Here is a 60,948-nt window from a genome sequence, read left to right as displayed (position 1 = left end):
TAGCCACATACCTTGTGATGCTTGTACTTTTCCATGATGAAGGTGATGTGTTCTACTAGAATCTTGGAGACTTATTAGATGCTCGAGGAGTCGATATCAATTCATGACGAATTAAATTGAACTTGGATTGTGTAGCAATTGATAACTAATCGAGCTTATAGTTTCTAGATGATAAAAATTGTTATGATTTTCTGTGTTTTTTGTTTGTTTTTTTGGCTTTATTACGAGATAGAAGTTGTAGGAATCTGTCTAAATCTTTAGCAGTGGATTATCATTATTGGGGACCATGAGTTTCCTATCGAAAATAATGGTTGGGGTTTTTTTCCTCGTAGTAATTGTTTGAGGGAGACCCAATTGCCACAAGAGATAAAGTGGGGGCGGCTTGAGAGATGCAACTCGATCGAGAAAGCTAATCGGATGTTATAAAAGTGAACGAGAAAAAAACAAACATTCTTATAGGCTAAAACTAACCGTAGTACTAGTCTAAAACTAACCGTCATAAAACGACTAGCCAACTCACTCGAACCATTAGGTTAACTTATAGGCTCAAACATTCTTGGATATCACTTTCATTCATTGTTTCAGGACGAAGATTCACACTCTTTTTTATCCTTTTATTTATTTATTTATTTACAATTTCTTTGATCTTGATTGGAAAAATGAAAAGTTAGATTACTGTTAAAAAAATAGTCATTTTCAGAGGAATATCCAAGTTCACTGCATCTGCTCACTGCAAACACTGCCAAAGAGCAGGGGTGCAATTTAAAGAGCCCTGCAAAATAAGTCAACTTCAACAGCAAAGGACAAAAAAAAAAAAAAAAATAGGGAACAAATTTTAGGTGAACTAAACTTATTTGAGAATTATTGGACAATGTCCAACTGTTTGAGATAATAAATCAATAAGTGTCCAATGGTTTTTATTTTATATTTAAATATAAATATGTGACAAAAGGTTAAACGCTCACCTTAACTCCATTCCATGTAGTCGGTTCCTCAGTTAAATATAAATCACGGGGATTTACGTAGCAATAGTAATATATATAGGGTGAGATAATCTATAGAGCTTCTGAAATTTATCTATGATAATATTAGGTGATAAGAGGAAGATATTGAATTTTAATCCTAAAATTTTATATGAAAATATCTTAACTAACGCACCTCCTGAGGGACGGGTGGCTACTAGTATAAATGGTCAAGACATAAAGGAGTTTATACTCAATCACGCCGAATTTCGACCCCAAGATATCATGTGATAATACTTCATGTCTTAATCATCGCACCGCCCCTAAGGGGACATGATAATTCTATTACATGAACCATATGCATCAACCCATGAAAAAGGGCTGATGAGCTACATTGGGTGTACTGGGCCTTGGGAAAGTGAGTAGATCGGAAGGGTGTATGGGCCGGCTCAAATTAACAAATAGGCCACGTCAGATTCGACGGTCTCGAGCATATCTAAGCCACGTCAGCATCAGTGGTCGGTGCAAAGGACCGCACTTTCTGGTCCAGACCAGTTCATAGGTAAGGTTGATAGACCCCACCTATTATACAGGTGGGTCCGACCCCTGGTCCGAGTCGCGGTCGAGAGGATCACGCCGCCTGATTTGGTTTCGGAGTACAAGACGACGGGGGATCAACGACGGCGAAGGCCGGAGCAGGATGAAGGTAATGGTCGCCGTCAAGCGGGCGGTCTACTACGCCGTCAAGATCCGCGTGAAGCCTGATAAGGTGCGACTCCCTCTCTCTCCTCTCGTCAGCTCCTTCAATGCTTCATTCTAGGGTTCTGACGTCGTCTTCCCTCTTACTGTTAGAGGGGGCTCGAGACCAGCAAGGTGAAGATGTCGATGAATCCATTCTCTGAGATCGTCCTTGAGGAAGCCCTCTGCCTCCGGGAGGCCGGAGCCACGCGGAGGTCGTCTCGACACCCTCCGGACCGTTCTCGCCATGGGAGCCGACCGAGCGCCGTAGCCAAGATCTTGAAGGCCCTCGCCCAGGTGGAGCGGCCCGGGCTTTCAATCCTGGGCAAGCAGGTGATGAAATGGGATGCATGCTTTATTTTTTTCTTAAATTAATTACAAAATTTCAACTTTTATATGAAATACTTTAGCATTGGATATCCATAAAAACGATTGCTCTCATCTCTTAAGCTTTTACACAACCTCAGATCTTGAAAGGCATTAACTCGATTATTTCATTGTACATTATCTAGGTCTCTTGTGAATTAAATATGGTACATTGTATGTACTCCTGTGATGATTATTCTCTACTTAAGAAGATTAATTGTCGTGATTATAAAGACTGCACTATGTTTTTGATGTGGTAGGACATAACTTGTAAGCGTTTGCAAGTGATAGATTCTTTAGATATTAATTATATACATATTGCAAATAAATATTGGCATATTCTACATTATCATTTTAATTTGTGTTTTATGCTGTATAATGGACACATTTTTTTATTGGTAGAATTATGAATTAGATGGATTCATTAGTTTCCTTTATTGGATATATTGTCGTCATTTATCTCAATATTAGATTGTCAATGTTTCTTAAATGTATATCACATTTGCCACTGCATATTGCATTTGCAGTTTTGCACTATACATTTGGGTGAATATTTACTTTAAAATTTTGATTGCAACATGAACAACAAGCCATGACTAATGAACTGCAGAATTTATCATCAGCTACCCAAATTTTATCCCTCCATTCAATTCTATATATTATCAAGGTTTCTTCTATTGTTTTAGGCTACATTTTAGTGATTAATGAAATTCTCGACTTTTTTTCTTCCAAGCTCAGGGATGATATTGACACTTCTATATTATTACCATGTTTATTGCACAATTGGTAATTTCTCCGTGATTTTTGTAATTGAGGTGTTGTTTTAATATCTTCCCTAGTTATCTTAATACAGGTCTCTAAGTTCCTCTATCTTTTTGTACGCATCAGGCGATTGATGATGACTGTGTTCCTCTATCTTTTTGTATACATTAGGCGATTGATGATGACGGCAACCAAATAGGACAAATGGTGGCTGGACTACTAAAATGGACACAAGGAACCTTTGCCTCAAAGGTCAGAAATTGCAATTCAATCATATACAGATAATGACTTACTGATATTACAGCCTAATGATATTTATGTAACTTACAACAATTTGACAAGAAATATTAGAATTCCTAAGGAGATATAATTGATAATTATTAGTCAACTTGACTTTTTAACCCCTTCTGTTCATCTGAAGCTTGAGCTTACAACCTGAAATATGTATAAACAATAATTAATCTTCTTGAGGAAGATGCTGCCAAAATGCAGTCGTCCAGGGGAAGAGCAGCCACCTCTTATTGGCATCAATTTCAAGAGTTTGCAAGGCGCAGTTTTTGCTAACCCTCACCTTGGTCACTCTCACTTCCAACCCAGTTTTCATTTGCTTCACTTTCTTCTTCTGCACTGTCAGTCTTGCATTGTACATGGAATGGCACTTCTAGCATATCCTGAGAAATATTATATTCGATGTGAAGAGTTAACTATTGATAGAACCATCAACCTAACTGTTTATAGCACCCCCTAATTTTCAATTTGCTTCTGGGATTCATGCTGCTCAAAATTCGATTGCCGAGTACAAAATCTGCTTCAGAAACTAGTTGGTTGTATTAGAGCAATCGGTGTATCCTTAAGTTTTGATGTTTGGACAAAGGGTTTAAGTTAGGGTTTGCATCTGTATTTGATATGTGCTTTTAGTGTGCAGGTGACAGGTGCAAGGGAATATCAAGTGTGATCTTGACAAAGGTGAAGTCCAAGCATGAGAGTCTTGATGGTGCGGTGCAAGTCCAGGCTTGAGGCTTGGTCGTGCAAGTCCAAGCGTGACTTGGCAAGGTGAAGACCCGGAGCGAGGGGCTCTTGGCAAGGATGAAGTCTCGGAGCGAGGAACTCTTGGCAAGTGAAGTCCCAAAAGCGAGGAGCTTCTTGGCAAGGATGAAAATCTAGAGGTAAAGAGTCTCTTGGCAAAAGAAGACCCGACAACAAGGACAAGGCTGAAGGAAGCTCGTGAAGGCAAGGTGTGAAGAATAGGGAAGCATTCGAGGGATGCAAGGCTGATGGAGGAGGCTAGAAGGCAAGGTCAAGGTTGTGCGGGCGAGGACGAGTGCATGAGTGATTGTACTCGGGGGTAAAATCCTAAGTTAGGGTTTTCCATTCTGGTATATGTCTCAGTCAATTAGTGGTTGAGAACCAGCAAATTCGGAGAAGGGGAGCCTTGATACAACGATAAAATTGTTGTCATGTGATCAAAAGGTCACGGGTTCGAATCCTGAAAACAGCCTCTTGCAAAAAGCAGGGTAAGACTGCGTACAATGGATCCTTCCCCGGGACCCCGCACGGCGGAAGCTTCGTGCACCGGGCTGTCTTTTTTTTTTTTTAACTAGCAAATTCGGAATGGAATTTCAGAGTTTGTGACTGGTAGTCGACTGGTGGTTGAGAACTATCAAACCCGGAATGGAATTCCAGGGTTTGTGGTTCTAGGGTTACCAGTCGACTGGGAGCGAACATAATGTCGACTGATCCATAGTGAGCAGTCGACTGGAATCGAGTCGTTAAGTTGTAATTGTCGAATTTCGCCGATCGACTAGTAAGTATAACAGTCGATTGATGGCGGAAACACAGCTTAGGTGTTTCCTCCCATAGTCTATATAATGGAACTCAGATTGGCTGGCTTTGGTGACGAAGAGGTGGTTAACCACTAATAGAGTCTCCAAAGCTCAGAACAATCCAAGAGTTCTTAATCGAGCTTACGGTGAGATTTCTCCACTGACAAAGAGAATTGAGCTAGCCGGAGTTTCAGGGACTAATCCACTGACAGATTGAGGAATTGTTCACCTACGGACGTGGAGACTGGAGTAGGAGCATCATCTCCGAATCACGTAAACAAACGTGTTAGGGTTTGTTTTCTTTCTTCTTGTCTCTAGGGTTAACTTTCATATTTGGTTATGTGTATTTCTGCTGCATTAACAAATATAGGAAAGCGAACGAAGTGAGAGACCGTCTATTCACCCCCTCTAGCCGGTGATCAAGGGTCCCAACAGGTTGTCCTTCTGTTTTTTCTAGACAGTGCTGAATTTTTGGCAATTTTTATTCTGCTCCCTATCAATGTTGCATAGTTGATTTTGTTGTGCTATTCGTCTAGAGATTTATAAGTTAAAAGTCATAATGGAATGAGATATTAAGCACTCCTACAATTTAATTTCATGTACACATCCAATTTTTGCAATGAAAGCACATTTACCCTATTGCGAAAAAGTATTTCACTCTGGCCACAGTAGAGAGCATAGGAGCTGACAAATACGGAGCAGTGATTAACATCAAATAGGGAGAATTGATCCTAGAGTATTGATAAAATTATAATGTGTCTTATTGTTCAATTCTTGCATGCTTATCACACGAGGGGCTTGTGAAGGGCATCTGTGAACAAACATGACATTGCATTGCATTTTTCTTTAGTACTACTCTTGTGATGAAGAGACATGAACTAGGTTCTTTCTTGCAGTAGTCGACAGAAATTCAGCATTATTATTTCCTACAAGGAACTAAAAAAATGTATTTATTTCTTTTGTTCTTACAAGGAGAACCTTGGGACCAGGTACAACCTGTCACTGTCTGGACCAATTGGAACGTACATTCATTACAAAAGGTTTCTGGTGGCAAGTTTAATACTTCCAGATGAGCGTATAAGAGAATAGAACTTGATAATTATTTCACAAGTACATTATTTTGGCCAAGACCATCTAACTCTTAATGACAGCAAGCGGTAGGGACTCTCTCATTTTTTTTATTTTTATCATCTATAGTTTCTTTTGCTCATTGATCTGCTGTTTGATAGTGTAGATCAGTTTGGAGGTGATTTATCTGGAGAATCTTTCTTAAGATCAGAAGCTATTGTTTATTATTTTCACCCATGACAATTTTTTTTGGTAGGTTGTGCTGGATAAAGAAAAACAAATGGCAACAGTGGAACGAGAAGTGGATGGCGGTATGTATCGAGATGATCTCTCTAGATCTGCCTGCTAAATGTTTGTTAGCTTTATTTTCATGTCAGTTGAATGACACCTATTCTACTTGGAAAACAAACACATTTAGTTATAGGATCTTGTTGTTTGACTAAATGATTCATTGCTATCTAGATTTCTATATAGCGTTTGTCTTTTCATGTAGCTGCTGATTTAAAGGGAGCCAAAAATCTATTGGAAATGTGTGTTACTCATATTTCAGATACTTCTGCAACACTAAATCAGTTTTCAGTGAATGGTTCGATTGGACTTAGATATCCGCTTTTGTATTTCTGTTAGCACCAGGTAGAATAGTACACACTTGGGTATTAGTGTTAGCACAGAGTATTGTTTCTACTATAAAAACTGGATAACAAATTTGGAAGAAAAAAAAATCCTCCAAAAGTAGTTGATGATGAATCTTATATTTTTCTGCAGGACAGACTTAAGGTTAAATCCTTCGTAACAGGAAATACACTTCCCAGACTGCATCGAAGTACCGGCCACCAAAGCCCATTTCAAGGGTCTCATCAATGCCAACCACACCATGCTCCCACAAAACTTCATCCAATCCTCTGGCGACCTCCAAGCCATGATGCTACAACTATACCCCAGCCGATGGAAGGAGGTGTGGACCCTGTTCGCGGGCATCGAACTCTTAAAGTTCAAGTGGAGGAAGAAGGATAACACCAACCCAAATCTTAAATATTGGGTTGCGCCAACTGGACTAGTACGAAATTATATGCTAATATTTTTGCACTCAGTTAATACTATTTCCTTAGTTGATTCAATTTATATTTTCAAAATTTGTTCAATCGATTATCAATCAACACAGAGATGAAGTACTCAATTTCCCACTGCATCTCTGCTACTGACATCGACAGATAGATCACAAATCTACCCCCAAACAGCCAATGGCCTTCACGCGCAATGCCAGCTCAATCACTACAATTATTTAGGCCCTACACGGATAAGTAGATGGATAGAGTTTTATACAACAGTTTATATATATATATATATATATATATATACACATTCATGGCATACTATTAGGTACTTCATATCGAACCAACCGCTTTAAATCGATCATATAAAACATTTCAATGATCATGTAATTCATTCTATGGATAAAAGGGTCTCTATACTATATAGGCTCTGTAGAGATCTCTCTATATGATTACATCATCAACGGAATCATATTGTATTGTGTCATTTTTAGGATTTAATTGTGTTAATCATATTTCAAATCCAAACAGAATTAATAGTATCTTATTAAATATTGTAAGCCCTTTTCTGTCCATATTAAGATGATCGGATAAATAAATACTATTGGGAGCATATACAACAAGATCTAAGATCTATCCTGATAGATATTGTACCAAGCACATGATGAATTAAGGCGGGCAAGACAGTCCTTAGCTGTCCCTTATCTTCTATTTGGGCAAGGATAATTCAAGGTCCTCGAGCCTACTCCACGTTAACTTTGTCCTCTCCATATTAAAAAAGAGCACGGCATGAGAAATTAGGGTTGCCTAACCCTACTTCAAAACCTAATTCATGCCTCGATGAAACTTCAAATATCAAACAATTTTGCGATGCCAAAACTATAAAATCGATAGAAGCATATTCTAGGCTGATAAAAATTTAAGCGGGTTGGATTTTTATATTTATTTTTAATGAAATATGAAAAATAAAAATGGTCTTTTTCATAAAATATTTGTTGATCCTTAATTCCCGCAACACTCCACGTGACACCATGCTTCGTTTTAAGTTCCAACCCCTCCTCATTGAGAGACTTTGTAGTCCTCTTTAATTAGTGTCTTCTATTCTCTACCTTCCCTGGTTCCTTTACATTAAGTGCGAGGCGGAAGCATGTAGGAGGAGGTATTTCATTTTAACTCCGTATTTTTTTACTATTTAAAAAAGGCATGGTTGGTAGTATCATTAATGGGGACCGAGATGTAATTTATGAAAAGTAGAGGGCTGCTTGAGAAAAGTTAGCGAGGTTAAAATGGAAGTCCCGGACGAAAGGAGCCAGGCGGGCAGAAAGCACTTGCCGCACACGCGCCAGTTGCCGTCACCGTCCGTCGGTGCCATCCTCCCCGTTAACGGCTTGGCTGCCGACGGTTACGTCGTGAATCGTGCAGCGAATAACAAACATTTAACCACGGTTAGGTTGGGGTTAACGAAACTCGCCTAATGGACTATAAAATGGCGCTTCCATTTTGGATTCCTAGTGTTCTCGCCGAGTTCTTGCTCTTGTCGCCTTCCCTCCCTTCCGCTTACCTCGTTTCGCTTTACCTCCTTCGAGCCTACGGGTAGATCTGAGAACAAATCGGATAAGACAGAGAGAGGGAGGAACAACAATGGCGGCTGGGATGGCGACGGAATCACTGAGGTGGCCTCGCTGGCTGGCTCTCGGTCTTTTGGTGCTCGTCGGGTGGTTTGGAGTCGAACAGACCGCCTCATCGAGGTACATTTTGTTTTCCTGTGAGATCTGGTTGAATTTAGGGTTTTAATTGGCTTTTAGATCCTGTCGAATTAATGCGCTTGAAACAGGGGAATTCTTTTTCTTGTAACAATCGAGTTTTCTTCGAATTAAATGGAGTTGTGATGCATGAAATTTGATTTCGTAGGATCGGAGTGGCAGCGGGGGAGGCGGCAGTGGCGAGGAGGAATTTGAGACAAACTGTAGCAGCTAACCAGTCTTCCAGTTCCGGTATACTGGAGAGGTACATTATCGAAACCTTTCCTTCTCCTCCTCCCTCTATTAAACGATCTGGGTTTTCGGTGTTGCCTGGGAAGATATATAAGCGGTCAGATCTGGCTCTGCAGTCTGCTCAATTCGGAGCTGGGCGCAACCCCCAGATCTGACTCGTGTAACTCCGGGCTTTGAATTCTGTATGCCACTGCTGCTGGTTCAGCTACGCTGCTCTTTCGCTTTCTTGTCGGAAAAGAGAACGGAGGAAAAGTGGAGGAATTGACCTCGTCGAAAAATTCGATGCCACAGCACGCCGTCGAGTAGCGGTCAAATCGTAGGAAAGCGACAGCCGCCTCCTCTCCCACTGTGATTTGCGCTTCGTTAGCTTCTATTTTTCCCCCACTTTTTTTTTTTAATTGCGAAGAAAGCAACCGACCGCCTGGAGCTACCTTGTTCTCCGCAAAATGCGGCGATTGCATCCTCAGTTCAGTAGTCAATTCAATTTCTAAGCGTCAAACTGATCATTCCGATGGTTTATGGCTGATGCAATGCTTTGACTCTTTGGACAGTGTTAGTCGAGATGTGGCAGTGGGCGCGGTCGACGATCCGGAGTTTGTCGCAGCTCAGGTGCACAAGTGAGTCATCATCAACCATTTTACGGAACTTTTCTTCCAGATTTAATTTGTTATATAATCTTCTTTCTTCGGTCTATAAAGCCTATAGATTTAGTAGGCATGTTGTTCATCGTTAAACTATTCCAATTCATTCAATTTGTCTCCTGATGTCAATAAACTATTTAACTAGCCTTTCTATATAGATCACAGCTTCATTTCTATTGACCGATGAGAGATTTATGATAGGTTAATTCAAAATTAATCGGTATAAATGGGATATGTGATGTAAGTTAAAAAAAAAAAAAACTAATTTCTAACATTCTTATTTTACTAGGGAGAGAAGAGGAGATCAGAATATGTTCAAACATTAATTAATTATTCTGGATTGCAGAATAATAGAATGTCGTCATTAGTTTAGATTTAACGTACTACAACATTGTTCAAATTTTCTAATTTTGGTGGATAATGAAAGGGTACTTTGTACTCTGCTCCTTGGATGTCAATTTAAATGGATTAGATGAGTTTGAGTCTGATTGGAGTAAGAATTTTATAAAAAAAAAAATCTTAACTCGAATCTAAACCCAACTAAAAAATTCTAAATGTAGTTCAAACCTCATCACCTGAAAAATTCTAAATCTAATTCAAACACCATCACCCGACCAACGGTAACCCAGTGATTTTTTTTTTTTTTATCTTAATATTTCATCGCTATCATCCTATATATATATATAATTTAATTTAATTTTTACTCTAAATTTAGTCAACTCAGATGAATTCGAATCCGATCCAATCTAATCCTAACACAATCCAAAAATCCTTAATTTGAATCTGATCCTAGTTTAATATTTTTTTGGTCGACTTAGATCGGATTGACGGATTAGATTCATTTTTTACACCCCTACCTTTTAGCCTATTATGCAAATTAGACCGGTATTCTCATGTTTCTGATTTGATCAGATCAAAATTATTTATATTAATTGGATGGGATCTAGTTGAACATACTGATCTGGTCCAATTTTAAAATCACTCTGTTTTTTTATTAATGTATATATTCAGAGACATTTTTTTTTAATTACAATCAATTATAATCACGGGCAGTAGCTGAGCGACTGTGATTTCATATGTTTGTTGTATAAATATTCCTGATAATTTTTAGATATAGATTGTGTTGATTTTCAGGAGAGGTGAAGAAAGACAAGTAATATTTCCAGTCTATTTTCACTAAAAGTCTAGGAGAAAAAGATACCATAGCGATTTGATAGATGCAATTTGGAGCCTAAATCTCGTCTCTGCCTAACATTGTGCAAATCTGAGCTCCCTTCGTGAGTTAAAGATTAACTTTGTCCTCCACTCTACGAGTGTGGGTACCTATAGCCAATAACTGGTAAAAATAAATCTAGATAAGATCTAGTATCAAGTATAGGCGAGGCGAAGCATGATTAAAGTTGTAGCGCAGTTTAAGTGAGGCGGAATAGGTAGCAGAGTTATGAGGGGGCGGGATCCGATCTATAGAGTGAACTTGAGCAATGATCAAGCGAAGGGAGGACATTAATTTGGCAGTGATTGATAGTGAAGGCACTGCGAGCAAAAATCAATTTTGAAAAATCTCTCTCTGGGAGTAAATGCAGCCAAAATCCAGATTACATTAAATGGCGTGTAGAATTTTTTTTCCTCATTCTTTTCTGAAAGGACACATCTAAAGCTTCACGAAAAAAATAAAAACCCAATGACACTGCTTGGACTACATTCTGTTGACACATGCCCCCACGTGGTTAAATTTTGTGTGCTTGCGCTGTTCATCTTAACGATGCCACGGATATAAATTAATGAATTCGTTATGTCGGCATCGTGTCTCCGTTAATAAATGTCTTATCTACTACGGTTCGTATTTTGGCGGGTGAGGTACCATTCCTTTCTTAGATTATTTGCACTCTCGTTTTAAGATCAGACGTATTCTTTTCTCTAATCCTGGTTTCCTCCACACATAATCTTCAAATTATATACACATTTTTTGTTGATATTCATGATGGATGTTGGACGAAATTGAATGACAAGTTAGACATCATTCAAACGAATCACTCTAATAGAAGTTCTTCTCTGATTTTTTTCCCCCACGTTATGTTCGGTAATATGGATTTTCTTTTTCCTTTTTTGGTTCAGTATTTTCGTAACTTTTTCACTCTGTGCCGTTTGATTAACAAAATGATGTGACGGTGTAAGTACAGTTCGTTGTTTTGATTGCTGAGTGGATCCCCTTGATGGTTAATTATTATGGTATAAAATTTTAACAAGTTCACCTTAACAAAGATTTAAATTTTGGCTTAAAGTTTAACTAATCAAGTTTTGCTTCGACTGAGAGTAATGTAAATGGGTAATTAAATGGTGCAGGCTGATCGACAACAGCACCGCACGTCGGGAGCTTGGCTACTTGTCATGCGGGACCGGGAATCCCATCGACGACTGTTGGCGTTGCGACCCGGAGTGGCACTTCAACCGTAAGCGCCTCGCCGACTGCGGCATCGGCTTCGGCCGCAACGCCATCGGCGGCCGCGACGGGCGCTTCTACGTGGTGACCGACCCCGGGGACGACGACCCCGTCAATCCCCGCCCGGGCACCCTCCGCTACGCCGTCATCCAGGACGAGCCGCTCTGGATCGTCTTCAAGCGCGACATGGTCATCACTCTCTCCCAGGAGCTCATCATGAACAGCTTCAAGACCATAGACGGCCGCGGTACCAAGGTCCACATCGCCTACGGCGCCTGCATCACCATCCAGTTCGTCACCAACATCATCGTCCACGGCCTCCACATCCACGACTGCAAGCCCACCGGTAACGCCATGGTCCGCAGTTCCCCCTCCCACTACGGTTGGCGCACCATCGCTGACGGCGACGGCGTCTCCATCTTCGGCTCCAGCCACATCTGGGTCGACCACAACTCCCTCTCCAACTGCGCTGACGGCCTCATCGATGCCATCATGGGATCCACCGCCATTACCATCTCCAACAACTACTTCACCAACCATAACGAGGTTCAAACATATCTCCGACAATTACAATAATTGTCTATATTATGATCTTGATCGCTCAACCACTGCATGCAGGTGATGCTGTTAGGTCACAGCGATTCTTACGTGAGGGACAAAGCCATGCAAGTAACCATTGCCTTCAACCATTTCGGAGAAGGTCTCATACAAAGAATGCCTAGGTACGTAATTAATCAGTTAAATCTCTTCGATCGCCTATTCCGCAATCCGTTTAATTTACAAGCTTAACTACTAATTTCAAAAACAAAAACATGGGACCGGGTAAAAAACAGATGTCGGCATGGCTACTTCCACGTAGTGAACAATGACTACACTCACTGGGAGATGTACGCCATCGGTGGCAGTGGCGATCCCACCATCAACAGCCAAGGCAACAGATACCTTGCCCCGGTGAACCCATTCGCAAAGGAGGTAATTAAAGATTAATCACATGAACGCGAACTGCATGCTGATTATAATTTGTTTCTCTATTTGATGGTTGATTGCCTAATTAATCCGACAACGGCAGGTGACTAAGCGGGTGGATACCGATTCAAATGTGTGGAAGGGTTGGAACTGGAGATCAGAAGGCGATCTCCTATTGAACGGCGCCTACTTCACCCCCTCTGGCGCCGGAGCCTCGGGCAGTTATGCCAAGGCCTCCAGCCTGGGGGCCAAGTCTTCCTCCATGGTTGGCTCCATCACCTCCGGCGCCGGTGCCCTGCGCTGCCTCCGGCGCACCCACTGCTGAACATTTGATTCATTCAGCTAGCGCACCATGACCACACTACAAAAAACAAAAATAAATAAATCAACAAAGGGTAATTAAATTAAGTCCATTTGCATTTGACCGAGTTGCATATATAGTTTTCTCTTTGTCTCACGGTCATTCCTCGCCGATCGCTTTACTGTCTCTCTCGACCTCCGCTGCTTCCAGCGTAATCAAACGCTTGCGGAGCAGCTGGAAGCGTTGCTGATTTCAATTACCTTCCGCCATTGTTTCAATTAGTATTTCAAGTGGCTTTATCTGCGAGTCTCTGGAAGAAGCTTCGTCCATTATATTTATGAAGAAGATTAAATGGATCAGGGGCGAAATGTGTCCTCTTCTTTTTGTTCCCTAATTTCAAGGCTCTGTGACATTAAGTGTACTTATGTCCTCTTAGTTTGCTTTATCTGTGGGTCTCTGGAAGAAGCTTCGTCCATTTATGAAGAAGATTGAATGGATCTGGGGCGAAATGTGTCCTCTTGTTCCCTAATTTCAAGGCTATATGACATTAATTGTTATGTCCTCTTAGTTTGCTTGTAAACGTTATGCAGTACTGTCATAAATAATGAATATCAAGCAAGTCGAATGATAAAATATTTGCTTCTGTTATTCTTTTGATTGTGTCAGTTCCTTTGCCATTGTCATAGTAAAATATTTAAATTAATTATCATCCTGATATTTGTTATTTAATCCCAATTATGATATATTTGTAAGATATTTTTTTTTTCAAATAAAGAGTTATGCTGAACTTTTGGACTAACCCTCACTTTTCGATTTATCCGACTAATAAAATATTTTTATAAGGCTGAACTAACCATCCAAAAAATCATCAAAAAGATTAACTAAAATTATTATTTCAAGTTATGCATTGACAACAGAAGGTACATTGGCAACCCAATAGAGTAGGATAATTTAAACTGTCAACTAGTAAATGCGTGAGACCAAAGGAAAGATAGACTGAACAAACAGAACCTGAAAGTAAAATCGCTCTGTCGAAGTGATCAAAAGTCAAAACAGTTTAAAAACATGGGCCAGATAAAATTTGAGTTAAATCGTACAAACACATTCATCAGGGCAGCTAATTAGTCAGCGGACTAAACTACTCACGTTAGGTAGTTTAGGACCAAGCAAAATTGATTAGCGACTTACAGTGTTAACTAAGCTAAGCAAACCAACCAACTCTAGATTAACCAAATCAAATAAAAATATAATAACTCAAAATTCACGTAATGACTAAGTTATATAATATAAAAATGAATTAATATTTTTAAAATGAAATATTTTACATCAATTTTAAATTATATGAATATAATATAATTTTATTGTATCTATGCCTACCCTATCAGCAGTGCTTCAACAAAATATATTTATTTTATTGTAAAATAGTTAGACTCAAGTGGTTCTCGTGAATTTGGCATAAAACTTATGAACGATGCCCACAATCGTATTTGTAAATTAATTATTATTTCCTGGTTAAATTACAGCTGGCTTGCATAGTTGATGGACAACGTTGGCATCCTCCAACGTCGCTAAATTAAACCAATCCAGCAAACAGCTTTGCAGCAGATCCGTGAACTACCCTCAGTCTCTCTCATCCTTCTCAATCCAAATCTTGCAATTCCAATCGCTGTCCATTCCAACGGGCTTCGCTTGACGGAATCTTTTGCAACGGCGAGCGGCCGCTAGTGGGGATCAGAAACAAGGCCGTGCGATGACTCGAATGATCCTAACGCTCTGAAACCGAAATCTTCTCCGTTGACACCATGAGAAGTGAGGGATTGGATGTTGCGAACGTTGGAGGAGATCCGGCTGCTACACATGCGCCACTGCAATGAATACCTCAATGATATTAACGCAGTGGGGGGGAGTAGAAGCGGCGAGTGAAGCGAGGGAAAAAAAGCGTCGCTGTTCTTTCTCGTCTCCGACCTCTCCCGATCACGAGAGGGGAGCGAGGGGAATCGCTCGGCTTTCAGCAGCAAAGATTCCTCTAGTTTTTCGAAATAGCAGAAAGCATCATCTCGAGGAGGAGGAGGAGGAGGAGGAGGAGGAAGAGGAAGCAGTGAAGGAGGGGGATATAGGATGTTCAAGTTGCATCGCCACAGGTCTGAACGATTCGGGGAGAAAGTCGAGTTTAAGCTCTCCAATCTGCAGGCTACCAAGGTGAATATTCTTCCCTGTATGCTTTGATTCGGGTCTTGTCTTCTTGTTTGGTGTTTGCTTGTGTGAATTTGGGTGTTGAATCTTTTGTTTGACATCACTAATCTCTGCTGCTATACTGGCCCTTCATTTGAGTTTTTTACTTGCAATAGCGAGCAACGTATGAAAAGAGATGTTCTTGAGGTAGTCAGGTTGAACTTTGATGAAATTTGTGCTACCTGTTGTTGAACAAAGTGCTGGATCTGTAAATCTAAGCAGCTGGAGAACAATGCTTTTTCTTGGTCTCATGATGGTGACCTCTAGAAAGTTAGTGGTAAAATGTTTGCATTTCGTTCAATTCATTGGAGACTGCAAGTTAGTGGTACCTTTTCTATCAATTTTCTTTTTGCCCTCATTCTGCATAGTCTGACAGTAATTCTCACTCTGGTCACCTGCAAGCTTTTCATCATTATTGACTTAACAAAGTTGAACAGAGTGGCTGGATGCTCATGTCCTTAATTCATTCCTCAAGGATGAATCAAGGAAAGCGTAACAATTGACATTTGAATCTCCTGATTGAAGCTAAAGGACCTTTAAATGTTCCTGCTGAATTCTGAATCCCAATTCATTATTAGGGCACCAAAGTTTTCAGATTCAGACTGGTAGCCACTTTATCCATATCTTGTAGTGTTGCTGGATTCCTCTATTGCCTAACACTTTGTGACACAGGGAAGGAACTCCGGGTGCGACATTTGAATTAGAGGTTTGCAAATAAAACGTAGGAAGAAGGGGATTCGCCAACAAAGAGGCACCTCTAGGTTTAAACGAAATTAATTTTTATATTCAAATCAAAACCAAACTCAACATTAATATCAACAAACCTTTACAAGAGCCCTAACCCTTGTTTAAATAGCCTAAGAAATTTTAAAAAAAAAGTCACAATAGAAAAGTCATAACAGAAGAAGAAAAAGTAAAAAAGAACTAATCTTATAAAAAAGAATAAAACCTAAACTAACTCTAAATTATTTTTTAGAAAAGAAAACAAATTCTAAAAATTCGAAACAAATAAAAGAAAAGTCAAAAGACCAAATCTAAAGTTTTGGAGATCCAGTTCACGTGAACCATGACGCTGCAACACGATCATTCCCTTGGACACGGCTTGGCCGTGTCAGCCATTGGATAGCCGATTCTACCTCGTCCAGACTCCAAATAGAGCACAACCACGTAAGGAGGTCACGGGCAAGTCATTTTCCTTTTTAGTAGTCTCGATCGTCCTTCTTTAAGGCCCAAAAGGGAGGTTGATAGCCTCATTTTCTTCTTGTCATAGTTCGAAGGGGAACATAGCCGTATTAGAGGACATAAACGGGTGCTGCTGCTTTGCATCAGACACCCCAGGTTGAAAATAACTCATCCTCGAGTTCATGATAGTGTCAGGTAGTAACCTGGGAGGAAGATCCTCTAGACTTTGGGAATCTTCATCGATCTACCGACTAGCATGACATCATGAATGCTATTCTTATTCTCGAATTCATCTGCTTTTGCCAACTGGTTTGAATTGGGTTGAAAATAGATGTTTGTAATGATATGCGTGCTGATCTTGTCCGAAAGCGTGAAGCTGGGAAGTGGCGGCTTCGCTGACTGGACGCGGGCTTCGCTCCGCGCTACAATACAAACGACGTTAGTGTCGGGTCAGGAAGGGGTCCCCGGTGTTGGCCCTCCGACGCTCAAGTCAGTCACCGGAATGTGGAGAAAAGCGAAGCAACAGTAGCGACAGTGGAACTCAAGAATAACGCATACCTCCTCCGGAGATGGGCCCCCTTTATATAGAGCCCTGGTGGGCACCGTGTGTGCTTCTCAAGGCATGAGCACACTCTCCCAGGTGTCCCATGAAAGGGCATTGTCAGGAAAATACATTTGACACCATATCTTAACAGGACATGCATATCCCTGACGCGATGATAGAAGCTTCCACCGTACGATCCACCTATCGACCATGCCTCGTGTCAGTGACACTATTTCCCAAAAGGATGTCGGGAGATACTATAGTGGTCCCGTTACTTGGCCGAGTGGAGCAGCCGCTCGACCGGGACTCTGCTCCGTCCCCGATCAGGTCCCAGGTTGAGCGGGTAGCCGCTCGGCCGGGAGCCCTCCGCTCTTTTTGCTTCAGTCGCTACCCGCTCGGCCGGGAGCCCTCCGCTCTTTTTGCTTCAGTCGCTCTTCCACGCTGGCTGCGTAACCTGCCTTCCTTCGTTCGGATAAACTATCCGGTCTTCCTTGGCATATTTCCGTCGGTCAGGCCCTGATTGTCCCAACCGGCCGTTACATTTACCCTCCGTTCGGCCTTTAGACACTTGGACGTTGACCATATTGACTTTGACCTCCCCCGTGGCAGTTGATCCCATGCCAAGTAGGCCTCCTTCCATCGCCACATCAAGTGTTCTCTACTGTTCATAGTTTGCAGGGATTCCATGTTCCATAGGACAACCTTTTTATCATATCCAGCACTAACAAGTAATTTTCCATCTGAAGAGAAATTGTAGTAAACTACTTTGCTGTTATTGGCTTGGATACAACTAACCTCATTAAAACTAAAACTAGTTAAAGGTTCCACATTATTCTCAGCATTACTTTTCAGTGCAGCAAATATGTCTCTGCCATCTCCATCATCATTTGACAGAAAAGATTCAACATTATCATCTAATGAACCAACATCACCAAAGTGCTCTAAGTCTTCTAGAGAACTTGAAGACCCTTCCTGATTTATCTGTTCCATACATCATCAAACTTTTTGCTATGGTGCTTGAATTTTGCAAGGTGCTAGCCATTGAAGCACCATCACCAGGAGTATGGATGGATGGAGTTGATGGGCGCGAGTTAGCACAAGGTGCTGCAGTATTTCCTGTGCCAGTACTGTTTGCAGGTCCAGACGATAGAAGTAGAAACTGGCTTTGATTGGGTAGAAAGGGTTTGTTTGCCTGAGGGGCAAAGTTTTGGCGTAACTGGTCAATTCCTGTCAAAGGCCAGCCTTTCAGAAGAAGGCAACCGACTCTTTGATTCACTCCAATACCACTTAGTCCAAATTTTGCTTGTATTATTCCATGGCTATACAATGAAGAGGGTTCCATATTCAAAGGTTTTTGTGGCTGTGCTAGACCCATGATTCCCTTAACATTACATGTCTGTTGATTTTGCCCTTGAATAAGCTGTGTAGCAAAAGATCCATCCATTGGGTTGCTTTGGATAAATTACCTTTGGTGGCTGGTTGCTAATTTGAGAAGTGCAACACTATTAGCATCAATAAGTTGTGGGGATATTTCACCATCGTCGGGTTGTGTTTGCTTCATTCGTTCCTTTTTACAATCCGCTAAATCTCCATCACCAACTTCATCGATGACTTCTTCTATTTCATCATCGTCATAAATTGGATCATTAATCGTCTCGATCTCATCTTCGTCGTAAATTAGATCACCGATTATTTCAATCTTTTCATTTATATCTTTTTCAAAAAATTTTTTATCTAAATTAAAATAAAAGAACTTATGACCTTTAAGATCTCGGGCATTACAATCATAGTGTGAGACTTCCTCAGCCGAAACCTTCCTGTTATGACCTCGACCGTTTACCTCACGATCTTTATGATCTTGCGTCGCTAGACGCTGAGATAACTCTGTGACTTGCCTCTGTAGATTTTCAAGTATCTTGTCTTGAATGCTACGATCACGATGTGAGACTTCCTCGGTTAGAATCACGATTACTGACGACCCTCCATTTGATCTAAGACTCTGATACCAACTGACGCAGGGGAAGGAACTTCGAGTGCAACGTTCGAATTAGAGGTTTGCAGAGAAAGCGTAGGAAGTAGGGGATTCACCAACGAAGAGGAGTCACCTCTAGGTTTAAACGAAAATAATTTTTTTATTCAAATCAAAACCAAACTCAACATCAATATCAATATACCTTTACAAGAGCCCTAACCCTTGTTTAAATTGCCTAAGAAATTTAAAAAAAAAGTCACAACAGAAAAGTCGCAACAAAAAAAAAAAAAGAACTAATCTTATAAAAAAAGATAAAATCTAAACTAACTTTAAGAAAATGCAAGAGAAATAAAATCTAAATTAATTTTTAAAAAAGAAAACAAATTCTAAAAATTCGAAACAAATAAAAGAAAAGTCAAAAGACTAGATCTAGAGTTTTGGAGACCCGATTCATGTGAACCATGACGTTGCAACACGGTCGTTCCCTTGGGCACGGCTTGGCCGTGTCGACCAAAGTCGATTCTGCGTCGTCTGGACTCCAAATAGAGCACAACCACGTCAGGAGGCCACTGGCAAGTCATCTTCCTTGTCGATAGTGTTGATCATCCTTCTTCAAGGCCCAAGAGGGAGGTTGATAGGCACGTTTTCTTCTCGTCACAGCTTGAAGGGGCACATAGCCGTATCAAAGGGCATACACCGGTGGTGTTGCTGGATGCTCCTGCATCACTTTGTTAATTGAGATGGAAAGAATCATATCTTTATTGAAAGATGAGGTATATTTATTTGAAAGACGAGGTATATTTATATACAAGATTATGAATCTATCTTAGGAAGCTATCTACAATTAGGAAGCTAATTAACAACTAACATAATATTAATAGAGAGAGAGAGAGAGACCCATAGCTAACACTCGCCCTCAAGTTGGAGCATAGATATTAATCATGCCCAACTTGTTACAAAGATAATCAATTCGAATCTCATTTGGAACTTTTGTGAAAATGTCTCTAATTGTTCACTAGTCTTTACATATCATGTAGAAATCAAGTTTTGTTGAATCTGTTGGTGCAGTTTTGCACTAACGGTCTAACTCAGGTTTTGATGAATGACAAGTGAGTTAAGTTAGGTATTTTGTGAGCTAATTGTTGTACCGAGTGTGCAGGAATTGACGAGTCCAAAGGATCGGACACCAGGCTGAAATCTAGCTAGGCCCGTAGGACCAGATAGCTGGTGTGAAGTCTAGATAAGTCAACGGGCTGACCGAATATCTGGCAGAAAGTCCGGTTGGGTCCGCAGGACCGGACAACCAGCAGAAGTCCAGTTAGGTCTGCGAACCGGACAATTGACATGAAGACCTGGGGATCACTAGTCAATCAACTGCAAGATGGTAAGTAAAGGTAAGTCACTGGAGGAGAGTAACTTTGTGACGACGCGTCCTGGTTGAGGGATAGTAGGCGTCGGTCCAGGTTAGGTCCATTTTGGATCTCTAATTTGAGACCTTGACTAGTTCCTGGTCCTGGGAGGACAGGAGTTAATTACTGCTTCTTATTTTCACTGTGCTAACTTTGTTTTGCAGATTAGATGTTTTAGTTTTGGACTAACACAACTTGCAGGGTAAAAAGGAGCAAAAAGCTTTCGGATAAACAGTACCCGAAGGCGCCTTCAATGGCTTGAAGGCGCCTTCCAAGAGATAAAATTTGGATCTCAGCGCAGATAAGGCACAACAAAAACGGGATAACGTTTCTGTCATTGGAGGCACCTACAATATGGAAGGTGCCTTCCATGCCCTATTTAAGGCAGTCTCGACCAAGCTTTAAAAAACAACTAATATACGAGCCACTACGCGTCCATTCGCGATTCCAACTACACCAGCATCCTGCTGCGACTCTGCTGCGACTCTGCTGCGAAGGTGTTGCGCCCGACTACTACTCCGAGGACTTCCGATCGCGGCCGGCACATTGACACCGACACTCGAGCGCTCTCACTTCAATTCATACGTGTCGGTAACGGAAGTTTTTTTGTAATTAATTATTGCAAAAGAATAAGTACAGGGTGTTATATTTGTTCTAACTTTTTTCGTACTCGATTACCTCTTCCAGAGGTACTGAAAGAAGTATTTTAGTGAATTATCCGTCGATAGGTCTACCTGGGTCTTGGAGTAGAGTCGCCGGAAGCTCTGAACCATGTAAAACCGACCATGTTTTCTTGTGTTTTTTTTCTTCTCAATTTTCCGTTGCGTACTTAAATTTCAACAGAAATAAATTTTCAAAACTACATGATTCCCCCCCCCCCCCCCCCCTCATGTGCGACCCGATCCAACAACAGTAACGTAATTTAACTTCCCAACCAATCTTTGATATCATGTTCAAATAGTTTTTCTTCTCCTGTGAGGTGCATGTTCTGAATCATTGGAGCACCATAAGGCTTTGCCCCTAATTTTCCTGTCTCAGTTAATAGATTGAGGAGACATATTGTCTTTGAGATAGAAATATACATTTTTTATTCCTTGTAACTTAAATACCCAAGAAATACTTTAGCACCCCATGTCCTTCGTGTGAAATTGAGTATGAATAAAAGACTTAAGACATGAGATTCCCGTAGCATCACTTCGCAACGTATGGATAAACACAATTAAAAAAGTCTTAATCTCAGCACAAAATGCATAAAACAGAGAAAATAACTCAGAATGACTTTTCATTAAATATAACAAAGTTACACTAGAATAATCATCTATAAAAGTAACAAAGTACCTAAATCTAAGTTTAGACAAAATAGGATAAGAACCCCAAATATTAGAATAAACTAATTTAAAAGGAACAATAGCATGGTTATTGACTCTAGGGCTCGAACTAAGACGGTGATATTTTGCAAACTGACATGATTCATAATCTAATGAAGACACCTTACTATATTGTGTACAAAGCTTCTTAAGCAAAGGGAGAGATGGATGACCTAACCTACAATGAACCTCAAAGGGAGAAGTGACACTCAAGCAAGCAAAATAATTTGAGAGTGGTGTGTCCAGATTCATGTCCTTTACCAATAATCTTCTTCGTCATAAATCTTGAAATAAACAATGATCAGGAAAAAATGAGATGCAACAGTTAAGATTATGAGTTAGTTAGCTGACAGAGAGCAAATTAAAGAATAAATTAGGTAAATGTAAGATAGAGGATAGAGGAAGCAAAGGGTTAAGGTTGATAGTGCTAGACCTACGAATACAAGATGGAACCCTATCAACTAAAGTAACAGTAGGATTACTAGTTTTGAACTGAAAAGTAGAAAAGAGACTAGAATTAACAATGATATGATTCATGACACCAAAATCAATGACCCATTTGGAGGATGAGGAAAGAAGACATGCACTGTGTTTACCTGAATCAACAATAGCAGTGATAGAAGATGATGAATTCTTGAGTGATTCCTGATATTGTGAGAACTTGGTAAATTCATGTGCAGAGATAAGAACGGATTTATCAGAGGTATCATTAGTGGACACAATATGGGTCAAATGTTTTTGCTGCTTTTTTTCTACATTCAAACTTTATATGGTCTGGCTATCATCAGTAGTTGCACACAATACCACTAGAATTCGGTGTTCGAGTTTCAAAGTTCTGAAAGTCATATTTTTTGTTTCCACCATGACTAGTTGATCTCCCAGGCATATAATTAGTATTGTGACTTACCAAAGCACTACTAAGCGAAACAGATGTAGTACTTTTTGAATGGAGAATGCAAATAAATACATCTTGTAAAGAGGAGATCTTAGAACGAAAGAGAACTTGTGATTTAGCAGACTTAAAGTCAGGCAAGTGAGGAAGCTCATGATAGTCATTTGTTCTCGTTGGCGTTGTTGAACATTCACATCAGGCTAAAGGGCAACAACATGTTAAGCTACTCATATGTCTTCTTGAATGTTATAAAATAATTGATCTTGTTTTTCTATAAAAGGCTTTGCAAACCTCATACACGTGGGAGAGATTCTCTTTTCCAAAGTAAAAAAATTTTGTAATCCATCAGTTCTTTCACAAATTCATTGACCAAACCAATTACCTCACTATCAATAAAATTTCGAATCCGAAAGAACAAGTGAGTCAAATAACCATCTGCTTTGAATCATCTTTAGGAGGATTATCAATCAAATAACCATCTTTATCAATACTTCATAGATAGAGGCGAATATTCTTACTTCAATCCAAGTAGTTTAAACCATTTAGCTTATGGTCCGTGATTTTAGACATCACAGCCATAAGACCTTGAAACCTAGCAAAAATAACGGAAGACCAAATAGAGGTTACAAAACAGAAGGCTGCAACGAAGAAGGCTGTTGAAATCTAAAGGAAGTTTCAGAAGGCTACAACAAAGAAGGTTGTTGGAATTCGAAGGAAGTTTCAAAAGGTTGTAGCGAAGAAGGTTGCTCGAGGTGACGGAGATAAAGACCATGAAGGGTGAAGAGAAGATCGACTGAGATGCAATGGCTGATGGGCGATGAGTTGATGAATGTTACAGTGGAGATGGAACCCTAATTTCAAATCTCTAATGTTGTGATATCATGTTAATTGAGATGGAAAGAATCATTGGACAACTTGAGGTTGTGGACAAGATCTTGAAATCGCTGAGGTGGATGAGATTTGGTGAAAATGTCTACGATCTGAGTCTGTGATGATATGGGAATCAACTGTAGAGTACCATGAGTGGCATGATGTTGTACTAGATGACAATCAATCTCAATATTTTTGTGAGTTCATGGAAGACATCATTGTGAGCGATCTACATGGCACTGTTATTATCACAAAAGAGTGGGACAACGGAAGACAAAGAAACACCCATATCTTGAAGTAACCATCGTAGCCATAGAAGCTCAGAGGCAAGGGCTCGATATTCTGCTTCAGTACTGCAGTGAGACACAACGGTTTGTTTCTTGCTACGCCATGAAATGAGAGATGTACCAAGAAAGAAACAGTATTCAGTGGTGGATCGACGATCAGTTGGGTCACCTACCAGCATCAGAATATGCTCGCAACTCTAAAGGAGATGAGCGAGAAAAGTGTAGCCCATGAAATAAAGTTCCTCGAATGTATCGTAATATGCGAAGAATTGTTGAAAAATGAGTGGTATGAAGAGTTGACATGAACTGATTCACAATATGAACGACATAGGCAATATCTGGCCGAGAGAGAGTGAGATATATAAGACTTCCAACTAGTTGCCGATGAAGCATACCATCACTGAGAGGAGTATCATCAGTAGTGGACAAACGCTTAGTGGAGACAAATGGTAGTAGTAGTTTTTGTGTCAGTGATGCCATCCCGAGATATGAGATTTGTGGCGTACTTTGCTTGTGACAAGTAATAACTTGATGCCCAAAAAATAACTTAAGTTTTCAAGATCTTTCATTTCAAACTACTAATGAAGAAAGGATTTCAGATCATTGATGCCCATTTGTGTTATCGCCAGTGATTATCATGTCATCCACGTAGTAAAAGTAGAGTACTCCCTTGATTTGTTTTGCGTAAGGACAAGGCATGATCATAGGAGTTAGACTGGAAGCCGAGATGCCCAATAGTAGAGCTAAATTTGGCAAACCATGCTCGAGGAGCCTGTTTGAGACCATATAGTGCTTTGCGAAGTTTGCAAACTTTATTAGGAGGAGGATCATAGCCAAGTGGAGGTTGCATATATACTTCCTCTATTAAATCACCATTGAGGAATATATTTTTGACATCCATTTGAAATAACGACCAACTTTTACTAGCAGCTACTGTAATAAGGCTACGTACTGAAGTCAAGCGGGCAACAAGTGCAAATGTCTCCTCATAATCAATGTCATATTCTTGAGTATAACCCTTAGCGATAAGTTTGGCTTTATATCTGACAATTGAACCATCAGCTCGAGTCTTGATTTTAAAGACCCATTTGCAACTAATAATAGAGTTATTGGAACGTTTATCAACTAAGTCCCAAGTATTTGTTTTAGTAAGTGTCTGCAATTCTCCCATCATTACTTGCTGTCATAAAAGGTTAGAACTGCCTTCACGAAAAGTGCGAGGTTCATAAAGAGAGACAATAGCTGAGTAGACATGAAATCACGAAGAAGAACAGAGGGTTGACTTACACGATTAGTACGACGAGTAGGTAGAGGAGTGTCTGATAAGGGAGATCAGATGGAATATGTGTTGGATCCTCAGTTGGAGAAGGCTCTAAGGTAGAAGGCTCACGTGAGGTTGAGTTGCTTGAACTATTAGATGATCCTGCAAAAGAGATGTTACGGAACAAAGAAATAGTAGGATCAGAAAGGAATTGTTGAGGAGATTCGTGGACTTGAAATTTGGAGAGAGTTGAGAACATCTTATGTTCCCAAAAGGTTACATGACGAGATATACGAAGTCTTTGAGATAGTGGATCCCAACATCTATGCCCTTTGTGTTCGATGTCATACCCTAGGAAACAACATAGTCGGATTCGAGGTTCTAATTTTGTGTACTCATGATGTTGCAATAGTACAAAACAAGCACAACCAAAGACTTTGAGAGTATGATAATCAGGGGCTTTATTAAAAAGACACTCAAAGGGAGAGATGTTACCTATGATGGGAGAAGGGATACAATTGATAGTATAAACGGCTGTGAATGATGCTTCCCCCCAACAAGTTTTAGGACAAGAGGAAGAAATGTGAAGGGCTCAAACAACATTGAGGATGTGTCTGTGTTTGCGTTATGTCCGACCATTTTGTTGAGATGTTCTAGGATAAAATTTTTGAATAATGATACCCTGATGTGCTAAAAACTGAGTTAATTTTGAATCTCTATATTCCATGGCATTATCAGTGCGTAATATTTTGATTTTAAGGAAAACTAAGTTTGAATTATGTTGGCAAAACTAATGTATATAGAGGACAACTCAGACCTATTACACATCAAATAAATCCATGTGTAACGAGAAAAATCATCAATAAATATCACATAATATTTCAAACCACTCATAGTGTCATGTGGTGCAGGACCCATATATCAGAATGAATCATATCAAACGGAGCTAAAGAAATAGAATCATTTGGCAAAAAAGATAAGGCATGACCTTTAGATAATTGATAAGAAACACAATAAAAAGTATCTTTCTTAACATAGCCTAGAGAACCACTAGAAATTTAAGATTCCAAATGGTCAATAAATAGATGACCTAGACGAGAATGTCAAATTTGAGAGGTGACAGCTCCAACAAAGGTTTGTGATGGAAGGTTTAGAGAAGTCAGTCCAAACAACCACCCAACCCTACGCCCTGTTCCAAGGAGCTTGCCCGTCTGTGGATCCTGCACATTACAACCATTACTCGAAAATGATAAGTTAAAGCCAAGGTCACATAATTGTCCAACACATATAAGATTTAGGGAAAGTTTTGGAACAAGAAAAGTATCAGATAGACAAAGTAGAGGTTTAAGTAGTGCCTATACTTTAAACATGTAATGTAGTATTATCAGCAGTGTGAACAATATGTGGAATAGATGACTTTCTAGAAGACGTAAAAATAGAGGATTTAGAAATTATATGATTGCAATAACCAGAATCAAAGAACCATGAGGTAAAAGTACCTGAAGTAGCAGATAGTGCAGGGGAAGATATGGTACCATTATCTGGTTGGAGATGTTGGCGAAGTGACTGAAGGTCTTTAAAGGAGAATTTTGGGGAGGGTATTCGCTATTGGACCATCTGTGGTAGCAACAATAGTAGAAGAAGATGCAGGGTGAAAAACCTTGGATGATAGACCTTGCGCGACATTTTTGTATATCAATTTTTTCATCCAGAAATATGATGTCCAAGCTTTTTACAATAATTTCAGGAGCTTCTGTATGAATGTTGAGGTGTTTGACCCAAGGTAGTATCAACTAAAGATACATACTTTTCTATGTGTAGAGCATGTAGACGAGTCTCTTCGGTGATTAACTCCTTAATTACGACGTCGAGGTTTGGCAAACATCCTCGATGAAAAAGAGAACTTCTAATAGACTCAAAATCATCTTGGAGAGTCATCAACAAGTGCCAGATATGTTGACGATCACGGAGATTGGCATATAGATGGTAGCTACGTCAGTACTTGGCCGTACAGGATCACCAAGTGTAATATGATCCCAAATTTCTTGTAATTCCGAGACATAACTATGAATTGTTTGTTCTAGTCATTATGGAATTCGATGAAGTCTCGTATATAGCTGAAATTGGTTGACATCATCAGATACAGAATACCACTTCTTTAAGAAATTCCATACCTCTTGAGCAGTATCAAAACGCCGAAAGTCGAGCTTAATTCGCTTAGCACAAATATTTCGAAACCATGTCAAAATTTGGTGGTTTATGTCATCCCAGGTGACTAGACGCTCTGTAAACATATCTTCTGCTTCATCTAGCTTTCGTGTAGGTTTAGATATGTCACCAGTAACAATGCGCCAAAGAAGTCTTCCTTTAAGAAAACTACACGTTTCTTCAACCCACAAATCATAGTTTATTCCATAAAATGTAATATTAATAGGATGGGGGATGTATTGAGAAAATTTAGAAGCTTAAATTGAAGCAATAAGCCCACAACAAAGATCGGCACAAGGGGAAGAGACCAAGACGATCAGTAGAGAAGACTGTCGACGAGGGGAGCAATGTTAAGAGCAATTCTCAACCGACTTCTGGTAGATGGTCGTCACGTAATACAAATAATATTTTGGATAAAAGAAAGAAGTAGGTAGAAAGGAAAAGAGGGTTTTTCAGATCTTAGCTTTGTTGGTGCGAGAAAACGTTGCTGGAAAAAAATATTGCATGAAAAAAGAGGGCAGCGGCTGAATTTTAATGCTCTGATACCTTTACGGAACTTAATGATGAAACTTAGAGAGAATGAGGAATACAATTTTTTTTATTACATATGAACGTCTTCATTTATACACATTTACACATGTTAATTAATTATGATTGATTAAAATCATAATCTATTTCCATATATATACTTATGTTAATCAAGAAGGAGATCCTTAATTAATTATGATTGATTACAATCATAATCTGTTTCCATATATATATATATATATACTAATATCTTTATTGAAAGATGATGTATATTTATATACAAGAATATTAATCTATCTTAGAAAACTATCTGCAATTAGTAAGCTAATTAAGTTAATTAACAGCTAACATAATTGACAAATATATACAGATATATTCTGCTATATATACAGCTAACATATATATACTGCTCTATATATATATAGCTAACACACTTAACATCACTTGTTCTGCTGTGTTTATATGAATTTTGCACTACTTGTTTATTTTATGGTATAAAATAAATGGATTGGAAAATAATTGTTTGATTTTATTTTTTACGTACAGGTTCCTAAAGTATGGGACAGACTTTTTCTTTCTATTGTATCGGTGGAGACTGGAAAAACAATTAGTAAAACTAGCAAAGCTACAGTGAGAAATGGGAACTGTCAGTGGACTGATGCAGAGTCCATATGGGTGTCCCAAGATAATACATCAAAAGAGCTTGAAGAAAGCCATTTTAAGATTGTTGTTTCACCGGTCTGACACAAAAATTACTATGTTTCTATATGTAATTTCATATGTTAATATTAGATAAAATCTCCTTTTGCTGAAATTAGTAGTTTATGCTGGTTAAGAGCTATGACTATGTATGTTAGAATGGATTTCTTGTGCAGGCTTCTGCTAGATCTGTGATCATTGGTGAGGTTACCTTAAATCTAGCAGATTATATAAGTGCAGGTGATGCTGCCCCTGTCTTCCTTCCTTTGAAGAATTGTGATTCTGGGACAACTTTACAAGTAATGTTACTCTTTATTTAATTTGCATTCCCTAACTGAAACTATGAAGATTCTAGTGATGTTTGTATCTTTAAATGAGCATATTTGTTGTCAATCATCGACAAAAGTGATAATCACATAATGAACTTAAATTAGCTTATTTGGTTGCCTCATTGAAGGCGACATTTTATATAAACTGATTCTCACACACACAAAATGTTGTAAATACCATCATAGAATATATGTACATTTTCATTGTGTTTTTTTCTATTAGTATTTTAAAGTTTAAACAAAAATCAGCCAGAGCATAGTCCATAAGGCAAGAAAGTTTTTGGTTTGTATAATTGATAAACAGTTTTAAAGATAGTTTCTGCCGACTAGGCATATAAGATTGATACAGCCAACCAATATAATTGGGATGCATAGCTTGTTCTGGGTTTTCTGTTTCAAACAAAGAGTATAACTCGAAGGAGAAGATAAGATGGGTGACATGGTCAACTGTGTACTTAATCCAAAGAAGCTATTTTCTCATAATTTCTCTTATTTTCTATTTGCATGCTAATATAAGTTTTGAAGGGGAGCCTTGGCGCAACGGTAAAGTTGTTGCCATGTGACCAAAAGGTCACGGGTTCGAATCCTAGAAACAGCCTCTTGCAAAAAACAGGGTAAAGCTGCGTGCAGTGGATCCTTCCCCGGGACCCCGCATGGCGGGAGCTTCGTGCACGGGGCTGCCCTTTTTTTTTTATGCTAATATAAGTTTTCAAATTTTCATATGAATGCTGCCCATTTGTGTTCAAGGATGATGTCTCTAATTGAGTCACAGGCTTCTTGCTCCGTATAGGAAGTATCAGTATCAAAGTAACTTAATTCAATTTGTTCAATTGACAATATTTTCTATTTTCATGTGCAGGTCAAGGTTCAGTGTTTTCCCCCAAAATCAAAATTCAGGTCAATTGGTGATTTGTTTGATCCCAGTGCTATCACTATATGTTATTGATAATGGTTTATATAATGCAGAGTTGGGAAATCTTTTAAAAAAGCTTCTCATGTTGAAGATCAGAATAATAACGATGACCTGGATGGCAAGTCTGATGGTTCTTCAAACAATCAGTTGAGCAACACCTACCCAGACGAATATGGAAATAGGGTGATATACCAGTGCACCATTTTGACCGTTTTCCTAGCATTTCTATCATCGTGAATGTGGTTAACCAATGTGCTTAAAATAAGTTATTCAACAAATAGGAACATTCATTTGCTGCCTTTTTCATGCTCTCCGTCTTTATTTCTGTTTGTCATGGAATTTGCATCTTTTTTAGAATGTATTGTACTTTACTAAGGATAATGTTCTATTCCTTTTCGGAGTTTGTTTCACTTTCAAATGGATACTGCCTTTGATTATTTTAACAAGTATTTTACATCTTTCTTACAGGACACAAGCTTCTCGGCGTCAGGCTCACACCGTAGTTCTGATTCAGTTGATAGCTTGGGCAGGACATACTTTTCTCCCAAAAAAAGCTCAAATGGGGTGCAATACATTGGAAGACAAGATTCATCTGGCTGCCAAAATGCAAATTATGGCACAGTTCGTGTAGACGAACATCTAAGATCATATCAATCTTCTTTCAACTCTAGGACCTCAGGCTCCTCGGTTCATACTAATCAATGGGAAGATACCGCTGCACAAGCTTCTGGAAGTGGAGTGAGGATGCCTTCATTAAGGCCGTCTGATTCTTCAAAGGATCTTCTTGAAGCTGCTGAAGAGATAGAGGAACTCCGTGATGAGGTTAAGATGTGGGAAAGGCATTCTCGGCAACTGAAACTTGATATTCAGAGTTTAAAGAAAGAAATTTCTGAAAAATCTAAGAATGAGGCAAAGCTGGATGAACAGATTTTAGCTGCAAACACAGAACATGACTCTTTAAAGCTTGAAGTTGAGCAACTAAAAGCAGCATTAGAGGAATCACTATCTGAACAAAGAGATAGTGTGCAAAAGGAACTGGAGGAGGAGTTGAAGTTTCAGAAAGAATCCAATGGCAACTTAGCTCGACAGTTGAAACAAACCCAAGAATCAAATATTGAGCTTGTCACAATACTTCAAGAACTGGAAGGGATCACAGAGAAGCAGAGACTGGAGATAGCTAACCTTTCGCAACGGAGCAGTCCAAATGGACAAGAGGTAGAAGATAGGAGTTGTAAGTCTTTGGATGAGCAAATGCTATCTAGTAGAAGTAGTTCTGGTCTAGAAAGGGAAGTTGAGTCTCTCAGAAACAAAGTACAGGAATTGGAGAGGGATTGTGCTGAGCTAACAGAAGAAAATCTTGATTTGTTATACAAGTTAAAGAAGTTAAGCAAGGATGCTGAAAAAGGAGGTCCATCCCATGATTTTATGTCTGAAAGGTCTCATTATCAAATTTCAACTAACAAGTGTGAATATGAAATTGTCTTCCTTAAATCTCGAATCTGTGAACTTGAGGATGAGCTTAAAAGGAAAGAAGTGACAACTGCAACTTTGTCAACTAAATTCGAGGACCTTGAAAAAGCTTCTGCTGATCTTGCAATAGAACTGCAGCATTATAAGGATGAAACGAGTGGCCTTGAGGCAAAGCTCCGCGAAATGCACAAGGAAATTAGGGAGAAAAACTTGGAACTGTCCAATATGCATCAAAAACTTAAACTAAATCTTGAAAATGACTTGGAAGGTTTTGATGCTGTTTCTATGAGAGTGTCAGACAAAGTTGAGCCATTCAGCTTGTCAGATATGCACGATGTTACCGAGGATAATTATGTTGCAGATAATGATTATGCTGGTGATCGTAATGTTTCCCCTGTGAGCACAGGTCTTCTCAGTCAGAAGAAGAGTCGTCATGTAGTGGATGATATTTCTAGAAGTTTTTATGAGTTTGAGCAACTTATTTCCAGCCTTCATAAAGAGAAACGTCAACTGGAGGAAGATTTGGCATCTCAAAGAAAACAAAATGATGAAATGTCTAAAATTTTGGAAGATGTGCAGAATGATTTAAAAGAGATTACTGGTAGCATGGAATTTCATGTTTCTGCTAATAAGAAACTTGAGAAAAAAACAACGGGACTTGAAAGTTGCAAAAAAGAACTAGAGTTGCAAATCTCTGAGTTTGAACAAGAAAATATCAATTTGTCTGAACGTGTATCTGGCTTAGAAGCCCAACTAAGATATATAACAAATGATAAAGAATCCAAAAGATTGGAACTAGAAGATACCCGATCACTTCTAGCAGATTTGAAGTATGAAGTTGAAAAACATAAGGGTGAAAATGAAGTGCAGAAATCAGAAATTAAAGAAAAACTACTGAAGACACAAAAGCAGTTATCAGAAGCACTAGAAGAGTCGGATGTTTTGAGGAGATCAAATTCAAAACTGCAAGCAACAATTGAGAGTCTCAATGAAGACTGCATCTCTCTTCAGAAACTAACAGGAGACCTGAAGCGACAGAAAGTGGAGTTGCATGAGCATGTTACACAGCTTGAAGTTGAATTGCATGAAACAAGAAACAAGAATCTTGATTTTCATGAGCAAGTTGATATTTTAGAATTGAAACTTTCTTCGCTACAAAAGGAAATTGTATCTAAGGAGAAGTTGCTGCTTTCACAACTTGAGCAAAATTTTCAAGATGTCAAGGAACATGAAGAAAGAATAGGGAAGGCACATATTCTGTTGAATAAGATTGAAAAAGAGAAAACGGTTGAAGTTAAGAACTTTGAGAAAGAGATAGCTGACCTTACTGCACAAATGACATCAAGTCAGGATGAAAAAGCAAAACTAGCACTAGCTGCAGTTCATGAAGCTTCAGTTCTGCGATCAGATAAGTCTAAGCTTGAATGTAACCTGCAGGAAATGAGTTCAAAAGCTAAGATGTATGAGGGTGATTTACAAAAACTGCAGAAAGAGTCTAAGGATAAGATTCAAGGGTTAGTCGATTTGCATAATGCTTCCAAACAGAGCGAGGAAATGTTAATGGCTGATATTGAGCATATGAAACGAGTGATGGAGGGTGTCAAATCTAGTGAAGAGAAACATAGGAAAATGGTGAGTGCTTTAGAGTTGAAGCATAAAGCTTCAGACTATGAAAAACAAGAATTAGTGGAAGAAATTTCTTGGTTAAAAGTTCAGTTGCAGAAATTCTCTCATCTTCAAAATACAATGTTGGACCTTAAAAACTCTCTTGATGAAACAAATTGTGAAAAGCAAAAACTAGAAGAGATATTGAAGTCATTATCAGAAGAACATGAAAATTTGATGTCAGAGAAATCTTCTTTGACTGAAAAGCTTTCCAACATGCAGAGGGCTTTATGTGATGCTGAAGATGATAGGTGCAGTAGGATAGCCTTGCAAGAAAAACTTTTGAGGATGGAAAATGACCTATCAGTAAAAGAAGCATCATGTGCATTTGAAGTGGAATTGAAGAATGAACTTAATCGAGTAAAGCGAACAAACAGTGAGTATCAAAGAAAGCTTCAAAATCTTGAGCAGGAGAATGTTGATTTGATGAAGAAAGTGCAATCCATGGAGACTAAAATGTTGAGAAGATTGTCTCAGGATCAAGAAATGAATAGCCAGGTACTGCATTGCATGTACTTAACATCATAAGTAATTTGTTTTTAATGCAACTTTTTGTTCAATTGAAAAAACTTTTAGTATAATTCCTGAAACTTCTTAGATCTATTGAGAAGCCAGTTCAATCCATATGGAGTTGTACACTAGTCCAGTTATGTCCTAAAATTGAAAGAGGTGCAGTAAAACAACCTTTGGGTAACATCTTGGTACTGATAAAATGTTTGATTAATGAAATGCGAGGGCTAGAACTGTGCTGAAATCAAAACATAAGAAAATGTAGAAACAAATTAGTTAAGAATGAAAGAAAATAAGGACCCTATCATAAATTGTACTTGTCAGCTAATATGTTGTTTTCACTAAAGTTTGCTTATCCTAATTTTGCTGTGTAGGGATCTTAATCCAAAAAATCTTGTTTTCTGAACTGACATGATCATGCCCAACCTGTTGAAGACGATCCATTAGTTCACCATCACTAAAGTACGGATTGTCTACCCATGTTATGATTAGATTTGGGTTTACCAGATGTTCTGGTAAGATTTAATTCTAAACCTAATTCAACTTTAAGAGGGACAATCTAAAACATGTCAATATCATGAACTACCAGCCCATCTGATCTACCAGTTTATATAGGTCAAGTTAGGATTAACTCAAATTATTGTACCTTATATCCTCAAAGTATATGTACTTTGCATGACAAGATTTTAGTTTGATGTTACCATGTTCGAGCCTGTTGAAAAAACTAGTAGTGGCAACTTTCTATTGCTGGCTTGCTTCTTTCTTAGCTCACCCTTGGTTGGAAATAATAATCTTAGCTTATGGTTGGCACAACAATTCATATACTGAAGCATATTTGAATATTCCAAATTTCATCATCTAGCATGCATGTCAGTATAAGAAACATCTCACTGATTTTTTTGAACTATGTAATAGATATCAGTAGGGCATGAGAAATGCTTCGCAGTTGTTTAGTTGTAATGATGGTTCTAGTTTCTCATTGGTATATAATCTAGTTTGATCTTTAGAAAACTCTATCTAGTGAACAATCTTAATTTTGTTGATTCATTTGTTCAAATGTGCTAGGAGAAAAAGGTTTCAAATTTCCATATTGAAGATTCATGCATCAGCAATGAAGTTGATCATCACTCAGATACCCTTTCACTTGGGTCAGGACAAACTGAGTTTTTGGAGAGAAATAACATGTACAAAGAGGAATTTGGAAGGCAAGCATTCTTGCAACTCTTTCTCTATGTTCTATCTTATGTTCTAGCTGTGATTTTATTTGATTTACTTTTTATTACTTACCTACTGATTGATATCCTCATAAAGAAAATTAATGAAATACAATACCTGGGATCCTGGACAACCATGATACTTGTCTACTGTCATGATGAAATTTGTATTTGAAAGAACTGCACCAAGGCTAGTGTTCATCAGAAAAAAATCTTGAAAAAAGATGAGTGAAGGTGATCAGTTATGAGAAGCCAAATTGGCCTTTTACTTAATAGAAGAAAGTAGTTGGAAGTAATAAATATATTATTCAAAGGGATAATTACTAACTCTAGCATCAAATTTGATGTTTGAACAAATCTAACACCAACTTCACTTTTAACATATCTATTCAAACGCTCTAGTGGATTTTGTCCCACCTCATACTTCTAGGGTTAAGAGGTTTATCATGAGTTTATATATGCCCATGCAGTGTTATCTGGTAAGTAATAGAATACTTTTCTTCCTCCAAATTCTGCACTTGAAACTTTTTGTTCTTTTCCTCTCCGTCTTCTCTCCGCTATCCAATTAAATGATGCAATGAAGGTGTGGCATATTGAGTGCTCACTATGGTTCATCTCTGTGACACAAGTTGAGGGAGAATCTTGACCTTATGATGGAAAATATTTGCTTTGAACATGATTGAGAATGCTACAATCTTATACCTACCACCGGTGGTTATTCACGATTCACACAAAGACAAAGGATTGGTTAAATTAGAGGAATGTTGTTACTTGTACTGACACTTGGTAGATCAGTCTGGCACTTATCTAGTAGGTTTGTTTCGTTTCTCATCTAGACTTGATGATATAAACACAAAAAATTCACATATCCAAAGTGCCTCTTTAAATGTATCTCCAACTCATATAACTCGTGCTGTTATGCTACCAAAGGTGGTTGATTGCCCTCCTTCCCTCTCCCTTCCATTTGATAAAGTTGTTCTCACTAGCTATGAACTTTTCAGAGTCATCTCTCAGAATCAGTCTAATGACATTGAAGCTCTCAAGAAGGTCATCAACGACAACTCAGAAACAATCTCTTCGTTAGAATTGGAGCTAAGAGACATGAAAGAGCGGTACCTTCATATGAGCCTCCAGTATGCGGAAGTCGAGGCTCAACGCGGGCAACTGGTAATGCAGCTCAAATCTGTGAAAAAGGAGAAAAGTTGGTTTTCATGAACTCTGCTCATATGACCTCTTCTTCCCCTCTTTGCTGTGGCATTTATTTTTTTTGATTGCCATATTTGGTCGTTGGGTAAAAAAATATATATAGAACATGCTGCTGTAAATCCATGCTTGTAGATTTCATGAGTGGCTGTCTTGCTAAATAATCTTAAGTGAATCTTGTTGGATCCAAAATGTATATATTCAGATGGTATAATGTTATAAATTGACCATCACTCACTCCCAAGTAAACGTGTGTTTCTATTTCCCTCTTGTTTTGCGATGAACTTGTGATTATTATATTATACTATATATTATATTTATATCGCAATGTATTTCTGTTCAAACAATTAGTCATTTTGAGTTTGGTTTGTACCTTTGTCTCATCCTTGTAAAAGATTTTCCTTCAATTGTCAAAGTAAAAGCATCAATTTCAAACATTAATGGCGTTGAATAAGAGATTAAACACAATTCAAAATCAGCTTCTCAGGATTAATGTCCAACCAAAGAGCAGTTTCCTTTTTTTTTTATTGTTCCATGGATTGAATCGATTAAAAATCTATTCAGCTAAGAATTATTTTTTACAATTTTAATTGGACTTGATCAACCTTAATTCCAATTTAACCATTTGACTAATTAATGACCACGTTTTCAATCTTGATGGATTAAGAAGTATGACTTGACAACTAATTAAGACTTGAACTTTCAAATATGTTCATCCAAAGGTTTTGGTTCTTATAAGAACTTTGAATGCATAAAAACGTTCGATTGCTGCAAATTAAAATCGGTTGGCTGTTGCCTTAAATTTTGAGATTTAACTTTCCAACAAAGTTGGAAGCATGTTTAGATTCAGCTGGATCTATCCACTTAATATCATTTCCAACTGACAGAGAAGCTTCCACCTGGACTTAAACTTCATAGACCACGTGAATTTAATTAAATGCATTATTTAAAAAAAAAAAAATTCGGTAGTTTCTGACAAAATCTCAATAATTGAGAAAATAAGATTGTCTCTTCCTAATTTTAGCAGACAATCTCAATAATTGTTGGAAACACCAGTGTCAATTAATATGCTCCACATGGTATGTTTTTTCTAAAACTGAAATTAATTAATTCATTTTTTTTGTAATAATACATTGTTGTGTTCATTTTATTCATTTAATTGGATTGGGATACACATCATTTGGGTTAATAATATATAAGTATTTATTTGTTTATTTTTTTGGTGTGTAATGCCCTCCACACACTAAATAAAACAAATCTTATCTCTGTGAAAATATACCAACAAAATAAATGAATGTACTGTTTGTGGTGCTCGATTCTTCCATGCAAAATAACAAAATTAATTATGAAACTTCATAATATTTCTAGATAAATACATATAAATTGATTTTAATTTTCTGAAATAAGTTTCCATGCAAAATAACAAAAAAAAGAAATCTGGCCTCTTCCATTTGCTGGATGACTAGTGATCATACTTAATTGTCTTTTGGAGTGTGTACAAATAAAAAAAACATATTTTTTTTTTTACCAATTATGCATTATATCTATTTCAAAAATGATTTTTTAGAATTGTGTTTGGTAATAAAAAAAATCCATTATTTGCTCCTTTTTTTTAAAACTCTTTTTAGGGTTTTATAATAGTGTCTGTTCTTATTTTTATCAAGGTCAAGCATAGTTTCAACTTCAAAAGAAAAAGAATAATGCTAAATATTTAATTATTTTTAAAAACAAATAATCTCACGACAATGAATCACAGTGATTTACATCAATCGTTCTCAATAATTGCAATGAACAGAGCATAATAATAGAGCCTAATTATGGCATGCTCCAATTATTGAACTAGGTCTTCTCACTAACCCTTTTCTAATTATTAGACATGTTTGTTCTTTAGAAAACATCTCGCTTAAGGTCAATAATTTGTTCTAAAAGGTTTTTCTACCATAAGAAAAGTAAGAATCACAATGAGTTATAATAAATAAATAAAATCAATTAATTAAAAATTTTAAATAATTTTATCATTAGTTGTTACTATAATACTATATTACTTGAATGTATTATTTTTATATGTCTCGGATATCACAACAAACGTGATCAATTTTCATAGATCATAAGTTATTTTAAAAGTAATTGACTAGTTCAATCCAACAATATCAACGCAAGTGTTTGGATATATTCATATTTTTCTTGAATTAGTTTGTTTCACTTTCTTTCTTTCTTTTTTTTTTCAATTAATTATAAAGAAAAAATGGTAATTCAAAATGGACAGCGAACTAATTTAGATCAAGAAATTAAATAAGTTGCGTGGAATGGTCGATCGTCTTGGCTTAATCAAAAGTCTCCCAAATTATTTTCCTTCGCGCGTGTAGACGATTTATCCAGCACATACACACGTACGCAACTTAATTAATATCATCATTTGTTTTTTTTTTAATTTTTTCTTCATATTTCTATTTCATATTTGATATGCTAAGTACCTAATTTTTTTTTATTTAAAATTTTTTATGTGTTTAATAATATAACACAATCTCTAAATTTTAAAGTTTAAAGGTAAAATCTTAAATGACTTAATTACAAACTAAAAAAATAAATTATTTTTTTGGAAAAACATGCTGGTCCGCAACATAAAAATACTATATATATAATTTTGATATCCTATCCATCTTATCACATGCATCTAGAATTTTTTTTGATTTATTTTTTTTATATGTTTAATATTATAATTACCCCTAAATTTTAAAAACAAAATCTTATTAACACAACCGAAAACTTAAAAAAAAACAAATAAATAAAATTACTCAAGGCATGTCAGATCATCAGAGACATCTTGAACCTATGAGAGATGCCCACGTACGACGGTCAAGGAGGTATAATAATAATAATAATAATAATAATAATAATAATGATGATGATGATGATGATGATGATGATGATGATGAGGAGGAGGAGGAGGAGAAGGAGAAGGAGAAGGAGGTGGTGGATGATGATAATAATAATAATAATAACTCGAAATTATATACATAATTGGTGTACAAAATTTCTTAAGAAATGCCTCAATGCGACCACAACATAGCGAGCTAGCTTTCATTTACTATATTGTGAAAATCCCCACGTGATAAGCACGTCATGTAGAATCCTCCACCGCCACACAAACAAATAAATAAATAAATAAATATAAAAATAAAAGTCAAAAATTGAATTTAATAATGAAAATCTTAAAAAGAAAATGGAGGAATTAACCAGTCATCTCTCCTTCCCTCCTTACTTACCTTGTCTATAATTAACGCCTACAACGACATCATTCAATTCAATTGTTCAATATCCATCCACCTCCATGACTTCCCCCTCCCTCCCTCCCTCTTATCCTCCTCTCCTCCACCCACCTCCTTCCTCCAACAAGAACCTCCTCCGGTGCCTCCTCCACGTAGCCGCCGCCGCCCTCTTCCTCTGCCTCCTCGCCTCCCGAAATTACTCCGCCGGAAACGCGAATGGCTCCGGCCCGGAGAAGGCGCCCGCCAGCTGCCTCCCGCTTTCCCGCGGTCCGGCAGCCGGCGTCTCCGAGAAGTCCACCGGCGCCAGGCTCTTCTCCCAGCCCTCGTATCCCTGGACCAGCAACATGCTCCTCTGGCAGCGCACCTCCTTCCACTTCCAACCCCAGAAGAATTGGATGAATGGTCCTTATTTAATTTCCTCTTTCTTTTCCTTTAACATTAATTCTCTCTCTCTTTTTATGTATATATCATTGTTCGTCCTTTTCTTGACCGTTTGTTCTTCGTGCACTGCTGCATGCGATGGCCGGCCGGCGTATCGGAATTATTATACCAGACCCCAACGGTGAGTTGATGTAGTACGATCGGTACGCTAGCTAGCTGGCTCGGTTGGGCTTTAAATAGTAATTTCTCTGATTTTGCGATTACTGGAATAATTAATATCGATGGATCGATGGATCGCAGGGCCTGTTTACTACAAGGGATGGTACCATCTGTTCTACCAGTACAACCCGGACTCCGCCGTGTGGGGGAACATAACGTGGGGGCACGCCGTCTCCGAGGACCTGATCCACTGGTTCTACTTGCCCATCGCCTTGGTTCCCGACCACTGGTACGACGCCAACGGAGTCTGGAGTGGATCCGCCACGCTCCTCCCGGACGGCCGCCTCGCCATGCTCTACACCGGCTCCACCACCGACTCGGTCCAGGTCCAGAACCTCGCCTTTCCGGCCGACCCGACTGACCCGCTTTTGCGGTCCTGGGTCAAGCACGCGGCGAACCCGGTCCTCCTCCCCCCGCCCGGCGTCCACCCCAAGGACTTCCGCGACCCCACCACCGCGTGGCGCGTCGTCGTCGACGACGACGACGACGGCGACGCTGCGTGGCTCGTCGCCATCGGATCCAAGAACGACTCGCGGCGGCGCCACGCCGGGATCGCGCTGGTGTACAGGACGGTCGACTTCGTCCACTACGAGCTGCTCCCCGGCGTGCTGCACGAGGTGGAAGGCACGGGGATGTGGGAGTGCGTCGACTTCTTCCCCGTCGCGACGACGCAATCGACGGCGGGACTCGACTCGTCGACGCCGGCGGCCCCCGGCGTGAAGCACGTGCTCAAGGCCAGCCTCGACGACGACAAACACGACTACTACGCGATCGGGACGTACGACGCGACCCGAAACGCATGGACGCCGGACGACCCAGAGTCCGACGTGGGCGTCGGTCAACGCTACGACTACGGGAAGTTCTACGCGTCCAAGACCTTCTTCGACCCGACGAAGAAGAGGCGAGTGCTTTGGGGTTGGATCGGCGAGACCGACAGCGAACGGACGGACCTGGCCAAGGGTTGGGCCTCACTCCAGGTAACCAATTTAATTAATTTAATTAATTTAATTTAATTTAATTTAATTCTCCTCCGACATATCTGGAGTTAGCATTAAGTATACAATTTGGAACTTTAATCTTAAGACAATTACCTTCACGACAAGTCATACTATGCTTAAAAGCAATGTCCCTGCATTTATCTGGCTATTTGTTTTTTGAATTATCTATCTATTTAATAATTTATTAATTACCGCACGAACTCTCTCACGGGATCCTGCACGAACTAAGCCACGCGTATGGATTAGATTCGAAAAGCCTCCCCCCGTGATTGGATGTGACAGCAGTGCCAAATCCAGGCAACCCACGTGGCAGCCAGTTTACGGAAAAGTACTTGCGATTTTCGGCGCGTAGTGGGGCCGGGCAGTTCGACGTCCACGTGACCGGCCGGATTAATATTGCATTTATATCCTTCTATCTAATTTATTTCTAATTTGGGCTAATTTGCAGGGCATTCCAAGAACGGTGGTGTTCGACCGGAAGACCGGCAGCAACCTCCTTCAGTGGCCGGTGGAGGAGGTGGAGAAGTTGAGGCTCGACGGAAAAGAGTTCGCCAACATCACTGTCGCCGCCGGCGCCGTCGTGCCTTTAGACGTCGGAAAAGCCACACAGGTATTTATATAAAAATTATAACCGCGTGACTACCGCCCTTGTATAGTGTATTAACTATATATTTGGATATATAGTTGGACATCGTTGCGGAGTTCACAGTGAATGAATCAGCTTTGGCGAACACAATCGAGGCCGACATTGGATACAATTGCAGCACGAGCAATGGAGCGGCCGGCCGAGGCGCGCTCGGTCCATTTGGCTTACTCGTGTTGGCGGATCGGGAAAGATCGGAGCAAACCGCGGTCTATTTCTACGTCGGACGGAGACCGGACGGCAGCATCGGCACCCATTTCTGCCAGGATGAGCTCAGGCACGAACACTCAATTAGTTGATAAATTTATTATATATATATATTTTTGCATATTGATCCGTTTATTTATATGAATTTGTGTGCGATTACCATATTTAGGTCGTCGGCGGCGAGTGATCTGGTGAAGAGAGTGTATGGGAGCTTAGTCCCTGTGCTTGATGGCGAAACCTTGTCACTAAGGATAATGGTGAGTAATACAATTAACAAATCAGAAAAACTTATCGAAAATTCTAACATTAAAAAAGAAACTAAAATTTCGATGAATTTGAATTGAGTAAAGGTGGATCATTCGATCGTGGAGAGCTTTGCGCAAGGAGGAAGGAGGTGCATAACATCAAGGGTGTACCCGACAAGGGCCATTTACGGGGCGGCACGGCTCTTCCTCTTCAACAATGCCACCGCCGGCGACATCACGTGCAAGTCACTCAAGGTCTGGCCGATGGACTCGGCCTCCATCAGGCCGTTCGACGAGCAATATCGCTCATCGGCCACTAAGCTCGGTCCAACTCAAAGGGGATATCAACGGAAGTTTTTTATTTAATTTTTTGTTTTTAAATTTCCATTTGCTTGTGTGAGAGGAATGTAATTAATGTTATTGTGGGAGGATATATAGATTCTTATAGTATAATTTTTTATTTTTTTATTTAAATAATCTTGGAGATGATTAAGCATTTATGCATGCATATATATTGATGTAAAATGTTCAATTCGTGTATAGTTCTTTGAAGTGTACCAAGTTGAGTGACACATTTACTTTATCATGAATCAATCTAAGTCAGTCGAGCACAACCAACAAGCGCACAACCCAGGTCTAGGTAGCCACATACAGGCTAGATTCATCCATAGAGTGATCGTCATTGGATGAACACTTCCAAGTCTATAGATGGGACGACAAAGACACCAACAGAATATCGTAAAAAGAAAGAACGAAAGAAAAATTCTACAAAAGCACTAGATGATGACGACAAAGGTCCCACTTCAAACATCTCCAGAGAGAGCTAGGCTCCACTGGACACTCTACCGACCTCAATCAAACTCGATCAATTCGATATAACTAACCCTATAACCCCAATCAATCTGGCCAAGTCCAAGTTGCTGACCTTCAGTAGCCAATCCCCAAAACTGAGGTCTAAGCCAATTGGAAGAACTACCCAACATGTTTGTTGTATTTTCGATTATAACACATACTCAAACTATAATGAACAGTTCATGAAAACATGCTACATGACAGCAAAAAACAAGTTTAGTGAGCAAAAAACAAGTTTAGTGAGCCTCAAACAAGTTACTATTGCACTGATTTGGGTTAAGGTAAGGTACATGCTATTGGACTGTCAAGGAACAAGGGTGAAAGTCTGAACTAGCGTACACACAGCAAAATAGAAATAGGAGTGATTTGAAGAGGTTAAAATACAAGGAATGGAGAGGTATAAATGAACTCATGTATTGGAGCTGACCTGGTGGTGCTAGGAATCCAAAGCGTTGATTTTAACAATGCTATCTTTTCTAGCATCGGTAAAATTCAGGCCAACACTATCACCGGCAGCTAAAACAAACTGTTCATACTTAGCTTCCTCACATTTGATGGCAGCTTTCTTACAGGCTCTGATACACCCTGGCAAAGATTAAGGAGAAAATTGCAAATTTTTAATACCACTACGGTCAATTAAAAAGATGCCAATTGAGCATATGTAAACATTTGTTACAGAAATCTATTCAAAGGGTATTTACATGTTGTGGCAGATATCTGATAAGGATAAGAAATGGTTGTGATGAAAAAGATACCAGAGTTTGTCGAATGATGGCGATGAAGCAAGAAAAGTTCAGTTGCACTATAATTCACAAAGTTTGAGAACCATCATATGACTAAGGCATTTGGCCAATCATACTACTGGAAAAAGTACAAGAACCTCAAATTCAAGGCCAGTGGACCATTTCTAGGCTATGATATGATAAATTTTTTCAAAAGTATTGATTTGATCTATTGTCAACACGAAAGAGAAAAACTATATCTGTGTATCTTGGACTTCATAAATTTTGTTCTTGCATTGAGTCTACAACAACAACAACAACAACAACAACAACAACAACAACAACCAAGCTTTTTCCCACTAGGTAGGGTCGGCTGTATGAATCCTTTTACGCCATTGAGCCCTATCTCCTATTATATCATCATCTATATTTAAATAAATTTTATCTTGTTTTATTGTTGCTAACCAAGTCTTTTTTGGTCGTCCTCTTCCTCGTTTGATGTGCATATATATCATAGTTTCACATCGCCTAGCTGGAGCACTTATTGGTCGTCTAAGTACATGTTCGTACCATCTTAAACGTGTCTCTCGGAGTTTGTCCTCAATAGATGCAACTCCGACTTTCTCTCTAATGCTCTCATTCCTTATTTTGTCCATCTTCGTATGTCCACACATTCACCTTAACATCCTCATCTCTGCAACTCTCATCTTATGCTCATGTGCTCAAGTCATAGCCCAACATTCAGCTCCATATAACATAGCAGGTCTAACTGCGATTTTATAGAACTTACCTTTAAGTTTAAGAGGTATTTTACGGTCACATAAAACACCCGACGCTCCCCTCCATTTCACCCATCCTGCTTGTATTCTATGTAAGACATCTCTCTCAATCCCTCCATCATTTTGTAAAAATAATCCTAAATATTTAAATCTCTCGGTTCCGGACAACTCGTTCTCTCCTATCTTAACAATTGTTTCATTACTTCTAATATTGATAAACTTAAATTCCATATATTCTGTCTTTAATCTACTAAGCTTAAAACATTTCCCTTCTAGTGTTTTCTTCCAAGATTCTAGCTTAGCATTTACTCCTTCACATGTCTCATCTACCAAATAATATCATCTGCAAACAACATGCACCACGGTACTGTGTCTTGAATGTGCGCAGTGAGTTTGTCCATAATTAGTGTAAAAAGATAGGGACTTAGGGCTGATCCTTAATGTAACCCTATCTTTATTGGAAATGCTTCAGTTACTCCGCCTGAAGTCTTTACTCTGGTCGTTACATCCTTATACATATCCTTAATTAGTTCAATATATGTTACGCTAACACCTCTCTTTTCTAAAATTTTCCATATAATTTCTCTTAGGACTCTATCATAAGCTTTTTCTAAGTTAATGAATACCATGTGTAGATTTTGTTTTTGCTCCCGATATTTTTCAATTAATTGTCTAAGGAGATGTATAACTTCTATTGTGGGTCTACATAAACCTATATCACAAAAAAGTCATATTTATGTTCATAAATACAAACAAACTAGTTGTCTAAGTCGAATGCATCCATCAACAATTTTTAGGAGTATAACATGAGAAAAGTAGATAAGCATGCAACCTAGGTAAAGTAGTATTCGTTGAAATTCACATAAAACTCAACTGCTAAAACAAATTTTGAAGAGGACAAGTTTACTCACCACTCAGATCAAGCAAATTAAATGTAGCCGGGTTGTTCCCAATGCTCCTGATCATTGTAATAGCAGACCAAACTTTCTGGTACTCCGAGCGAGAAACTCTGATGATGCATATCTTTGTTGTGGTATTGACATACTTCACTGTAAAATTCACCATTTTAGAGCCATGAAAATTCCAGGAATTCATTTCCTATATTAACTGACAAAATCAATGAGTACCCTGGAGGGATCCAAGTAATAGCGCAAGGCCACACTCCCCAAAATTTAACTGAACGCTTTCCTTGATTGCTTTGGAGATACTGCTTGAGCTAATAACCCTCGTTGTATCCCTTCCAATGAAGTCTCTTTCTCCATGTATAAATATTTCCATCACCAAATATCTATTTTTGAATTGCACCATCTTAAACTACTAGCTATGTAACCTGCAGATTCAACATGTAAATTTCATTGATACGCAATTTAAAACCCATTGAAAAAAATATATTTTGCAAAAGCTCTAAAACCGCATCGCATCGCATCGAATCAAACAAAAAGCAGAAATTGGCGCACTGATGCAAGTCGTACAAGACAATCGACAATCAAGGGAAACAATAAAGTGAAGGATCGCACCTGCAACGAAGGGCTTACAGGAAGAAAGGTGATTAGCGAGCTTGCTGTTGGCTGGAAGAACAGGAGACCCCTTGCTAGGGAAACAAAATTGAAGAAAACTGCAGGGACAGTGAAAGAAAAGGAAGGAGCACCTTTTTCCTCTGGCCGGGAGAAAAGGAACAGGGGAGAAGAAGAAGAAATAGAGAGGAGGTATCGGCGGACGGGTGGTGGAAGGCAAAAGTTGCTGTTATCACCCGGCGGGGCTACAGCTGCGCAATGGCGAGGAGGAGGATCGACGGGCGACGGCGGAACCCAACTCACGAAGGCGGCGAAGGCTAGGGTGTTAGAGGTGGATTAACGGGTAGCGGATTCCCGGATCTAAACCGAAGGAATACGGTTTAACTTTTCAAACCCTTAATAAATAAATAAATTTATAATTAAAATTTAGATAAATTAATAAATAAATTTATTCTTCATCAATTTTGTTTATAAATATTTAACGCAATTTTTAATTGTGAAAACTTAAAATTATATATGAATTAATATAAAATGAACTGAGTTATTTATTAGATACAATGGTCATTTTTTTTAAAAAAAACATGGTATTGAAAATTATTGATATTACAGAAGAAACAATCAAATAAAATAATAGACCCATTTTTTTTTGTTGATATTTATTTCACACATGACACTGATGGTAAGAAATGGTACACGTGGTAGACCCTTACTCAATTAAATCGGAAGTTTGGATGGCATCCTTCAACATGAGGATTATGTGGCAATATCAGTCGGTTCAGTCTTCTGAGTTAGTCTGATCTGTCAAGTTGCCGACTTTTCGACTCGCCCAAGCCCTCAACCTTGAACCTCCCGAGCTTTCATGATGAAGTGATTAATAATATTAAAGAATGAAAAATGATATGCTTAAGAAAAAAAATTTAAAAAAAAAATTAAAAATAGACACGTAAAATGATGGATTCATAAAAAATGAAATAATGGGTTATGACTTATGTGTCTATCCTTGAACTTTTTCTTGAATTTTTTTCCTTCAACATATCATTGTTCTTAAAGAATATAATGATTACTAATGAGATCCTTTAATGAGTTCTTCTTAAAGGGCTCTTTATCTCAATTTCTATCTTCTTTTGGATTGGTCCCTTCTAATATCTAAATATGGTGCTAACTTAGGCATCGGAATGAATTCGTCAGGATAATGCCTGGCAAATCCTTTGATATTTGTTACTCTCTATAGGAAATCTTCGTGCTATGAGGGGAAAATCTAGGAGAATGCCTCAATGTCATTATTCTTTATATCAGGATAGATTTCTGCCGCCGTGTCATCGTGATGAGATCCTCAAATTGGAACAAATTGGTGTCATTTGTTGGAACGTGAGCAAGATGCATTGAGCGACTATTTTGATGATCTTCCATGATTGCCCAACCAAAACTTTTCATGAAGATCTACGAATTCCGGAGGCAAGAAGGAGGAAGAGAAAAAAAAACTAATCCAAAGGATGGTGGACAGTAATCGTGGCCTCTAGCAACGCATCTCTCTTAGGTATGATGGCACCGCTCACCCCTTCTACTGCCTAAGGGGGTTCCCATGCGGGTGTTTGGCTCTTCAACTTCGTTCCTCAGCCTCAATTGCTACTTACTGTTGAGGCCGCCGCCTCCACAACTTGTATGGACAAAATCTCCAGCCTCATTCATAGCATGGAGGAGTAGATTGTCGCCTTCGCCTTTGTCATCGCCCCATTCTCCAATGACGTCCTATCTATAAGTACCCCAGGTGAGTTTTGATGCAATCAACCAGGTTAAGTTAGGTTTTGCGTTATTTGATGTCTTGTGTCTAAATGTGCAGAGACTTAGGAACACTTGAAGTCGAGCAAGAGATGTAGCGAGTGAGAAGGATAACACAGGAAGTGAGTTAATGGGCTCGGTGCATCCGAGGGATGAAGAGCTACATAGAGTACACCGGCGGACGAGAAGGACGCGCCAGCGCTTTTGAGGGACGAGAAGCTGGGAAGGAAGTCTACTAGAGGAGAAAGCCAGCGTTGGGTTTGGGATCAACTTTGGATGATCGGAGAATCACCAAAACAACCAGAGCAGTAGCCGAACAAGTCAACACTTGTCTAGGCGCCTGGACCAAGTTCAGGCGCTTGGACTCCAGGCGCCCGAACTAGCTTGGGCCAACAGAGACACCCTTTCGGAGACATTACAGCGGGGATAGAATTTGGGTCCATGTTAGTAACATTCAAAGCACCCCGACTGGTCCATGCGCTCAGGCATGAATAAGAGACTTACTATAAATTCGTTGTGGAGTCATTGCAGAGCAGATAAGACACCACAGTGGAGATTCCCGAGCCTAGTTCAGGCACCCAGAAGCTGTCATGTCATCAACGGCTATATTTTGACCAATGAGCTATAAATAGAGCCCGGGTCCTCTTCATTCAATACAAGACTCAATGACAAAGACTATATTTTCATTTCAATACTCTGTAGTTTCTTTTCTGTTCTTAAACGCTGTAAGAGGCTACTTCGCCTTCAATGAATGAGTTTGATAGTACACGTTCATCCGCCTTAGATTAACAACCTCTCCAATTATAACCAAGTAATTTTTATTGTTCAATAACTTGTGTTTGTCTTTGCTAAGATCGATAGCAAAAGAATTTGGTAATCTAACTGGCAGGCTATTCACCCCCCTCCTCTAGCCTGCCTCAGTGGGATCATCACTTGGTATCAGAGTAAGGACACTTTAGAAGGATTAACTGTCGTCTAAAGCACAAATGGTCAAAGCGAGCATTCATCCACTAAAGTTTGAGAGGGACTTTGCGATCTGAAAAAAGAAAATGAAGGTATTATTTAAAATAGACTTCGATATATTACTTATGTTTAAATATGATTTTGTAGCACCCAGAGATTAACAAGGAGTCAAAAAAGAGGAACAATTTTGGAGCAAGAAGGAGCAAGCCGACTCTGTGGCAAATAGCAAAGTAGAGTTTCATCTGCTAATGTTCTGCCACTATAAGAATTAAACTGGATCGATGTCTATGACTCCACCAAGGAACTCTGAGAGAACTTCCTAGAGCTGTACAAGGGGACATCAGAGGCCCATCTAGTAGGATAAGACTTGCTCAGAAATCAATTGACAAACCTCCAGATGTAAGAAGGAGAAACGGTAGCTCATTTGCATGGAAAGATCAAGGAGCTTATCACCGGACTAACAAATCTTAGAGAATTGATAACGAATCGGAACTCAATCTGATATGCTCTCAACGCATTCCTTAGAACTCAACAGTGGACATCAATAGTAGATGCCTACTATATATCAAAGAATTTGGAGGTAAGTAATTTAGCAAAACTATTTTCAATTTTGGAATTACACGAATCTAGATGTGCATGTATGAGGAAAGAAAAGGAGCCAAGTCAGAATCTAGGGTTGAAAGTTAGAAAAGACGAACTGGAGTCCAACACATCGTTAGACGAAGATGAAGCAGCTTGCATGGTAAGAAAATTTTAAAGTTTTTTAAATCTAATAGATTTAGCAAGTTGCAGGCCAAGAAGTTTTTTTCGGGAAAGAGGAAAGTCAGATGCTACAACTGCTAAAAAGAATTAACTAATGTTCGAGAGGGACTTCACGATCTGAAAAAAGAAAATGGAGGTATTCTTTAAAATAGACTTCGATATATTACTTATGATTAAATATGATTTTGTAGCACCTAGAGATTAATAAGGAGCCAAAAAAGAGGAACAATTTTGGAGCAACAAGGAGCAAGTCGACTCTGTGGCAAATAGCAAAGCAGAGTTTCATCTGCTAATGTTCTACCACCATAAGAATTAAATCAGATCGGTGCCTATGACTCCGCCAAGGAACTCTGAGAGAAATTCCTAGAGCTATACAAGGGGACATCAGAGGCCCAGCTAGAAAGATGAGACTTGCTCAGAAATCAGTTGACAAACCTCCAAATGTAAGAAGGAGAAATGGTAGCTCATTTGCATGGAAAGATCAAGGAGCTTATCACCGGACTAACAAACCTTGGAGAATTGGTAATGAATCAGGACTCAATCCGATATGCTTTCAACGCATTCCTTAGAACTCAACAGTGGACATTAATAGTAGATGCCTACTATATATCAAAGAATTTGGAGGTAAGTAATTTAGCAAAACTATTTTCAACTTTGGAATTACACAAATCTAGATGTGCATGTATGAGGAAAGAAAAGGAGCCAAGTCAGAATCTAGGGCTGAAAGTTAGAAAAGATGAACCAGAGTCCAACACATCATTAGACGAAGATGAAGCAGCTTTCATGGTAAGAAAATTTAAAATTTTTTAAAATCTAATAGATTTAGCAAGTTGCAGGCCTTTTTTTCGGGAAAGAGGAAAGTCAGATGTTGCAACTGCTAAAAAGAAGGGCACATCAAGGATGACTGCCCAAAACTAAAATGGAAGGAGAAAAATATAGGGGCAAACAAATTGATGAATCTGAAGGCAACGTGAGATGAGTCATCAGAGTCTGAACTGGAGGAGTATGTCAGACTAGCACTAATGAAGAGTTACTAAGAGGAGAACATCAATGAAGGGGAAACTACATCTAAAGAAAGTAGCAATGAAGAGGGAGAATCCAACTTCAGATCAGATATGGTAAGTAAGGTATGTCTTCTATCTCATGATCAGCTATATTCAGGTATAACATTAATGTTTAAATCATTATGTAAGTTTAAAACTAAGAATATCAAATTGAAAAAGGAAAACGTAAATTTGAAAACTATCTTAGCTAAAGTGTGTCTACTAGAAGAATTTGATAAAGTGAAAAATAAAAATGTAAAATTAAAAGAACAAATATAATTTCTCAAAAACTCTGCATGTTTAAATTCTCCTATTTCAAATTTTAAAAATTATAAAGCGCTTAATTGATATATCAGGAATCATAAGGGCCAAATTATAAAAGTAAATAGAAAATTTATTTCATAATTTTTTTTGATAAATCTAGTAGGTAAAAATTTATTTTGGGTACATAAATCATGTTTAGTTTGATTAAAATTAATGCATGCTTTAATTTTAATTTACCTTAATTTTTAACATTGCTTACAAAATTAATTAGTTCATATACCTTTTCTTCATGTTTTTGTTGATTTTTTTATATGATGCACAAATGAATTATCTATTAATGTAATTTTTTTGGTATTTTTCGAGTAGTAATTAATTTCTTATGAATTTTTTTATCAAAAAATAAGTTTTTAATTTTAAAATATTTTAGAGATTAATTTTGAATATCCTAATTTTTAGGAAAAATAGTGTTGCATTATAAAAGTATGGAAAAATCAGCAGGATTTTTAGATGATAATTTCTATTTTTAAATTTTTTTTAAAAAAATAATTTTATCCGTTTAAAATATTTTCTACCGTTAAAATAAAAAGATTTTGTATATAAAAATATTTATCATACTTAAATTAATTATGTTTAATATGTAAAAAAATATTCAGGATTTTTCAAAACTTAAAAATAATTTTTATCAAAATAGAGAATTAATTAATAAAAAATTATTTCTTTGAAAATAAATAAAAAGACATATTTATGGAAAATCTATTTTGTATCTCTAAAAATATTTCCAATATATTTCTAAACTACTTTTCATATTTTCCTTATTTTATTTTTGATGTGGATTAAGTTAAGGGGAGGATTATTTATTGTAAAATTTTTGTTATAATTACACATTTCATTTACTTGTTCAAATTGTTTTATTTTGGTTTAACTCTAACTTAACTTAGGTTGATTCACATCAAAAAGATAGAGGTTGTAAGTACTCGAGTGAGTTTTAATGTGATCAACCGGGTTAAGTCAGACTATGCATTATTTGATATCTTGTGTCTAAGTGTACAAAGAGTTAGAAACACAAGAAGTCGAGCGGAAGATGCAGTAAACGAGAAGATTGACACGGGCGAGTTGATGAGCTCAGTGCATCCAAGGGATGAAAAGTTGTAGAAGAGTACACCGGCGGAGGAAAAGGACGCGCGCAACGATTTTGAGGGACGAAAAGCGGGGAAGGAAGTTTGCTCGAGGATAAGGCCGGAGTTAAGTTTGGGCGAGTTCTGATAGATCGGATGAGAGCGATAGAGGAGGGGTGAATATCGCTTTTTTTTTAAAACCTTTTCTTTAACTTTAAAATCAGAATCGTGCAGCGGAAAGTAAAAAAGGAGACAGGTTCATTTATTTCGTTCGGAGTCTAGCTCGACTCTTACTCGAAGGCTCGCGGTCCTTGACCGCACCAATGGGCAATCACTATAACCCTTCTTTCCGAAACCTTCGGAAAGAAGCTGATAGTACAGATATAAGAAGTATAAGATAGTAACAACCCTACTATCTTATTTAACTTTAAGTGCAATACAAAGAATTATACCGATAATAGTATGCGTAGGCTGCAGCTTGGTCGGTACTTTCGGACGGAGTGACTTGCTGAGCTTATGAAGATGTGTAGCACAATCCGTACGCGAAGAAGAACTTTTTAAGATTATCAGAAGTGTTATCTGGCCGCAAACTTTGAGCCTCCTTTTATAGGTGTACTGGACGTTCGGTCGATCGATCTCACTGTTCGGTCGATCGATCTCACTGTTCGGTCGACTGAACCCGCTCCCTTCCTTCACGGCTGGAGTCTGATGCTGGCTCAATCTTTTGCATTTACTGATCATAAAGGGTTCGGTCGACCGATCATGCTTTTCGGTCGACCGAACAAGCTCCTTCCCTATTCGCCGAGATTTGTCGTGATCTGCATTTACTGCACCATTAATATTGATTGGTTTGGTCGACCGATCCTTGGGTCTATTCCTGATCGTTGTTGTGTGTGCTGAGTCATAAGGGTTCGGTCGACCGACCCTTTGGTTCGGTCGATCGATCAAGCTTTGACTGGACTGTACTATGTTTTGGTCTGAACTAATACATGCTTTGAGTTGACCTGGTTTGGTCGACCGATCCTCTTGTTCGGTCGACTGATCGGGTCGAACTTGTCAAATAGTGTTAGACAATAATCCTGCAAAACAGATATTAACACAGTAATATAAAATGCATGAGTAATAATATAAGACAGTAGAACTGTCTTGATCTCAACTTGAAAACCTACCCGGTTTCTTCAGTTGGATCAACGACCTTAGGTCGTTCCCTTCAGGAACTCGACCTCACTGTCGCTCCTCCAGTTGCTTACCTCAACTTACCTGCCAAACATAGTCCTTCAGACCTGTTTGGACTTTTGCCTGCTCAGTGTCTGATTATCTGATTCACTAAGACTTTTCCTGCAATATTATATTAGCCAACAACAATAATAATACAGAAAACAATGGTAAACCTAAACCTAGATTTACTGAGATCCGCTGGTCCGGTCGATCGCGCGTTCGATCAACCTTGCTTGGAGTTCACTCCTCCAAGACTTCTCGTTACCTAAGGTTACCATCCCCTAGGATTTTCTCCATCTAGCTTCACTCACCAGAACCTAAGGTTACCACCCCTTAGGATTTTCTCCACTTGGCTTCACTTATCAAGACTCAGTATTCGGCTACCCAGGGATCAAGTCCTCCAGACCTATCCACCTGACTTCTACGATATACCGAGATTTCTCTTACCTAGCCTACAACTAGGACTCAGTATTCAGCTACCCAGGGATCAGGTCCTCCAAACCTATCCACTTGGCTTCCATGATCTACCGAGATTTCTCCCCTTACCTAGTCTACAACTAGGACTTCCCTTGATCAAGCTCCATACTTAAGTATACTTAAACATATTTGTCTGACATTAAAACCTTGGAGGTTGATTGCATCAACAATCTCCCCGTTTTTGATGTTTGACAAATATGTTTAAGTTAGGTCAATTCAAAAAGATTTAGATTTCTAACTTAAACCCCTCTTCTCCCCCTTTTGTCATACAACAAAAAGAACCCTTTATAAATGACATTGATTGATAATGCATCCTTAAGTTTTGCACCAACAATGATGTAGAACCCTTTAAACATTCATAGATATTTTCTAAGGAATTCTCTCACCCTTTTGAAGGATAATAATAAGATGTGATTGGATTTTCATGCATCAATTAACTTTGAAAAATATTGATTCTTAGTGTCAATTTTTTTTAATGAAGTTTTCAATATAATTTAAAAAAAATATTTCAAGGATTTTACTAAGATATTCCAAGGCTTAATATATATATATATAGAACTTTTGTGTTGCGGCGTTTTTGTTGCGGCACCGTGTGGTGAAGCTGTCGTGGCGCTGCCATGTCAGCCAAGGCAAAGTGGCGTTTTCTGCGCTTCTACTAGGGGAAACAAAACTCGGCCAAAAAACCCTAGCCGTCGCGTAACCCGTGAGTCCCCTTCTGTCGCACGAAGAGAACCCCCGACCTCTCCTTCTCCCCTCTCCCGCCACGAGCCACCTCTCCTTCTCCCCTCTCCCGCCGCGAGCCACCTCTCCTTCTCCCCTCTCCCGCCGAGCTCTCCCATCTCCTGCTGTGTCCTTTCCTCGGAGCTCTTCCTCTCTTCAGCGAGCTCTCCCCTCTCCTGCTGTGTCCTTTCCTCGGAGCTCTTCCTCTCTTCAGCGAGCTCTCCCCTCTCCTACCGCGAGCCCTAGCAGAACCCCCGACCTCTGCTTCTCCCCTCTCCCACCGCGAGTCACCTCTCCTTCTCCCCTCTCCTGCCGCGTCCTCTCCTCGGAGCCCTTCCTCTCTTCGCCGAGCTCTCCCCTCTCCTGCCGCGAGCCCTAGCAAAACCCCTGACCTCTCCCACTCCGGCGACAGGTCCTCTCCTCGGAGCCCTAGCAGAAGTGTCGAGCTCTCCCCTCTTCTGCCACGTCCTCTCCTTCCTCTCTTCACGAGCAAAATCCTTCTCCGGTAAATTCTTGCTATATTTATGTATACTCAATTTAGTTTCCATTTCATATATTCCTTTATCTTGGTCTTTGATTGAGTTTAGTGCATCAATTAACATAACTTGCTACGTCTGTGCCAATTTAGGCTGTCAAACACAAATGTAAAGTTTTCTAAAGCTGTCTTTTTCAAGTTGTCATCTTCATTTAGATGTAACATTTTCACTACATATTGGACCAAATATTACATGTCTTTATGGAACGAGGTAGCCACTAGAGTAAGACACTAGGGACATGCATTATGGTTCATATATTAGATGATGGACAATGGCTAGATTATTGGTGATGGTGTCGATGAATTAGCTATTCCCCGCATTATATTATTGAAGCTACATTTGAAAGTAAAGAACTCAAGCCCCAGAGTGCGAGGCAAAGGCATAAAATGGGACTTAGGCTTGATAAGGACTATCGAGGATATCAATCATAGGAAGAATGGGTTATGTGTGCATCAAGATCAGCCAGGTTTGGACTTAGTTGGTCCTTGATTCACACATCATCTGTTAGGTCATCTAGTTTGTCCTTATTGATTCATACATCATATGTTGAGTTATCTTTTCTGGAGAAGGATAGGTGCCATCAATGGTGTGAATACTTCCATTTATAGACTAATGGTGGATGTAATTCTCTATTTCATTTGTGGATTATGAGATCATAGACATTAAATAAATAGAATCAGATGTAAATTATATTTGTTTCTTGTTGTTTTTTTAAACTTTTATAATCCGCATTATGGGCAGAGAATGATAAGTTCAGAGTGTACATATTTATAAGACGATGCTATTGTTTGCAATATGTTTGATTCAACAAATTTTAACTTTTATATTGAATTAAACAGGTTGGTGCTGTAGCCGGATTTCAATACTCAAATTGTGAGCCATTTGATTTGATTTTAACTTCCTATTTGAATTTCACAATTTGTATTATAATATTAGAATTTATTTTTGAAATGTTAATTTATTGTAATGTAGGGAAAAATAAATGTGGTTTTTGTTGGACGGAATCCCGGTGTTTATGATAGTTGGGAAGAAACTCATACTCAAGTTAACAAATATAACGGTGCATTGCATAGATCATATCTCAGTAAAGAGGAAGCATTTAGAGCTTTTAATTCATACAAGGAGAAACAACATGGTTTCTTTGCCCCTACTGCCCAAAAATGTTCAAGCTCAACTTTGGGTTCAACTTCAACTGCATCCTCAAGTTTTATTGAAAAAATGAAATAGACTGAAGAACTAGAGAAGTTGATAAAAAGTCAACTAGATTTAGCTGATGAATATCGTCGTAATGCAGCTAAGATTGTCAAGATGTGTGAAGAGATTAAAAAAAAATGGACTCTGTTCATATTAGTGATTAATCGGTAGATTTCTTTATTTAGTTGGATGAATGTATTTTATGGTAGACTTTTTTATTTAGTTGGATGAATGCTTATTTACTTTTTCATATAGCTAAAGTTGTTTGTAGCATGAAGGACCTAATTGATTGTTATGTCAGCCAGTATTCAAGCATCTGAAACATATGATGAAAATTAAGCTAACATTGAAAATCTGACACTACAGAAGCATTTAGTTACATTCTTCTGTTATATAACTGTGACATGCTTTGTGCACATATATCTGATGTTCATGAATTTAAGTTAAAACATGATGATTTAGCAAATTCGGGATCACTTGCGGTGTACAATTGTTTTGTGGTTTAAATGTCACCTCCAAAATACAGCAACTCTGACAAATAAAGATACCATCGAATGATTTTGAACATTCTAACTAATATAGTAATGTGTAATTCTCTAACAAGGATTAGAAATAGTTGCTACCATTACAGTTTATAGAGCTGATGTTTTTCTTTGTTCTTTAAGAGTGTTTGAAGAACTATCCAAGGCATGCTGCTACAAAGCTCCAGAAATTGAAGGTGGAGCCAGAGGAGTCAATGAGTTATCATTGCTTGACAAGTGAACCATCTCTGGACAAGGTTGTAGGCAACCATCCAGGCCTAAGCGGTTACATAAATAAAAATCTCATAGCTGGCCAAGTTATAACCAACAGATAGCAGAACATTCATGTGTTGAACAACTACCAGAGCTCGCTGAGGAATCCGTCTAATTTAAATCAAAATGTGCTCTATCAGGAAGCAGAACATCTGGAAACTTAATTGTAGGTGGCGACACTTCATTTCGAAATAGAGCTGCAAAATATGCCAAATAACAACCTTCCTAATAACAATAACCTGGTGGCAGGGCAAAGCACAAGCAACAGTTTCAAATCCACTACCTCTGCCAACAACCCTTCGATCTATCTTCCACCACAGCAGGATACAGGAAGTCAACCTACAGGAAGTAAAATATAAAAAATAGGTACAATCAGACATTCCAACATTGTACATCTTTCTTACATGAAGTAAAATAGGTACAATCAGACATTCCAGTCTTAAATCTAAACAAAATCAGCATCCCATTACATCACAGTTGAAAACGTCTCAAGATTGTATAATGACAAACGTCTCAGTTGAAATCAGCATCCCATTACAGCACATTTAAAAACGTCTCAAGATTGCATAATGACAAACGTCTCAGTTGAAAATCAGCATCCCATGCTTGTAAAAATCGGACAAATAAAGGATGGAGTTAAGTATGAAATAGATAAATAAACAAACAATCATTTAGTGCAAGTTTATTGTAGAAGACTTTACAAAGGTTATCATCCTTGCAATAAAACCAAAACCAAAATGCAAATAAGAGTTATACACCAGACTCCTAAATTGATTTTTCAAACTAAGATATACAGTTGGCATTATTGTAGAAGACTTGCAATGGTTGCCTAAAATCACTACTATACATACTTCTTATTGTTCTCATTTTTCAGTACCACTCCTTAATTCCAAAGTTTTTAACTCTTTCCTTTACCCTTTTGAACATGCCAAAATTGAGGCTCACTTTCCATGAGTTATTATCAACAAGGGATCCATCAGTTAGGGATATAGGAGAAGAATAGATAGTTTGGTTGTTTATTGACACAGTGTAGTTGCTCGTTGCTCGAAAGGAGAGACTAGAACTACATAGTTATTTTACACTTTGAGAACTTTCTTTTCTTCCATTGCTCACATTTGGATGGAAACAAAGCTAATATAATGTTGTGTTGATTCCATCAGCTATTTATGTTCTAAGTGTCTGCAACAGCACCAGAATAAACAAAAGCATCATCCAATAAAAATAGGAAATGCACTAAACTAAATAACAAACACCTCAATACAAGAAATGCACTAAACCAATCAAGCATACAAACAAAGAAAATAGATATACCAACCATAGATAATTACAACATCTTAGCGCATGTTATTAAAACCTGAAACAATAAAGATAATTTATTAATTTTATTCTCTCAATAAACAATAAACCACTATAATTTAAAAAATTAAAACTTTGATAGTACCGACTATAGATCTCAAATCTGGTTCATATGTGTTGTCAAGACTGATATGATTACTATCTTCAATTGATCTGATAATTGACACATTGTCATATACAAAAGATAATAAAATAAATTTATTTGCAAGAAAAATTGAATCGACACATACCCTTGTTGCAAACAATAAACCACTACTGTTAGATGCTTTACATTAGTCTGGTTTACTTTTATCTCTTGCCAATATAACTCAGCTAATCGATCCAGAGAATCAGTCTTCCGGATCGCTAAAAAAATGTGCGGATTTGGTTAATCGGTCAACGATTACCCAAATCGCATCATGGCCTCGTCGAGTCCTAGGCAGTCCTACCACAAAATCCATAGTAATATGCTCCCACTTCCACTCTGGAATAGGGATCCTCTGAAGTAACCCAGCAGGTCTCTGGTGCTCAGCCTTCACCTGCTGACAGATAAGACATCTAGCTACAGACTCCGCGATGTCTTTCTTCATACCGTTCCACCAATAGGAATGCCTCAAATCACGATACATACGGGTTCCACCTGGGTGGATAGCAAATCTAGAACGATGAGCCTCCTGAAGTAACTCCTCCATGACCGGGTGAGACTAAGGTACACACAATCTGCCTCGGAAATAAACAATCCCCTCGTCGTCTCGTGTAAACTCAGTCTGCTGTCCGGAAGCTATCTGACTGCTAATGAACTGTAAATGCTGATCTCCGGCCTGGGCCTCTCGAATCCTCATCCTGATCGACGACTGAGCAACCATGGTAACCAGAATACCCTGCTCTGTCCGATCAAGTCCGTGACTAAAACTCGATGACAAGCTAAAGTCCCTCTGTACTTCCTGCTAAGTGCATCACGACCACATTAGCTTTACCCGGATGGTAGCTAATAGTACAATCATAATCCTTCAGGAACTCCATCACAGATTGAGTTCCTTCTGTGTGAAAATATATTTGAGACTCTTATGATCAGTAATAATCTCAAAAGTAATACCATAAAAATGATGTCGCCAAATCTTCAAAGCAAAGATAATAGCGGCTAGCTCTAGATCATGTACTGGGTAGTTCTTCTCATGCTCCTTCAACTGACGAGAAGCATAGGAGACTACCCTACCGTGCTGCATCAAAACAGCGCCCAAGCCCTGAAGAGATGTGTCTGTGTAAAGTACGAATCCGTCATCACCAGAAGGTAAAACCAAGACTGGTGCTGATACTAATCTCCGCTTCAGCTCCTGGAAGCTGGTCTCACAAGCCTCTGACCACGTGAACTTCACGCTTGTCCTAGTCAGACGCGTCAATGGCATAGCAATGCTGGAGAAACCCTCAATGAATCGTCGGTAATATCCAGCCAAGCCCAAGAAACTACGGATCTCTTGGACTGACTTCGGCTGCTCCCAGCTAGTGATAGCCTCGATCTTCTGAGGATCTACAGAAATACCTCGGCTAGACACCACATGTCCCAGAAAACCAACTGAGGATAGCCAAAATGCACATTTGCTGAACTTCGCATACAGATGATGTCGTCGAAGAGTCTCCAGGACTATGCGAAGGTGCTGCGCATGTTCCTCCTCGGAACGTGAATAGATCAATATGTCATCGATAAACACAATCACAAACTGATCTAAATACTCCAAAAAGATACGGTTCATCAAATCCATAAATACTGTAGGAGCATTGGTAAGCCCAAATGGCATTACCAAAAACTCGTAATGTCCGTATCTGGTGCGGAATGCTGTCTTCTGAATATCAGAATCTTTGACTCTCAGCTGATGATATCCAGACCGCAGATCAATCTTGGAATACACTGATGTATCTCTAAGCTGATCAAATAAATCTTCAATCCGTGGCAAGGGGTACTTATTTTTGATAGTCACTGCATTCAGCTGCCTATAATCGATGCACAACCTCAGAGTACCATCCTTCTTCTTGACAAATAGTACAGGAGAACACTAAGGTGGAATACCGTGGGGTTCTCCACAAGGATACCGGAATGCTCCTGCCCGTGCATGCCATATGCAGCTGCTACAGGGGGAGTTGTCCTCTGCTGACGGTACGATGATTGGGCTTTCGGCCCACCTCGTTGAGTCCCAGACTGACCAACTGTCCTCCCGGAACAGAACTCCGGAAGATACATGCTGAACCTTTAGCGAACAGTCTCGGCTCACGTGCCTAGGCAGTTTACAATAATAGCAAACTGACTATCCAAGGTGCATGCAGAGATGATGTGATCTCAGGACCCGCATCGGGTGCAGTGAGAGTCACCGATGGACTATTTTCGGTTCTGCTAAGAGGACCGGGAGCGTCCAGATGAAGATCGTCCTGACTTTCGGGGTCATCCCGATGACCTCGAAGTTCTCTGACCCATCTAAGTGCGACTGCTCTGCTTCTGACCTGTGGTCTGTGGCTGCTGAATCTGTCCGGAAGTCCGGTCAGTCTGCTTCCTCTTCTTGTCTACTTTCACTCTGTGATGAGCAGACTCAATCATAAGAGCTCTATCCAGTGTCTCGGTGTATGATAAAGTACTAAAACCAGAAATCTTCAGCTGAAGATGCCCGTCCAGACCCTGGACAAACTGAAGCATACGAGATCTGTCATCGGCAACTAACTCAGGACAGAATCCGGTCAACCGGTTAAATTTGGCATTATACTCCATCACTGAGCGGTTATTCTGTCGAAGACTCAGGAAATCCCGCCGGCGTGTCATCTGATACGCCCGGGGAAAACACTGACTCTCGAATGCCTCTCTAAATCTCGTATATATAACATGCTGCTCGCCTATAATCGAGCGCTGTGTGTCCCACCAGATCTCTGCCCCCGTCTCGTAAGTGGTAAGCAGCCAGTTCAGCCTTCTCCCACTCAGAGCAGGCCATGTAAAAGAACGTATCCAAGATTGAGCCACGCTCGGATCAGTCTCCCCGCGAAATAGCGTGAATTGGCTTTTCACCAACT

The 60,948-nt window shown here is 38.9% G+C and overlaps 5 protein-coding genes and 1 pseudogene across 7 annotated transcripts in view; 4 read left to right on the top strand and 2 right to left on the bottom strand.

The window, feature by feature from the left end:
• Positions 1–1,111: 1,111 nt before the first annotated feature.
• Positions 1,112–6,898, top strand: LOC121984782 (annotated as a pseudogene).
• Positions 6,899–8,264: 1,366 nt separating this feature from the next.
• LOC121984781 (probable pectate lyase 8) lies at positions 8,265–13,825 on the top strand. Its single transcript, XM_042537912.1, has 7 exons — positions 8,265–8,519; positions 8,683–8,778; positions 9,317–9,382; positions 11,750–12,392; positions 12,465–12,568; positions 12,680–12,818; positions 12,916–13,825. The coding sequence occupies exons 1-7, from the start codon at positions 8,413–8,415 to the stop codon at positions 13,135–13,137; spliced, it is 1,377 nt and encodes a 458-aa protein (XP_042393846.1). The 5' UTR covers positions 8,265–8,412; the 3' UTR covers positions 13,138–13,825.
• Positions 13,826–15,008: 1,183 nt separating this feature from the next.
• Positions 15,009–36,112, top strand: LOC121984779 (cingulin-like). 3 transcript variants are annotated; one of them, XM_042537910.1, is made up of 8 exons: positions 15,009–15,312; positions 28,412–28,603; positions 28,741–28,863; positions 29,753–29,790; positions 29,860–29,989; positions 30,275–33,439; positions 34,526–34,656; positions 35,667–36,112. In XM_042537910.1, the coding sequence occupies exons 1-8, from the start codon at positions 15,232–15,234 to the stop codon at positions 35,878–35,880; spliced, it is 4,074 nt and encodes a 1,357-aa protein (XP_042393844.1). In that variant the 5' UTR covers positions 15,009–15,231; the 3' UTR covers positions 35,881–36,112. The 3 variants fall into 3 exon arrangements, with proteins under 3 accessions (XP_042393844.1, XP_042393843.1, XP_042393845.1); XM_042537909.1 differs by having other exon boundaries at positions 15,010–15,312; positions 34,517–34,656; XM_042537911.1 differs by lacking the exon at positions 28,412–28,603 and having other exon boundaries at positions 15,010–15,312; positions 34,517–34,656.
• A 3,433-nt stretch (positions 36,113–39,545) lies between these two features.
• LOC121984778 (beta-fructofuranosidase 1-like) lies at positions 39,546–42,424 on the top strand. Its single transcript, XM_042537908.1, has 6 exons — positions 39,546–39,699; positions 39,819–40,714; positions 41,184–41,345; positions 41,420–41,655; positions 41,755–41,842; positions 41,936–42,424. The coding sequence occupies exons 1-6, from the start codon at positions 39,657–39,659 to the stop codon at positions 42,194–42,196; spliced, it is 1,686 nt and encodes a 561-aa protein (XP_042393842.1). The 5' UTR covers positions 39,546–39,656; the 3' UTR covers positions 42,197–42,424.
• Positions 42,425–42,922: 498 nt separating this feature from the next.
• LOC121987584 (probable ribonuclease P/MRP protein subunit POP5) lies at positions 42,923–46,033 on the bottom strand. Its single transcript, XM_042541329.1, has 4 exons — positions 45,701–46,033; positions 45,311–45,513; positions 45,095–45,232; positions 42,923–43,267 (listed from the first exon to the last, which is right to left on the bottom strand). The coding sequence occupies exons 2-4, from the start codon at positions 45,489–45,491 to the stop codon at positions 43,119–43,121; spliced, it is 468 nt and encodes a 155-aa protein (XP_042397263.1). The 5' UTR covers positions 45,492–45,513; positions 45,701–46,033; the 3' UTR covers positions 42,923–43,118.
• Positions 46,034–56,242: 10,209 nt separating this feature from the next.
• LOC121986802 (vegetative cell wall protein gp1-like) overlaps positions 56,243–60,948 on the bottom strand; it is an 11,417-nt gene continuing 6,711 nt past the window's right edge. The window contains exon 3 of the mRNA XM_042540739.1: positions 56,243–56,901. Within this exon, the coding sequence (XP_042396673.1) occupies positions 56,897–56,901 (5 nt within the window). The 3' untranslated portion in view covers positions 56,243–56,896. The remainder of the gene's footprint in view (positions 56,902–60,948) is intronic.

This window comes from Zingiber officinale, chromosome 5B (assembly GCF_018446385.1).
Source record: "Zingiber officinale cultivar Zhangliang chromosome 5B, Zo_v1.1, whole genome shotgun sequence".
Classification (NCBI taxonomy): Eukaryota; Viridiplantae; Streptophyta; class Magnoliopsida; order Zingiberales; family Zingiberaceae; genus Zingiber; species Zingiber officinale.
The sequence above is the reverse complement of the archived record's forward strand: the minus strand, read 5'-3'. Positions and strand labels throughout refer to the sequence as shown.

Excerpts from the sequence above, each read along its gene's own strand:
- LOC121984779 (XM_042537909.1), top strand. The coding sequence starts at position 15,232 with ATGTTCAAGTTGCATCGCCACAGGTCTGAACGATTCGGGGAGAAAGTC. Across the intron at positions 28,604-28,740 it reads TTAAGATTGTTGTTTCACCG|GCTTCTGCTAGATCTGTGAT; the intron begins GTCTGACACAAA and ends TTTCTTGTGCAG. Across the intron at positions 34,657-35,666 it reads TACAAAGAGGAATTTGGAAG|AGTCATCTCTCAGAATCAGT; the intron begins GCAAGCATTCTT and ends TGAACTTTTCAG.
- LOC121984781 (XM_042537912.1), top strand. The coding sequence starts at position 8,413 with ATGGCGGCTGGGATGGCGACGGAATCACTGAGGTGGCCTCGCTGGCTG. Across the intron at positions 8,520-8,682 it reads GAACAGACCGCCTCATCGAG|GATCGGAGTGGCAGCGGGGG; the intron begins GTACATTTTGTT and ends TTGATTTCGTAG. Across the intron at positions 9,383-11,749 it reads GTCGCAGCTCAGGTGCACAA|GCTGATCGACAACAGCACCG; the intron begins GTGAGTCATCAT and ends TAAATGGTGCAG.
- LOC121984778 (XM_042537908.1), top strand. The coding sequence starts at position 39,657 with ATGGCCGGCCGGCGTATCGGAATTATTATACCAGACCCCAACG. Across the intron at positions 39,700-39,818 it reads TATTATACCAGACCCCAACG|GGCCTGTTTACTACAAGGGA; the intron begins GTGAGTTGATGT and ends GATGGATCGCAG. Across the intron at positions 41,656-41,754 it reads TTCTGCCAGGATGAGCTCAG|GTCGTCGGCGGCGAGTGATC; the intron begins GCACGAACACTC and ends TACCATATTTAG.
- LOC121987584 (XM_042541329.1), bottom strand. The coding sequence starts at position 45,491 with ATGGTGCAATTCAAAAATAGATATTTGGTGATGGAAATATTTATACAT. Across the intron at positions 45,233-45,310 it reads ATTACTTGGATCCCTCCAGG|TGAAGTATGTCAATACCACA; the intron begins GTACTCATTGAT and ends TGAATTTTACAG. Across the intron at positions 43,268-45,094 it reads TAATTTGCTTGATCTGAGTG|GGTGTATCAGAGCCTGTAAG; the intron begins GTGAGTAAACTT and ends AATCTTTGCCAG.